The sequence below is a fragment of the Rhinolophus sinicus genome, chromosome 14 (genome assembly GCF_057876585.1).
Source record: "Rhinolophus sinicus isolate RSI-liver-muscle chromosome 14, RSI-T2T, whole genome shotgun sequence".
Taxonomy (NCBI): Eukaryota; Metazoa; Chordata; class Mammalia; order Chiroptera; family Rhinolophidae; genus Rhinolophus; species Rhinolophus sinicus.
Window position 1 is genome coordinate 8,131,708 of NC_142514.1, and position 69,342 is coordinate 8,201,049.

The window sequence follows — 69,342 nt, forward strand, 5'->3', positions numbered from 1 at the left end:
CACATAATGAGGCCAGGTGATCTTTTATATCTCTTTTATATCCCTTGGGCTGGGGTGATCTCTCCGAGCCTCGTGGGTCTGTTGTGAAGGTTAAATAAAATGAGGTATGTTAAGTACCAGCTCAGTAACTGTTGTTGATGTTCTTACTTCCTCAAAGTCAATTGAAGGGCAGCAGGCCCAAGCTCGCTTCCTGGCTTCCTCTTGAGCGCTCTTCTCTAAAATTACAAAACGAAAGCTTAGATTCCAGAGCTAGTAGAGGCGTTGGGGTATGACTCTGGGACACGAAACGAAAGAACTGCAACCTCTAATCCACGCCCTTGTTTTCTTTGCCCCTTGACAGCTCGAGGCCCCGCCCACCCAGCCCTGACAGGCGCGGGGCGGAACTACAGCCCCCAGGATGCAGCGGGAGTCCCGAGCTTACGTCATCGGCTTGGGACGCCTGTGCAGGGAGAGGAACGCGCTGAGACGCCTCTCCAGGCCATCAGCAAGCGGGCCCTGGACACGTAAGGAAATGACAGGGTCAGCCGGCTGAACTCGGACTCCAGTGACTCACCCGGGCCAGAGCCGCAAACCTGCGGTGGCTGGTGACGCGCGCGTCCTCACTCCTCCCGCCTCTCCTCGAGGTGGCGCTCGCTGGTGACGTCGGGGGCATGATGGCCGCCGCGAGACCGGGAAGGTGAAGGTGAGAGGGCGAGCGCGCCGGGGTGGTGGTAACTGGCCCGGCCCAGCCTGGCGAGTCCTGAGCAGTGCGGTGTGGGCCGGTGGTATGCTGGGGCCCTGGGGCTCGGAACCCGGGCGGGTGGGCGTCCCCACGCTCTGGCTTCGCGCGGGGCCCTCGGTAGCCCTGAGGAGGGGGCGGGACTCGGGGTGGGGTCTCCTGAGGCTCCTCATCGTCCCCGCCTTCCCAGGCTTCACGGCCAAATGTCGCCCCAGCCCTTTCCCCACTTCTTATCCAGTCCTTTATATCAGCCAGCATTTGTCCCACACAGGATAAGTCCCGTGTTCATCACCATAGCGCCCTGCCCTGACCTACCCCACGTTGGGCACTTCATACACTCTTGTATAGTCGTCGATTTATTTGTTTGACTTTCAACCAGATGGTAAGCCCCTTGAGGGCAGGGCCTTTTTTACCCATCCCTAACTCTAGAGCCTAGCGCACACTGAGAAGGCATACAGAAAATGCCAAGTAATTAACTGTTTGGATGCACAAAGCCAGATCTGCCTATTACCCTCTTTTGTAATCCTTCATTACCCTATTTCTTTCTCTTTCTTTCCCTCCTCCCAGAAAGGGCTCTGATTACTGCCCTTCTCACCCCATAATTGAAAACAGGTGATCTTTGGAGGCAAAGGGAGGTGATATCTCAATTCTCAGCTTTGACTAGCAGTCTATAAATCTTTTAAGTATTCCAAGCCTCTATTTGCACCATAGAATTGAGAATTAAGTAACATATTTGATAGTGTCTGGCACCCAGAGACTTTCAGTAAGTTCCACTTCTCTTTCTCATCCCTACCCTCCCGTCACTAGTCCTCAGTTCTCAAGCCCAGTTCTTGTCCTGGTTCTGCTGCCTCCTCTTACCCCTCTGGATTTGCCTTCTCCAGGGCCCCTGCTTTTCACGTGACAGAACACGTGTTTGTGCACACCCAGGGTTGGCCCCACACCTGTGTGTTGTGTTTTTCCCCAGGGCACTTCTTCACATATCACCCAGTACCGCAATGAGTAAGCTTCCCTCAGGGATGAGTTTGTCTTTATACCTGATTAGACATGTTTTGCACACCAGTTGTTTTTTTCCCTGCCTGTTGACATGTCTCTTTTTCTTTCCAAAGTTGGAATTGGTGGAGTCAACACAATCAGCCAACCTCAACCTAAGACAGGACAGAGAACTCAAATTCCTTTCGTCTTTTTGACTCCAGCTATGTCCATGATGCCCACCCTGTGACGGTCTCTCACCATCCAAAAAGTAAGTGGTGGCTGTGACATCTGGCACTCTGGATTCTGGGTTGAGTGGAAAGGGATGTGCTCTGTTAGCCATCCAGTGGTGAGTCTCTTGGATGGGGTCATCTTTGCACAGAGCTGCAGTTTTCCAACCTGTGTTGAAAAAACTGTAACTCCTTTCAACTTCCGTGGAGGATGTCACTGGTTGCTGAGAAAGCCTGTTTAAAGGTTGACAGTTCAGAAAGTAGCTGGGATCTCTAGGATCCCTGAAGAATTCGCTTCTATCTCCCTTGTTTGTTCTTTGCTGTGTTGGCTCCACCCTGCTGCTCTCTGCTCAGCAAAGATTGGCTCCTTATCACATCTTTCCTAAGAGTGTGCTCTGCCCCATTTATCCTGTATACTCTTTTGTTGCAATTTCTCAGCATTTCCTTTGTTCCAGTTGTGCCTGCAGACGATCCGTGGATCCATTTTGTTTTCCCTGCTAGGAGTTGCTGTGCATAAATCTGGGTAAGGAGGTGGTGTGGATTCAGGGACTGTGCTTGGGATCCAGACACGTTGCAGTGAATTTTGCTGCTACCCAAGATACCTAATACTTCGCAACTAATAGCCTAGGTTGAGGCAAAGCTTTGGCTTACCTTGGAGTGCTAATAGTTTCAGTTTAGAATTAAGTTTGGTTCTGGCCTTAGGTTAATGTCTGTTAATACTGTGCTCCCAGAAATTTTGGGGGCTGGGAGTGGGAGACTACCAGGATGAATGAGGCTTTTCCCAAAGTGTGATCCTCAGGATTTTAAAAGTTGTTACATAGAAGAAGGGTTTCTTCAGATAAATTTGTGAAAGGCTGCGTTCAGTACAGTTAATCCAGTGTCTTTACTGTAGCCCTTGCTTCCCAAAGTCTTTACTATGCTGCTGTGCTCCAATGGTGGAGGACTGTAGCACGTAGTGTTTTAAAAGTTGATTCTAAATGTAACATTGGGCGCACTAGAGTGCTGTGAACTACGCTTTGGGAATGCTGCCATAAACTGTCTGAAGCCATGACCTTCAAGAGCACTTTGCAGCATTTAACAATAGCTCAAAATGTGCCGTTTAGTGTATAGCTGATACTGGAGCAGACTCGGGCCCAGCTATGCTTGGAGGACCAGCCCTACATGCCTGCAGTGAATGCTGTGGTAAAGCAGGGACTATCAGGGCTTTCCAGAGGAGGAACAGGAACCCAGCCGCCTCCCAGCACTCTGGCCAGCTAGGAAGCCAACAGGCGAAGCCCCAAGATAGTGGAGGCCTTATCTTGGCTGGTGTGCGTGTATTTTGCAACTTTGGTTCGTTTGTGCACCGATGTACGTCTAGCTTGTTCTTTGGAAGGATTAAATCCTGGAGTCTGAAAGTTTTGTTCAACTTGACTCACTGAGCTCTAAATAATAAGGAACAGAAGCTTAGTCAAACGCTGCTTTTTAAGAAAAAAAGTAGGTTTGTGTATTTCAGGGATGGACGGGTAGGAGGTTGCCCCTCTTAAGGCGCAGTCACTAACTCAAACCATGTCTCTTACAGTTGTGGAGGAGGCAAGTAGAAATGGAAGTAGGTCCGTACTCTGTCAGAGACTGGCTTTCTAGAAGCTGATAGGCTAGACGGAGACAGAGTGGTAAAAAACCAAAAAGTCTGGTAAGGTTGTATGTTCACCATGGGGACCTCCGGGAGGGCTCCATGGAGGGGTGACACTAGAGTTGGGTCTAGAAGGATAGTAGGAGTCAAATGGGTGAAAAAGGAGAGGATTCTAGGCTGAAAGCAGCAGGTGCAGCGCAAACATGGACTCTCAGCTTGGGAATTAACAGCTAGAGAAATCAGCGAGTCTGGAGGGGTTGGAGGTTCCACGCGAGTGTTTCCGTGTGAGCGTTTCCACAGGAGAGGTTTGGAGCAGGCAGCTGCAAGCTGGGGAACGGTGAGAGTGGGTCGGCTTCTGGACACGCTCAAGTCCCAGCAGACTGAGCTTTTACTAATGTGCATGCCTCTGAATCTTGCCTTCACTGAACACTGATGCTTTTGGTTTCATGTCCTTTGGGTGTGCAAACAATGACCAGAACTTGAAAGCACTTGCTTCTAAAAGCCCAGCTGATCTCAGTGAGCTTGCTGCCTGTAAGCGGGTCACTTCGGGGGCTGGGCACTGCTCGTCCTCACTCCTGAGCAGACCTGTTGACTCCATCCTGGGCGCGCTGTGGGCGTTTTGGTGGAGTTGCCTCTGCCCTTTCCTGACTGCTGGGTGTTGTGATCTTGCTGGTGGAGTTTGCTGTCTTCACCTTATAACATGTAAAGATACCTTTGAGTTTGTCCTGTGTCATCCTTAGTCTTCTCACAGTCCCTGTGGTATCACGCTTGTTGTACACACAAAGAATCCAAGGCTCTGTGGTTAAATAACTTGCTCAAGTTTATACAGCCCAGAAATAGTCCAAGCACGATTTTTCGTTTGTTTGGTAGGTTTTTTTAAAGGGAATTTTTTTTTTATTGGGGAATATATTGGGGAACAGTGTGTTTTTCCAGGATCCATCAGCTCCAAGTCAGGTCGTTGTGTTCAATCCAGTTGTGGAGGGCGAAGCTCACTGGCCCATGTGGGAATCAAACCGTCAACCTTGGTGTTATGAGCGCTGTGCTCTAACCACTGAGTCAACTGGCTGCCCTTATAGGGAATTTTTATAAGAGTTTATTTGAGCCCAACTGATGACATATGCCAGGGAGCAAGATCTCAAATGCTCCCACTAGCATGATTTGAACCCAGTTCTGTCTCCTTCCAGAATCTGTCATCTATAATGCTATATCACACTCCCTCTCAGACCCCTTTTCTTCCTCTTCTGGTCATGTGTATCCCCTATTTCTCTAAGAGTCTTATCTGCTGGGCCACAGTAAGCCTGATTTCAGTGCACTCTCCTTTCCTGTTCTGGAGGAGTCAGTGGTGTTTTCTTCCCAGTATCCCTTCTCAGAGGTCTGCTGTCTTTCTTATTTAAACCCTTAACATGTGGCCTCCATGCTAAGAAAGTCTCTCTCAGAGTTGTGGTGTTTTACTGAGGAGGAAGGTAGAAATGGACATACAGTCATTTCTGTATCATTAAGCTGAAAATCATTAACATCACAGAATAATTTGTAGGTTTAGGCGAAACATGTGGGTTCCCATTTCCCTGTGAGTCTGTCTTTCTGTCCACTGTTTGGGATGGTTAGTTTCCAAGAGCCAGTTTTCAGTTATGCTAAGTCTACTTTTTCTAGATGTTCTTTCTGCTTCTCAGGAACTTGTTCAACACCCTTTGGCACCCTTTGGCAATTTCTCATCTGCTCACTCATGAGCAGCGCCTTCTCCCAGGTAGAGAGAGTGCCGGCTTGGTAGGGTGGAGCGCTGATGGCCCTGTGATTAGGGCTGCTGGGGAGGGAGTGGCCGACAGGAATTTGCTGGGTGTTGGAGAGGCTAGAGCCAGGCACACACTACGCCTCATCCTTGGTCTTTTTCCTTTGATCCCCAGGATCTGAGGGCTGTTTTGGGGAAGTAACTCTGCATGGAGGGATCTCTGAGGAACAGTCCACTTTTGAAAGGGACCAGAGATTCCCAGCCATATCTGGGTGCCACCTTCTGCAGTCTGTCTGCCCCTTTTGACTTTGACCAAAGATCTCTAGGACTTTGGAGTCAAGTCTTGTGCCCCCTAACATGATATTACTATGTGAAAAAAATAAGCTACAAAGATGTGTGTGTGTGGCTAAGTGAGAACAAGAGACCTACCCACACAAGCAGAAGCAGGCTGTGATGATAAGTGTGAACAGTGCTTATCACAGGATGGTGGTATCGACCTTCAGAACTTCCAAACTAGTAGAAAAAATGCACAGGAGTTTATTAGAGTTTATTTCAGCCAAACGGAGGACATGCCCAGAAGCAAGACTGAGAAAATGATGATTGGGAAAATGCTATAGAGAATGGTAGTTTTGCAGTGTTTTTTTTGCGTTTGGAGTCAAAGGAGGGAACATGAGGACAATTACATGAAATCTGCTGATGATGGTAGATTAAGGAGGTGAGAACAGCAAAGCCGGGAAATCTGACCGGTTAAAAAGTAAAATGGGGGCAGACGGGTGGCTCAGTTGGTTAGAGCGCCAGCTCGGCAATGGGGCCAGTTCGATTCCCACATGGGCCAGTGAGCTGCGCCCTCCGCAACTAGAATGAAGTGAATGAGCTGCCGCTCAGCTCTTGGGTGGCCGGATGGCTCAGTTGGTTGGAGCGCGGGCTCTCAGCCACAAGGTTGCTGGTTTTGACTCCTGCAAGGGATGGTGGGCAGTGCCCCCTGCAACTAACAATGGCAACTGGACCTGGAGCTGAGCTGCGGCCTCCACTACTAAGACTGAAAGGACAACTTGACTTGGAAAAGTCCCAGCAGTACACACTGTTCTTCAATACAAGTTCTGTTCCCTTTCCCCAATAATATCTTTTTTAAAAAAAGTAACATGGAGAGATACATACCATATTTTACTATGTATAATGTGCACTTTTTTCCCAAATTTGTGAGGGGGAAAAATAAGGATGCGCATTATACATGGGGAGTACTAATTCTGTATCTGTATGTTTTTAATTCTTTTATTTATGCTTATGAGTTTAAATTGTAACTCTGGAAATCGATGATATCCATATGCAAAATGATACCCTGGAATACGATGAGCAGTTTTGTTGAACTTACGACAAACTTGTAATGATGAAGAGTTCTTGGCCTCCTATGATGTGTAAATACGGTAAATTTGTTACCGGTACATAAAATTTCTTGTACCTTGTATCTTTTCTTGTGTTTTGTAATTATTTATTACGTAAAATTTCTTGTACCATAATATGTTAAAAATAAATGCTAAAATTCCTTTATAATACAAAAAACAAATACCTAAATGTAAACAAACATTTGAATTAAAAAATTAAAGCAAAAGATATTTTTCCCCCTGAAAGTTTAGGCCAAAAACGTAAGTGCATGTTATACATGGCAAAATATGGTATTTCTTTTCCATCGGTGGGTACAGGATGGTTAACATTTAACATTCACAGTCAATAGAGACGGTAATGGACAACAAGATCATGTGCTTCCATGAGGGTAGTTACGCCTCCAAGGGCTCTGGAAAAGGACTGCTCTGGCATTTCCAAGGTATGCTAACCTAGATGCCCAAGAACAAAAGGTGGAGGCAAAGATTAACCTTTCACTAGGGAAGTTATAGACCTGGGGCATGGGTTGCCCACCGTGACCTGCCCAGTTAGGAATTTATCAGATCATCCTGTGAGGTCACTCAGTCGTGGAGCTTGTCAGAGTTACTGCATAGTCACAGTGGGGTTATGGATTTTTTACCGTTAGTTTCCACATTTTCTACTGTGCACACATTGATAGTGAGACACATCAATAAATAGTTTTAAGTACATTGTAGGCCTCTCACTTGATCTTTTCTTGTCCACCCTCCCCCCAAACCCCCAAACCAAAACTTGTTAGAAATAGGGCCGTCAGGACCTGGACAGCAGAGTGGCCAGGGCCGGGTGGTGGGAGTCACTGACCTTGAGCGACACTTGGCTTTCCCTGTTTTCAGCGCTTTTTCTCAGGGGGGTGATGTATAGGAGATAAGTGAGATTTCTGTCACTCTTTTCTTCCTAAGACGCAGGAGGGCTTCTGTGTTACCTTGTAGTTTCTTCCTGCCTCTCTCAGAGGTGGGGAAGATGGCCTATCGCTGTTCAACAGGCGAGGGACGTCAGTGGTCTGAGTGCCCACGCTGTGTGACGGGGAGACTGTCCCAAGTGTCCTGAAAGTTCCTTTCCTACTCCTGAGGCGCTGGTTCTGATTCCACCACCCTGGTCTAGTCCTGGAGAGCCCTGTGTTCAGGGCTGGTCCCACTTCTCCCTGCTGCACCCTACCCTATCCCTAGGGGGGGCCTGCCGAGCTGGGTGTTTCTGGGTTTGCTTATGTTGTCTTTCCTTGCAGCGCAATGTCCCTATTCTTCTCTCGATGCAACTCCGTTGTCACGGTCAAGAAGGATAAGAGACACATGGCTGAGGTGAATGCTTCCCCACTCAAGCATTTTGTCACTGCCAAGAAGAAGATCAATGGCATTTTTGAGCAGCTGGGGGCCTACATCCAAGAGAGCGCCACCTTCCTTGAAGGTGAGTTAGGTACCCTGGTAAGCCGGGCTGACTCCTATCAGTTTTCATATTTAGGTGGCAGGATTTGGGGGTGGACAGGGGAGCTCATACCCAGATGGGTCGTCAGCTTCCACAGGGCTCTGGTCTTGGAATCATGTGGAGTTGGTCTCCGGGGAGATGGGCCAGGGAAACGGACCTGTCATTTAAGAATTCTGTGTATTCCCTTTCATTTAATCACGAGGGGTGGATGAGTCTTACCCTCACCTAAAAGATAAGCAGATTGAGCTTTGGAGAGTTGATGGACACTTTGTAAGCGCTGGGGGCTTCACCCAGGTGTCTCTGACTCCAAGGCCCAGGTGTTTTTCTCGGCCCAGTTCTAGCTGCCATTAATACTTGGCCGTGTCTGGGTGTTGGTCGTCCCAGGCCAGGGTGTTCTTTCTCTGATATTTTTAGATAACAGGACTATGAATAGGAAGCTTGCATCACTGGCACCTTTTCCATTAGTTACTAATTTGAGCCCACCCTGTAGTCCCTGCGCTGTCCGCAGAGAAGAACTGGTTCCCGGGGTTCCACTCAGTCTGAGCGCCAGCTCCAGCCACTGGCTTTCTCAGGCTCTTTGTCTAGAAGGCACGCCCTGGCTCCACATGCTGGGATTGTCAGTGAAGACCCAGTAGCTGAGTCTTATCTGCCCTTGCTTTGCTCACGTATGAAAGGGGCTCAGGCGAGACCAGAGGTTTTCAGCTCCTAGCCTGCAGAACCCTGGGAAGTACAGTGCAAATGCCCCTGGAGTACCCTTCTCTCCACGCTCTGCTTTCCACCAGAGTGGCTTGGCTGCTGGTTGGTTTACATGTTAGGCTGCCACTGAAAGGGAATGGGCCCAGTCCTGTGGTTTGAATGTCTGTGTCCCCCCAAATTTCACATGTTGGGATCCTGTGGCCCAATGTGATGGTGTTAGGAGGTGGGGCCTTTGGGGGTGATGAGGTCATGAGGGTGGAGCCCTCCCACAAAGCTCTCTAGCCCCCTTCCCCCAGGTGAGGCCACCACGAGAAATCTGCGACCTGGAAGACAGCCTTCCCCCAACCAGGCTGCCCAGGATCTGAGGCTTCCAGCCGCCAGAACTGTGAACAGTCCATTTCTGTTTTGTGTAAGCCACCCGGTCTGTGGTACTGTTCTAGCAGCCCAAAGAGACTACGACTGAGAACGGCTCTCTGTGTCCTTCCCTCAGCATGGTGCTTGATACAAGGGAAAGTATTCCCTAGGTATCTGTTAACTTTAAAAATAGGAATTTTAAACTTACAAGGCTGGTGGTTGAAATTATTCCAGCATTACCTGCTTACTTAGCAGTAGCTCTGGTGTGCCAGGCCCGGGGCATGTAGGGATGGGGCAGACCAGGCCACTGTCCTCCCAGGGCCAGACCAACCCTCTGAATCACTTATTCAGATGGTGCTGTGGACAGACAGGTGATTCATGAAGGTGTTTATGTGATGGCACCAGGACTGGGTGTTTGGATTTCTCTTTTTGTGAAACTATGAGGCCTCTCCTGTTGGTGGACTGGAAGGGAAAGAGCTGGGCTGATCCTGAGATGTGTTTGGGATTGCCCTGGCGGGGGGAAGGGACAGTTACTGCCTTGGCACTGAGAGTTTGTTGGCTTACTAGCTGTTTTCTTTTAAATGGAGCCGCTTGCTGGAAAGCTGGCTTCCTCTGAGGTACATTCCAAAACTGAGGCCCACATGTTCATATAAAGGAGGAATGTTGATGGGTCTGAGGCAGGGTGACCAGTGGACATGGGGAGGCCTTGTTGGTTTGGTCACTTCTTTTCATGGCTCCAGCTGTAGGAGAAACTCACTGGCCAGTTTCTGAAATGCCACTTGTGCTGTGGGAATGTTCTCAGGGCTGGGGCCTGTCAGCCTAGTGGTTGACGAGTGTCGTAATCTGTTTGGGCTGCTGTAATAGAAATACCATAGGCTGGGTGGCTTATAAACAACACATTTATCCCTCACAGTTCTGGAGGCTGGGAAGTCCAAGGTCACGGCATCAGCAGACGATGTCTGAGGCGGGCTAACTTCCTAGACTGCTGCTGTCTGTTCTCTGGAACCTCACATGTAACTACGTGGCACAAGAGGCTGGCTAGCTCTCTGGGGTCTCCTTTGTCAGGTCACTAACCCCAATCCTGAGGGCTGCACCGTCATGACTTCCCTAAGGCCCTGCCTCCAGATGCCATCAGACCATACACATCACACGGGGGACATAAGCATTTAGTCCACGGCAGCAAGAATGTGCTGAGGGGCCAAATTCCCACCCACTCTCTAGCCAGCTGATGCACCTTCCTGTGCAAGTACTAGATGGGGTGGGGGCAGGATCGTGCTCATTTGCTCCCATCTGTCATAATTTAGTATCCATTTGCCTGTTAGGGACTCTGGGAAAAAACAGTGCAGTGATCCCAGGATCTGCTCGCTTAGCAAACACTGCATAGCTGCTGGGCGCTGGGTGCTGGGATCACACAGTTTGGCCCTCACAGGGTAGATGACGCAGACAGGTAAGCTAGGTGGCTACGCTTCGGGGAGGCAAGTGCTGAGATGGGAGAAGTACAGGGTGCTGTGGGAGCACGGACAAGGGGACCTGAGTCAGGTTGGGGCGGGGCGGTCAGGGAAGGCTTCCTGGGGGCTGTGCAGTCCAAGCTAGACCTGAGGCGAAGTGGGACTGAGGCAGAGGGGCCCAGCGTCATGCATTCATTCTTCAAAGTGCGGGTTGGGGGCAGCATTGAGCAAAGCCCAGAATAACGAGGCAGCATGCGGGCAGTGGTGAGGCAGCAGGATGGCAGGAGGCCTGGCTGGAGCAGGGGTGGCCCCAGGAAGCCGCACAGGGGGACTAAACGCCAGGACTCCAGAGCCAGCCTGCCTGGTCCCTTTCCTGGCTCTGCCACTTACTCTGTGACTGGTAAATGACACCATGTTTGAAAAGTGATCGGAACAGTGGCTGGCATGTAGTGAGAACTTTGTAAGTATTTGTTAAGTAAAAAACCAAAGTAAATGATGGCAGTTAACATTTGAGTATTCATCATGCGCCAGCTACCATTTTTAGCACTTTTTGAGTTTTAATTCATTTAATCCTTGCAATAGTCACATGAGGTAGGTACTGTTAGCTCCATGTTAAGGGTGAGGAAACTAAGACCCAGGAAGGTTCGTGTGAGGTCCCAAAGCTAGGAAGGGGTAAGAGCCAGCACTTCGTCGCCTGCACTGGAACCCAGGTAGGTAGTCTTGCCCTGAGAGCCGCCATCTGACCTGCGGCTCTTCTGCCCCACAGTAGGGAAGCTGGACTGCAGGGAGCTACAGAGGTGAACTCTGTCCCTTCCAGCCCTGTGACTGGACCGGCTTAGACCAGGTGTTGACCCATTTTCAATCTCCGCCTCTAGACACCTACAGGAATGCAGAACTGGACCCTGTTACGACAGAAGAACAAGTTCTGGATGTCAGAGGTTACCTGGCCAAAGTGAGGGGCATCAGCGAGGTGCTGGCCCGGCGGCACATGAAAGTGGCCTTTTTTGGCCGGTGAGTCCCTGAAGGCCTCACACCTTCTTTCTTCTTGGCTGGGAGGGAGGGGTGGAGGGAGGGAGGAGAGGAAGGAGAGAGGGAAGGGAGGAAGAAGGGAAGGAAGGGAGGCAGGAAAGGAGGAAGGCGGGAGGGGAGGAAGGAGGGAGGGAAGCAAGGGAGGGCAGGAAGGAGGGAGGCACTTTGTGCAGAATCGCAGTCTGGGTGCCCCAAGGCGCTCTTCTGTTTATTTTTACTTGTAGTGAAACCCTCGTAACAAAATTTAACATCGTAACCATTCGTTTTTTTTAGCAAGGGAAAATAACTAAATTTCATACATACATGTATATGGGAACTCCACATACATGAGAGTCAGAGACCTCACATGCATGAGATGTTCAGAGACAGGAAGGGGGCCTGAGCGCATTTAAGACATCCTGAGCTACTGTGTTTCCCCGAAAATAACACTGGGTCTCATATGAATTTTTGCTCCAAAAGACGCATTAGGGTGTATTTTCAGGGGATGTCTTATTTTTTCATGTACAACCATCTACACTTATTCAAATACAGTCATGTCATCGTCTTCTGGAACCGTACTAAATGCGTCTGTCTAGCTGACGATCTTAACTGGAACTTATTTTTGGGGTACGTCTTATTTTTGGGGAAACACGGAAGGGATGAGGTACTGTGCCCTGGGGGCTTCAAAGGGTCTTTGCAGGAAGATAAGAAGAATAGACATTTCGCAAATAGAAGTTTGCTCTGCGCTGCAGATAGTAGGTAAAGGAAGGGCCAAAGTTTCTCTTGAGTCTGATGCTAAAATTGCCTTTAGCTTAAAGTAATCTACGTACCACTGAGGCACAGCTTGGGGTGACTCCTTCTGAACCCCCACAGGTCCCTCCTCTGAAACTTCCCTGGAACTTTCACGTTCTGGAAGCCAGTGTGGGAGACCTTCTGTCATTGAATCCGTCTCAGTCCTGAGAAAAGTTCTGTTGGGTTAAATAGTTGTGTCTCATTTCAGGAGGCGGCAATGCTGGTGGGCTCGCCAAGTGAAGCCTGTGGTGCAAGCAGTCAGGCATTTATTTAATGGGAGACATCTCTATGGAAACAAGAAAAACAAAGTAATTATCGAAGTGGACTAGAATCCCACTTTCTGAGTTCTGAAGGCAGGCAGTCAGGAAGATTTCTGGTATCTGTCTCGAATCATCTTCAGGTAGAGTGGAGGCAGCCAGTGACGGTCTGATAGATTCTCCTGGTCCGTAGTTGGAATGTCTCTGGTGATCTGTCTGCATCCGGCACGGAGACTGTCCATAGATGAGCATCATAATCATTCTTAGGTGTACAGTTCAGGAGTGTTACATACACGTACATTGTTGTGCAACCGTCACCACAAGCCATATCCAGAACTCTTTCCATCTTGCAAAACAGAACTCTTTGCATCATTAAACAACTCCCCACTCCCCTTCCCCCAGCCCCTGGTAACCACCATTCTACTTTCTGTCTATGAATTTGACAGCTCTAGGGACCTCATATGAGTAGAATCATACAGTATTTGTCCTTTTGTGACTGGCTTATTTCACTTAGCGTAATGTCCTCAAGGGTCGTCCATGTAGCAGCAGGTGTCAGAATCCCCTTCCTTTTTAAGGCTGAGTAATAGTCCATTGTATGGAGAGCCCATATCTTGTTGATCCGTTTATCCATGGTGGACACGTGGGTAGCTTCCACTTTTTGGCTCTGTGAAGAATGCTGCTATGAATATGGGGTACAAATATCTGTTCGAGACTCTACTTTTAATTCTTTTGGGTCTATGCCCAGAAGTGGAACTGCTGGATCATACAGTAATTCTATTTTTAATTTTTTGAGGAACCACCATATTTTTTCCAGAGAGGCTGTACCATTTGATATCCCCACCAGCAGTGTACAAGGGTTCCAGTTTCTCCATGTCCTCCTCCTACTTGCTTCCTGTTTCTTTTTTAGTAGCCATCCTAATGGGTGTGAGATGCTATCTCATTGTGGTTCTGATTTGTATTTCCCTCGTGATTAGTGATGTTGACCATCTTTTCATGTGCTTGTTGGTCATTTGTGTCTCTTTGGAGAAATGTCTATTTAGGTCCTTTGCCCATTTTTAAATTGGGTTTTTTGGTTTGTTGTTTTTTTTGTTGTTGAGTTGTAGTTCTTTATATATTCTGGATATTAATCCCTTACGAGATACATGATTTGTAAATGTTTTCTCCCATTCTGTGGGTTTCCTTTTCACTCTGATGACTGTTCTTTGATGCACAGAAGTTTTTTATTTTGACAGTCCAGTTAATCTATTTATACTTTTGTTGTCATATCTAAGAAATTGCCAAATCCAGTGTCATGAGGCGTTCTCCTATGTTTTCTTCTAAGAGTTTTATAGTTTTAGCCATCAGATCTCCTTCTTGTTCCTCTTTGAGGTCCAGTAGGCACCTCTGGAATGTTTTCCATACCACCGAGCAATTCTCCAGTTCTCGGTGGACACTGACTGGTGTCCTACAAATTGAACTCAGTTCTGACACTGTCTACCTGGACACAGGTAAGGACTCAGTCCCACAAGACTGCGCCCACTGCAGACACCATTCAGAAACCTGTGCTTCTGACTGAGTGGCTGTAAATTGGAGGTTCCCAGGACCTCCTCAAGTTTGATTAATTTGCTAGAGCGGCTCACAAAGCTCGGGAACATTTACTTACGTTTACTGGTTTCTTATAAAAGGCATTGCTATAGAGGATACAGATCAACAGCCGGGTGCAGAGGTACATGGGGCCAGGACTGGGAAGGTGCTGAGTGCGGAGCTTTTGTCCCTAGGGAATGGGGATGTACTACCACCAGGCATGGGGATGCCTTTCGTCCCCTGGAAGTTCATCACATCTCATTGTTGAAGAGTTTTTTTGTTTGTTTTTTAAATTTTATTGGGGAACAGTGTGTTTCTTCAGGACCCATCAACTCAAAGTCACTGTCCTTCAATCTAGTTGTGGAGGGCGCAGCTCAGCTCCAAGTCCAGTTGCCGTTTTCAATTTTTAGTTGTAGGGGGCGCAGCCCACCATCCCATGTGGGAATTGAACCAACAACCTTGTTGTTGAGAGCTCGCGTTCTAACCAACTGAGCCATCCGGCCACCCCTCTGGGCGCTCAGCAGCAGCTCATTGTCTTCAGTCTAATTGTGGAGGGTGCAGCTCACTGGTCCATGTGAGAACCGAACCAGCAACCCTGTTGTTCAGAGCTCGCGCGCTTACCAACTGAGCCATCTGGCCGTCCCTGTTCAAGAGTTTTTGTGGGGCTTAATTTGCAGTCCCCTTCTTCCTTTTCCCAGAGGTTGGTGGGTGGGGCTGAAAGTTCCCACCCTCTAATCACTTGCTTGTTTTGGTGACCAGCCCACCTTGAGACTATCTGGGGAGCGCACCCTGAGTCACCTTATAGCATAAATAGGTGTGCTCAAATGGGGCTCCTTGTGAATGATAACGACATTTCTATCATTCGGGAAATTCCAGGGGTTATAGCAGCGCTGTGCCAGGAACTGGGGACAAGGACCAAATACATTTCTTATACCACAGCATCTAAAAAAAAAAGAAAAAGAAAATCCCATCCAGGAAGAAAAGGCTCTCAGACAGTTTGGATGCAGCACAGTGGTAGCCTGAGGAACAGGCACTCTGCCTGGAGTCCTGTCCCTAATGACCCATCACCTCGGGCGTGGCTGTCATTTCTTCATCCTCACCTCAGAGGTGTGGCCCTCACTTCAGGTGAGCTAGCAGCCGGATCCCGCCAGTGTGCTGAGTAGAGCTGTTTTCAAGCACCGGAATCTAGCAAAGGGGCACGGTAGGCAGGGGAGCTACAGCAATCTCCTCTGTACCTGGCAGCTATCAGCTGGGGCGGATGGGGTGAGGCTTTCTGTGTGAGGGGGAGCACGATGGGAGACAAGCAGCAGGACAGGCCTTTTGTGGAAAACCAGCTGAGGTCAGTTAGACTGAGGAAGACAGCCCGGGGGTGTCAGTGGTTTAAGTAGGAGTGGGTCTCCTTCAGGTGGTTTCTATACGTGTTGCTGAGAGGTTTACGGTTGGTGGCAGGCCTGTTTCAGGACAGGTTGTGTCAGCATGTGGCACTGTACTATGTGAGCCCCTTGCAAGTTGGTTGGTAGTGATGAACCAGGAGCACGTCGCAGGCACCGGCCAGAGGTGTTTGTCCATTCATTTTCGGAAACTCAGGCCCCGACTCCCCTGGCTGGGCACTGGTGTCCCTGCAGAGAACAAGACTTTGGAGTTGTACGCTGGTAACTTCATTGTGAAAGCCCCGGATGCAGATGTTCGTGGCTCACTGACAGCAGTATTTCCTCACAGGACAAGCAACGGGAAGAGCACCGTGATCAATGCCATGCTCTGGGACAAGGTTCTGCCCTCAGGGATCGGCCACACCACCAACTGCTTCCTGCGGGTGGAGGGCACAGATGGCCACGAGGCCTTCCTCCTCACGGAGGGCTCTGAGGAGAAGAGGAGCATCAAGGTGAGGGTTCTGTGGCAGGTACTGGCATGGGGACCATGCAGCTGCAGCGTGCTGGCCGGCCGTTCAGCATGTGAGGGGACTGGTGGCACCTCTAAGGAGAGGACAGTGCCCCGGGGGAGGAAATGGGAAGCCCTGTTGTAGCCTAGCTGTTGGGAGGAGCGAGAGCTTCAGGGAGGGTCTGAAACCTGGGGCCCCAGGAATCAGGAGTCTTCAGGGCCTCGTGCGCTGCCAAGCGGGCCATCTGACCTCCGTCTTTGCAGTGAAGGGAGTGTGTGCCTTGGTACTTCTGGGGTTGTTGCCAGAGAGTGAGTCCTGCACTTGCTCTGTGATTCTGACATAGCAGCTAGGGGCTTGCACATTTTCGTTTTTCTGAGAGCCAGTTACATTCTTGTTTGGAGCCAGATACTCATTTTGGCTCATAATGACTTAATACAGAACACGCTCGGCTTTAGGACAATATCCAAGAAAGCAGCTTAAAAGAGGAGTGAAGAGGAGTTGCTTGTTCCTGGCAGCTCCCGACTTTTCTTTTCGCGGGTGAAGTGAAGGAAAGGGGTAACCCACTGGGCAGCAGTCTCAGGCCAGGCAGCACAGGGACTCTGGCTGGTGGCTCGTCCTCAGCCCTGAGCTTTCTCCCCCTCCTCCCCGTCAGACCGTGAACCAGCTGGCGCATGCCCTCCACCAGGACGAGCAGCTGCACGCCGGCAGCTTGGTGAGTGTGATGTGGCCCAACTCCAAGTGCTCACTGCTGAAGGATGACCTCGTGCTGATGGACAGGTAAGGGGGAAGGTGCCCCCCCCGGGAGGGCCAAACTGTGTCCCATTTCTGGATCATCCAGGCCAGTGTCCCCTGGGCCTTGTCATTGCTCTGCTTACGTATTATTGCCTTTCAAACTGGCTCCACCAAATCTTCCTGCCTCTTGGATTTATTATACCCATTGGCACCAATGCCCTGAAGATGGCCCAGTGATAGTCTGTAAGGAGGGGTAGGAGGGGGTGGTGAGAGCCGCAACCCAGTGCTAGTGTGTGTGTGTGGGGGGGGGGGGGATGAGGTGGGGGGGTGGTCGTGTTGTACTTTATTTCTACCAAAGGAGCACTTCACTTTGCTCCTGCTTTGTGGACAGGTTGCAGCTATATCAAGAAATACGGTACTATAGTGCTTGTTGGACTCACATCATATAAAATTTCACCTTAATTGTTTGTCCCCCAAGTAAAATTGTAAATCATTGTCTTTATAAAAGTGATAGACGCATAACAGAAAACACATTTTCAGATGATTTGGGATGTTATGAAATGCAAAAGTAAAAATCCCTCCAGTAAGGGACAATGGGCCCAAATACTCTCCCTCTGGCTGTCTCCCTTGCCTGCCTGCCTCAGGTCTGTCAAAGCAGGAAGAAGGGCTGCTCCTGGTCTGTGCCTGATGTTGGTTTACCCCTGTCGCCTCTAGCCCCGGCATTGATGTCACCACAGAGCTGGACAGCTGGATTGACAAGTTTTGCCTGGACGCTGATGTGTTCGTGCTCGTGGCCAACTCGGAGTCCACCCTGATGCAGACGGTAACCCCTCCTCTGCCTGCCTTTCTCACACGCCCAGGGCCTTGGCTAGCCTGGCCCCTCGTCCACTGAGGTCTTTGCTCCTCCCCCAGGAAAAGCAGTTCTTCCACAAGGTGAGCGAGCGTCTGTCCCGCCCCAACATCTTCATCCTCAACAATCGTTGGGACGCGTCTGCCTCGGAGCCTGAGTACATGGAGGAGGTTGGTGTCTCTTCATTCCGCAGTTTGGGGACTGCCACCCCGTGTGTCTACCCACAGCCCCTTCATGCACTCCCAGATCGCATTGGCTCTGACGTCTCTGAAGGAGTTTCATCACCAGAGGTTTCCCAGGTGTTCCCTGGGGTCGCTGTGGGGTCCTCTGCCAGCTTTGAAAACACTCCCTTCATTTCCCCAATCCCGCCACCCTTCAGAAAGTTTTCATCCAGGTCTGAAAAGCATCCTCAGGACGTTAGCTGAACCCTTGATTAGGGCCAGTGCTCAACTTTGGTTCATAAAGAATTAGTCATCATAGAACAGGCTCAGCTTTAGGAAGATATCCAGGAAAGAAGCTTAAAAGAGGAACGAAGATTGGTTCATGTGTGAAATGAGAGAAAAAGGAGTAATAGATTGGTAACATGGGATGATGACATATGCTATACAGTCACAGCAGGCTGACATTGGGCAGTGTGACGCTGGTAAATTCCTTAAGCCTTCTGGTAAATTCCTCACCTGTGAGATGGATAGAAGAGTTACAGAGAGGATGAAATCTCTTAACTGAGAAAAGCACCTGGCACATGGCAGGTGTCCACAAGAGGCTGTTACTGTTTTAAAATTCCAGCAATAGAGCCCTAGGGCTTCAGAGGTAGATGGGCTTGTCTGGTGGCGCCTAGTCATTTCATAAACAAGGCCCTAGGAGGACTCGGCTCGTCAGCATGGAGCCCAGGTTTAGGTTTCTCGACCCCCAGTTCCTTCTGAGGCACCAACGTGAGATCCTGTGTAGACGTGAACAAGAGGCAGCTTGGGGCATGTTGTAGCATTTCTGCTAATGTAAGTCATACCCCCAAGAAACATGGCCATATTGGTTCTGAGGAGTTTAGTGTCTAGAGAACAGAGGTAGTGGCAGATGGCTTGCTGTGTATGTGTTTGCACCTTATGAATACTGAACCGTGTGAATTATTGCTTATTTTTTTAACAAAGAAGCAGTTGGGGGCTGTAGGCTCCATCAGGAGGGTCCACCCACCCCACCTGGTCACATACACCTATCTGTTTGGGCTCCAGGTGCGGCGGCAGCACATGGAGCGTTGTACCAGCTTCCTGGTGGACGAGCTGGGCGTGGTAGATCGAGGCCAGGCTGGAGACCGCATCTTCTTTGTCTCTGCCAAGGAGGTGCTCAACGCCAGGATCCAGAAGGCCCAGGGCATGCCCGAAGGAGGTGATGATGGAACAGACTTCCGCCTTTTCCCTGATGTTTGAGACGTTGGGTCGCATGCCAGGTCAGCCAGTAGAAAATAGTTCTGAGAACGAGGTGGTGAGAAGAGGCTTGAGTGAGAAGCTGTTTGATTCCCAGTGTTTAGCTAAGTGCCCAGTCAGCTTGGCTTTGTGGGTTTTCTCCGGTTTCCTCTGCTGCCAAGTTATTGGGTTGGTGCAAAAGTAATAGCGGTTTAAAAGGTTAAAAATACCATGTTTCCACGAAAATAAGACTGAGCCGGACAATCAGCTCCAATGCGTCTTTTTGGAGCAAAAATTAATATAAGATCTGATCTTATTTTACTATAAGACTGGATATAATATAATTAATATAATATAACTAATATAATATAACATAACATAACATAACATAATATAATATATAATATATAATACCAGGTGTAATATAACGTAACATAACGTAACACTGGGTCTTATGTCATGTAATACAAGATTGGATCTTATATAATATGATATAAGACTGGGTCTTATATTAATTTTTGCTCCAAAAGACGCATTAGAACTGATTGTCTGGCTCAGTCTTATTTTCGGGGAAACAGTGATTGCAAAAACCGCAATTACTTTTGCACCAACCTAGTATTTCGGAACTGATGTTGTGCAATTCTCCTAGGGGGCGCTCTTGCGGAAGGCTTTCAAGTGAGGATGCTTGAGTTTCAGAATTTTGAGAGGAGGTTTGAGGTGAGTCCTTTGATTCTGGTATCTGGCGATTCTGGGCCTCCTTAGCTGTCACCAGCTGTGTCCCTTGGCAGTGAAAGCCAGAGCTGGGCCCTTGGCTGGTGGTCCCTGGTGGCCTCCCTCAGCACCTCTTGTCTGTTCCAGGAGTGCATCTCCCAGTCTGCGGTGAAGACCAAATTCGAGCAGCACACGGTGCGGGCCAAGCAGATTGCGGAGGCGGTTCGCCTCATCATGGACTCTCTGCACATCGCGGCTCAGGAGCAGCGGTAAGAAGGGGGCCTTGGACAGGTGGGGGGAGTGCGGGAGGTGACCCCCTGACCCCCTGTCTGGGGACGGGCCCAGGGACAGAGCTGGCAGAGCTGTCTCTGGGTGCCCAGCAGGTCCCCCTCCCCAGGCACCAGCCACATTAGGTCCGCATGGAGCAGCCTGGCCAGGGTGGGCCGTTGGGGGTCTGTTTGTCCCACCAGGCCTGTGCAGCACAGTCCCCTGAAATGCCGCCCCCACAAGCCCAGCCATTCTCAGAGCCGGAAGCAGAACACTTTTTTTTAAAAATAACTTTTTTGGGGAGATATTAAAATATAGGAAAGTATAGAGAATAAGTTAACACCTTGCTTCCACCACACGGAATTGACAGTCGACATTTGCTTTATATTATTTTTAAGTTAAAATAAAACACACAAAAAATGTTAAATACCTTTGATTCTTCAGCCTCTTGTCCCAGTGTCACTCTGCCCACCTCAGAGGGCACCATGATCATGAATTTTGTGTAGTCTTATCATCCATTTAAAAAGTACTTTTTACATAAATCCTGAAGATGCTTTGTATATGCTTTAAGCGTACAGATATGGCCTCGTACTGTGTGTGTACTGACCTAGCTTTTCTTTCCACTCAGCATTGTTTTTGCCCTTTTGTTTTATTTTTTTTTATATTTATTTATTTATTTATTTACCCCCCATTTCTTCCACTTCCCCCCACTCCAGTTCAAGCCGTTGTTTCTCAGTCTAGTTGTATAGGACACAGCTCCCTGGCCCATGCTGGTGTTATGAGCCTTGCGCTCACCCTCGCTGAGGCAGTCGGTCACCAGTCGTCGGTTGTCAGTCACCAGTTGTCCGCTCACAGCAGCTTACGGCAGTTCTCGCTGGCTGCCGGCCACTCTGGCCACTGGTGGGGGCACACGGTAGCCCATGGCTGCATACAGCAGCCCGCTGCAGCCCAGCTCCAGGGAGAGCTGTTGTTCACAATCTTAGCTGTAGAGGGCGCAGCTCACTGGCCCATGTGGGAATTGAACCTACGGCCTTCAGCGCGGTGCTCCAACCACCTGAGCCACCAGGCCGGCCTGCCCTTACTTTTGTTGATACATGTAGTTGAGTTTATGACTGTTAACTGCTATAGAGTATTCTGTTGTGAATATACCTCATTTTCCCACTGATTGATTTTTAGATTTCATTTTTTTTTCTATTGCAAACTCCACTGCAGTGGACATCAGTTCACGTGTCCCCTCCTGCACATTTGTGCGAGCCTTTGTGGGATTAATTTCAGGAGGTGGAATGGTTCTGTTTTAGGGTATGTGCATTTTCGGTGTTAGCCAATTTCACTTTGTTGCTTTCTGAAACATCTAATCCCATTCATAGTCCCACCAGCAGGATGTACTGGAACTCCCATTCCCCCGACCCTCACCAGTATGTCAAATGTGGTGAGTTTTGGAGACTTCTTGGTAGAGAGTAGTACCTCTTGTAAATTTAATTTCCCTGATTACTAGTGAAGTTGAGCATTTTTTTCTATGATAATTGGCAGAACTTGTTCTAACCCCCTGAAGGCATCCTCCCCACTGTCACATCTTCCAAATGGAAGACTTGAGAGTGAGTGGTTGGTGCGTCTCTCCCTCATTCCTGGGGAGGGGAAGAGCAAGTCTCTGGGTATGTGTGAATCTGCCAAGGCCCCCTGCCAAGATCACAGCTGGGGCCCATGCAAGCTTTCTGGCGTCCCCTCTTGCTCCTCTGCTTAGTCGGGTGGGGACCTGGGTCTAGTAACCAATGATCTTTCTCAGGGTTTACTGCCTGGAAATGCGGGAGGACCGGCAAGAGCGGCTGAGATTCATTGACAAACAGCTGGAGCTCTTGGCACAAGATTACAAACTCAGAATTAAGCAGATTACCGAGGAGGTCGAGAGGCAGGTGAGAAATGGGGAGGAAGCACTTTGGGGAGATTCGGACTGTGGTCCAGGGTGCTGGCAACGTGAAAAAGCAGACCTCATGTGGGGGCTCCTCAGCCTTCCAGAAAGAAGCTGTGGCATGGCCCTGATGCAAGAATGAAGAGCCTCTCTGGGTTCACCGTTCCATTGTGTGACCCTGGGCAGGTCCCTTTCCAGATCTTAGATGAGTGATTGGTCAGCCAGTTTCTCACGTCCCTTCTACCTCAAAGCTGCAATTCCATGGATGAGCTGAGGAAACTGCTGGCTTGTGGGGAAGGAGATAGTCTCTTAGGATCTGGTAGACGCTCCCCTGCAGATTTGAACAACGTTCATCCTTGATACTTAACAGCGCGCTTCCTTCTGTAGGTGTCGACTGCGATGGCTGAGGAGATCAGGCGCCTCTCGGTGCTGGTGGACGAGTACCAGATGGATTTCCACCCTTCTCCAGTCGTCCTCAAGGTCTATAAGAACGTGAGTCGTTATGCAGCAGGTGCTGTGGGCAGGGCCCCCCTTCATTCCTTTTGGCTGCTGGGTAGAATCACCAGGCAAACAGCAGGTCAGCCCCTGCCGGTCTGTGTCAGGCCCCACTCGGCTTTCCCTGGTCCCCGGGGGGAGCGTAGGCCAACCAGCCTCCTATCTCCTTGTCCCGTGGCTCCCCAGAAGGAACTCCTGACTGGGGATGCTGCTTCTCTCAGCCTCTCTCATCTGGTTACAGGAACTGCACCGCCATATAGAGGAAGGACTGGGCCGAAATATGTCTGACCGCTGCTCCACGGCCATCACCAGCTCCCTGCAAACCATGCAGCAGGAGATGATAGGTCAGTGCAGCAGGGGAACTCGGGTCCTCGGCTCTCGGCTGCCCAGAGCTCAGCTTCGGAGGCCAGGCTGCAGACATAATGACCTTTCCTGGTCTGTCACCTTTTATGATGAGTCAGCTCGATAACTTAAGGTTCTGGGTGTGTGTCGCGAGTTCATTCCACACCTAGACTTCGGAGCTGTCTTGTGTTACCACGTGGGACTGTCACAGGCTGAGAGTGTGGCCTGTTCCTTAATCCATGCCTCGGTCTGTGTACCCCTGGGGGAGCGGGCCTGCCTGCCCTGAGTGCGGCACTCTGGCCCCACAGGCCCGCTCATCCAGGCCTGGTTTCCGGGCAGAACCGTCAGCGTCCTTGGCCGTAGCTGGCTTGGCACCGGTGTGGCACATAGCGGAGCTGACGTGCTTTCTCCCCACTCCCCTTCCTGACAGACGGCTTGAAACCCCTCCTTCCTGTGTCTTTGCGGAGTCAGATCGACATGCTGGTCCCTCGGCAGTGCTTCTCCCTCAGCTACGACCTCAACTGTGACAAGCTGTGTGCTGACTTTCAGGAAGACATCGAGTTCCATTTCTCTCTCGGGTGGACCATGTTGGTGAATCGCTTCCTGGGTCCCAAGAACAGCCGCCGGGCCCTGATGGGCTACAACGACCAGGCAAGCCAAGTCCCTCCCCCGTGGGCGGTGTGGGAGGTAAGTCTGCATTCTGCCTCCACACCCACGAACCATTCTGGAAGGGGTTCCCGAGGTCGACTGCCATGGCACGTGTGCCACCCCACAGTGTACCATGGTCAAGGTTTTTGCTGTAAATCAATCTAACTTTATCCTAAGCACTAATATTTGTGGAAGTATAAATGCTAGCGGGATTTTTTTGTAATACACTAAGTCACTGTTGGTACTATTAAATTACATTAAATTAAGTACTATTAAATAATTTCTAATACATGTGACTATTAAATGCAGATGGCCTATAAAATATGTATTCATATACCACCGTTTTAACATTTAGATTTGACACCACCTGTTTACCACTTGAATTATTGCATGTACTGCTCTTGGTACACGTCCCACACTTTGGGGAACTGTGCTGATGCCTTCCAGGATGGTCACTGCTCATATTTTGGGGTATCCTGCAGTGCTCACCTTTGGCCAGACAGGTCTGTTATGAAGCTTAAATCCTCTTTGCAACTTGAGAAACTCATTTCCCCGTTTTTGCCTTTTGGAAGTTGAAGAGCCACCTCTAGCCTCGAGGGTCACTGAGGGTTTTATTGAATAAGCCCCACTCTTCTTACCCCTCGCCTCGTTTCTCCAGGTTCAGCGTCCCGTCCCTCTGACACCAGCCAACCCCAGCATGCCCCCCCTGCCACAGGGCTCCCTCACCCAAGAAGAACTCATGGTTTCCATGGTCACTGGCCTGGCCTCCCTGACATCTAGGACCTCCATGGGCATTCTTGTTGTTGGAGGAGTGGTGAGTAACAAGCCCTGCTTGGGAAGGGGTGGGGGGAGGACAGGTGGGCGCAGACTGGGGCACAGTTCTGAGGGTATTCCCTGCATTGGCCTAGCATCTAACAGCAGACACAGCATCTGCAACTTTAGTCATTTAACGTACATTTATTGACTTATTTAAGTCAACTAGCATGACATTTAGATAGCACCATTCCCATTTTAGAGATAAGGAAAGTCTGTGGTTGGCTTGCCAGGGATACACAGAGAAGACTTGAATTTTGTTTCCATGTGCCTCTAAGGCCATGTTCTTTCCCCTGGGGGGCCTGAACTACATGGTGGGTAGGGAAGTAACCTGGGAAATTGACAAGCCTGGGTTCTAGAGAGCTGGGGATGAAATCAAGAGCAAAACTTGCAAGGGTTTAAGACAAAAGAGGGCAGACCGGGCCTTGAACCCTTCTTCCTCCATCTCCTGGTTTTATGGCCCTTTTCCTTTCCACCTGAATGCCTGAAATCACAGATTGCCTTCTTGAAACCTAGGGTATTCCCTACGTCCCGACCCATGATACACTGCAGCCAGAGTAACTTATGCCTTGAATTTTCTTGATGATGTGGGCAGGTTCTCTATCATGGGCATTTGGCTTGTAGAGTGGTGGCAGAATGTAACTGTAACCAAACTGTCAGGTACTGCGTTCTCAGCTTGTAAGATTAGGGTGAGACAGAGCGAAGGCCTCTCCTCCTCCCCATCTACAGAAAGCACATGCTTGGTTCTTTCATGGAGGTGACCTGGCAGAGGGTCATTGGCTGAGACAGTGACACTTGTCACCCCTTTACAGTGTCTTGCTTTACCCAAATAGCCCTGTGCATTGGTGGAAACCTTATGCTGGTTCTGTGAGGAAACAGGTGTACAGAAACTTGCCCAAGGTCATAGCCAGGATGGCCGTCTGCTCTAGAGCCTCGGTTTCTGGCTCCAGATCCAGTGCTCATTGAATATATCTGCAGTGCCTTGGAGCAAAGTATTACAAAAGAAGCCATCTGCTCAGGAATGATGGTGGAATTCAACTTGACAGTGTCGTCAGTACATTTATCTTTAAGAAGTCTGTGTTACTGGACCTGTGCTTCTGGCCCTAACACTCCCATGCCCTGCTTTGCACAAGTCACGTGTGCAAACACTAGCGGGGCCAACACTAAGTTTCCCTCATTTTTATTATTTATTTATTTATTTATTTATTTATTTATTTTAGGAGGGCGCAGCTCGCAGTGGCCTATGTGGGGATCGAACCGGCAACCTTGGTGTTGTTAGCACCATGCTCTAACTAGCTAACCGGCCACCCCAAGTTTCCCTCATTTTAAAGCTAGAGACAGTGTCTGCCCGTCTGGCCTCAGTGGGATTAAACCAGACATTGAAAGAGCTGTTCTGAGGCGCAACACAAAGGCTCCTTGAAAGGGGCTCTTGCAAAAGTCCTGGCAGCGACAGGCCGCGATGATGGGCGGTGGGGTGGCAGAGGTCATGCTGGCTGACCGCTGTGCTCCTGCAGGTGTGGAAGGCGGTGGGCTGGCGGCTCATTGCCCTCTCCTTTGGGCTTTATGGCCTCCTCTACGTCTACGAGCGCCTGACCTGGACCACCAAGGCCAAGGAGAGGGCCTTCAAACGCCAGTTTGTAGACTACGCCAGCGAGAAGCTGCAGCTCATCATCAGTTACACCGGCTCCAACTGCAGCCACCAAGTCCAGCAGTGAGTGGCCCTCCAGTCCTGAGGGGCAGCGCCAGCTCCCGTGTTCAGGTTCAGGACTTCCCTCGCGGTTCCCTTCCGACCTCGGCCCGGAAGCCATTGGGTCCTAGCATCATCCGACCCGGGCCTTCAGCTGTGCAGCGCTAGCTTGAGGACAGGGATGGGGACAGGCAGCTCTCCAGGGACCTATGGCCTGGGCCCGGCCCAAGTAGTTGTCTGGTCCCCCAAAGAAGGAGGACGGTAGAGGAGTGACGTTACTTGAAGGATTTTTTTAAAGGTTGCCATGAAGGCCTTGGGTTGTGCATGAAGCTTTGCAGTTCTAAGCCACAGCCCGTTCTTCATGGCACGACCTCGCTTGGTCTGGGTGGTGGGGGCGGGGTGAAATGCTAGCTGCTGTCTGGCAGGCCCTTGCTAGGCATTTTGTGCCTAATTTTTTGTTTTCTCCTCCAACCCCTTAGAGGTAGATGTTGTTTTTCTTGGCATCTGCTTTTTCAAAATGAAGAAATAGACTTGGAGAGTAGTCCCTTGTCCCCTTGTCACTCAGCTCATTAGCAACAGAGCCACAATCTGAGTCCTGGTCTCTTGTGCCCAAGCCGGGCACACACTATGGTGATGCCGGTGTGTATGGTGGTTGTGATGGGCACGACCTCAGCAGGGGGTAGGGAAGAAGAGTCTGCCAAACCAGGTCCGGTGCAAGGCAGAGCTACCAATAGGTGACAGTGGGTCCGGCTGCTGCCCTGCTCTGGGTGGCTCGGGTTTAGTCCCCAGTGCGGTCCTGCGAAGCATCCTTGTAGCCTGGTTGACCCCCACTGACTCTATCCCTTAGAGAACTGTCGGGGACTTTTGCTCATTTGTGCCAGCAAGTTGACGTCACCCGGGAGAACCTGGAACAGGAAATCGCCACCATGAACGAGAAAATTGAAGTTCTTGATTCACTTCAGAGCAAAGCAAAACTGCTCAGGTGAGCTTGGCCTGGACGGCGGGAAAGGTTGGCTCTGGTGTGTGGCGCAGGCACGTTGGGAGCTCAGCTGCTTGTCTGTGTCTTGGGTGTGGGCACAGATCTCTCTGGTGGGCATTTAGCTCGCTCATGTGTTAGATGTTTGCTGGGCACCTGCTGGGTGCCAGATGCGGGGCTAGTGCTGAGCCTCAATATGATGGAGTCACTGCCATCCGGGCACCTGCAGTCAGGGCCGTGGTGGCCACAGAGGGACCAAGCAGGATGGGACCGTGAGGTTGCAGCTCACGGGCACCTTCGTAACTGCAGCGTCTCAGGCACTTGACACCAGCTGTTCCACTCAACCTTCAGCGTCCTTTCAGGGTCACATCATCATCTCCATTTTATGAAAAGGAAGGTTGGGGCCTACAGAGGTTGAGGAACTTGCCTGGAATCTCACAGTACATGGTCAGTCTAGGAGTGCTTGGCTCCTGCGCCCCCGATGCTACATGTTGATTGTCCCTGTTGTCTGCTGTGTGCTGGGGACACTGGGCTAGACCCACCCGACACATCTTAACCCCATTTCTCTTTGAGGGAAGGGGACAGATCAGCATTTTTACCCACAGGAAAGCTGGCTGGGTAGCAGGTAACCAACAGGGCCCTGATTGGAACGCAGATTCGCGTGGGGCCTCTGTTGAATCTCAGAGTTTGCTGGACAGAGTCTTGATCTAAGGAGTCAGGAGTCCTGGGTTCTGGGCCAGGCACTTGTGTTCGGGCAAATCCCTGAGCCATCCTGTGTCGCAGTTGTTACCTGTAAAGTGGAGTTAAGACTCCATGACACAGAGCTGAATGTGTCTGTGCTCTGTAAAAGTCCTCGGCCGCTTAGCTGAGATAACATCAGCGCGCGGGGACCCTGTGCTTCCTGCCCCCGCCCCCAACGTCAGTGCCAGAGGAAGCTGCATCAGGAGGCTCGGGCTCCAGGCCCCTGAGCAGATAAATGGGCTTCCCCTTCCCTGACTGCACCCTGCGCCCTCCGCCCACCGCCCCAGCAGCCATTTTCTTCCCCCCCCTTCTTCCGCCTCCCCCCATTCTGGTTCAAGCCGTTGTTTCTCAGTCTAGTTGTGTAGGACACAGCTCCCTGGCCCATGTTGGTGTTATGAGCCTTGGCTGAGGCAGCTGGTTGTCGGTCGGCCACTCACAGCAGCTCATGACGGCTCTTGCTGGCTGCCAGCTGCTCATGATGGCTGCCGGCCACTCACGCTGGCTGCCGGCCGGACATTCCTGGCGGCACACGGTAGCCCACAGCAGCACACAGCAGCTCACGAGGACCTCCGGCTGCTCATGGCAGCCCAGCTCCAGGGAGAGCTGTTCACAATCTTAGCTGTAGAGGGTGTAGCTCACTGGCCCATGTGGGAATCCAATTGGCGATCTCGGCCTTAGGAGCACAGCGTCCCAACCACCTGAGCCACCGGGCTGGCCCCCAGCATCCATTTTCCAGGGACACTGCTCATCCCCTGGGAACTGTCAGGATGTGTGTGTGGGGGGTGGGGGTTCTGCTGCCTGTTAGCCACAGGGACAGGCTGAACCTGAAACGGGAGAGGCAGGAAAACTGAGTTCCTGCCAGCTCAGGACTTTCCTGTGGTCCCAGGGTGGAGCAGACAAGGCTTGACAGTCTTTCGGTTCCACCACTTATTAATCGTGTGCCTGGAGGGTTGTTTCACCTCTCTGGGCCTCATTTTCCTTGTGTGTAAGAAGATGGGGGTTATAGGAGGAGTAAATGAGGCTCCGTGTCACGTGTCCTTAGAACAGCGCCTGGCGTGTAATGCCAGTGTTACCTGTTGTTAGCTGTGAGCGCTACAAAGTCCCCATTTCTCTGCAGGAATAAAGGTGGTTGGATGGACAGTGAGCTCAACATGTTCGTGCACCAGTACCTGCAGCCCAGCAGATAGTGGGCAGCCTGGAGCCCGCGCCTGCGTGGAGAGGACAGTGCCGCCAGCTGCACGGGGCCTCCACCAGGGCCTCCGCCAGGGCCGTGAGAATGAAAGCACCCTCTGTCTCATACAGTTTTGAGCCCTTAAACACTAGTTACCTGCCCCTCCTCCGCCGGCTGCTGCAAGAGATTTTCCAGCTCGTACCCCTGAAGGAGACTTTCTAACAGTGACCACGGACAGCATGGGACTGAGAAGTCACGTCAAGTCTTCTCTCCGCTTTGTCAGTTCCCTTGATTGAGAATCACTTGACTGCTTGATAAGGTCTTGGATCTCCCAGTGTTGCGAATGCCTGCTTGGAGCCTGTCGGGGTATCAGGCAGGCACCCCTTCCTCCAGCCAACATTAATACTGACCCATGCACTCCTGCTCTCCTCGCCCCAGCACACCCGCAGAAAAAGGGTACCTTAGGAGGTGGGTGGATTTTCTTCCCAGATTGCATCGGCAATAGTACTATCCCAGAAGGACTTGTGGCTTGTGTGTCAGTTCCTTCAGCTTTCATGCTTTGTCCCATTTGCAGAGCCTTTCAGACACGTCTTGGTTGTGGGGCTCAGTCCGGATGCCTTGGGTTTTAGGTGAGGTGGTGCCTGTGCCAAGAGGGGAGGAAAGATGCAGCAGAGACAACGGGAGTAGCAAGAACTTAGGGGAGCTGTTGTGGAGGGGCGTGTCCCTGTCCTGATGCCTGTGCTGTCGTGGGAGCTGCCCTTACCTTGACAAGGAGGGATGTGCCCCTCCTCTCCTCGCTGTCCCCTGTTCTAGTTTTGGCCCTTGGCCTGTGGAGTTGGGTTTTAATATTGGTGAAAGATGGTTTAGTCGAGATTGTTAAAGAATGTAGTAGAAGGAAGGATGGAAGGAAGGGGACCTCGGCGCAGGCTGAGGAGTGGGCCCCATTCAGGACGGCTGGAGAATGGAGTTGACGTAGAACAGAACCCTTCACCTGACCTCACTGAGAGGCTCGTGGGGTCGGAGAGCCCGTCCCACTCGCTTCATTACATCCTTGTTACGCCCCTTAAGAGACATGTGCCCACCCCGCCTTGGCTATCAGTCCTCTGGGCTAAGTCTGCTGTGCCAGTGATGCTGCATTTAGCCAAGTGTTAGTGTGGGAACCCCAGGACCCGCCCTCCCAGCTTCCCCGATCCCGTCTCTGACTGATACACATGTGGCCTCCTGTCGACTTTGAGAAATGTTTCCCGTTGTTGAGTTTGGCTGTTGTTATTGGTTAAAGTGGGGGCAGGTTCCTGTCTCCAGTGTGTTGTCAGGGGCAAGTAGCCTTTGGGTGACAGCCTTTGCGGCACAGATCAGAGAACATGCTAGAAACAGGCAGTACCTCTCCCAGAACGAGGCAGGGCTCAGGCAGTGAGCCTGGGGCTTGTCCTGCTTTTTTGAATCCACCTGCTTTCCATCTTCAGGGATGTGAGTTGGTGGCCTCTGCTCACTGGTGGGTGGCCACGCAGGTGCGTCCTCACCAGGTACCTGCTGGTTTTTCAAACCCTCAGTCTCCTTGTTGTGTGGAACAAAACGACTTTGCCAAGGTCGGCGTGCGGTAGGCGCTTTGCCAGGCCTGGATGGTAGCCACCTCACAGGGTGCCAGGAGAAGTCAGTGCCACACAATTCCAATGAATTTTGTATTTGGGGGGGGGGAATTAATTTAGAATAAGTAAACATGAATTTTTTTGAATGTAGCCCCTGGGCAGTGAATGGAATTTTGAGCTTATACAATAAGTCAAATGCAGTGTATACCACTAAGGGAGAGACTTTCTGAAAGAAATGTGGCAGAAAACACTGATTTAATGCTGCTGACTTTGTTCTCTGTTTTTATGTTCATTTGCTGGAGTGTGAGACATGCTTCACACAGTGAGTTTTTTCTCTGATGTATTTAAGGTGATATATTGCCTGAATTACTCCTGTATCATTGCTGATAATATTGGAAACTAAAATAAAACTCGTTGGAAACCCTTTGTGGAATCTCTTCAGTTTACTGTTCTGAAGCCTCCCTTTGACATAGCCGAGTCTGCAGGCTGTATGTTGAAATGACCTTATCTGTATTTAGGGGAAGTTGCCACCATAATCTGCCTGTGGGTTCCTCCTCACTCCTGGAAGGACTCAGATACTCTCAGAAGAACAAAATCTAGAGTGATTTCTTTACCGATTTCGCTATAACTCCAAACCATTTTTCACTTAAAAAGTCATGACTCAGACTGGTCCACCCTAGTTTGCTTTCTGAGAACATGGCTGTGTGACCTTTTCTTTCTCTTTTTTTTCTGAAGGACTCAGCAGTGGCTGCAGGCATGAGTAGTCAGTTTCCTTGGTCCCCCACACCTGTGCCCTGGGCTGTGGCTCCGCCCACTGTCTGCATTGCTGGTCTTTTTCAGAGGTCTCCACATTTTGGTGGATGGCAACCTCCTTCCAGGTTCCCAAGCCACACAGTTGGAGCATCGTCCTGGACTCCACTGTCACATGCTGCATCTAACCTGTCAGTTTCTGTCTTCAGTACACAACCAGACTCTGATCATTTTGCCCATGCCATCCAGCCACCCCTCTGACCAGGTTTCTGCCACCTCACTCGGCCCCTCCTCCCACCATGGCCCTTTTGTGTTGGTGTCAAGGCCAGCCAGAGTGACCTTGACGTGGATTTGAGAGAGAATCAACTCATGTTCCTCACCTGCTCAAAACACTGCTTTGGCTCCCTGTCCCACCCAGAACGAGGCTCAAGTTCTTGTGGTGACTTTTGGGGTCTGCACGGCCACCGACCGCCCCTCACTCCCTGTTGCCTGTGTTTCGGCCACCCCGGCTCCTTGCTGTGCCTTGAAACTGCTCAGCACACTTGCCCCATAAGGCCTTTGCCCTGCCTGACCCTCGCGTTCTTCCAGAGAGCACCACAGCCAGCTAACTCCTCTACCTCCAAGTTAAGTCATTGTCTGGGTCCGCCCAGACCCCCTCACTTAACATCTGTCTTCTTCCCTATCCCCCGGCACTTCTGAGTACCCTCCCCCTTACAACCTGAGTAACATACGTGTTTTCTATAAGAGTCCTCAGCTAACACATAATACTGTTTTTTTGTGTCTCTACCTGCTAGAACATAAGCTCTAAAGGGCTCAGTTTTCTGTCTGTTTTGTTTATTGATATGTGCCAAGCATCTAGACCAGTGCCTGGCACAGAATCACAACTCACTGAATACTTGTCGAATTAACGAGTCCTGTCCTGAGAACACAATCCAGCCATTATCAGCCCTCTAGCGTTGGGGGACAGAACAAACGCTACTGGAAGCTTCCTACAGGTAGGCACAGCCGGGGGGGTTTTCGGGTGTTCAAGCCTCAGCAGCTGCAGGGGCGATGAAGCCTGAGAGGGGCCCAAGTCCTCATTTCCCAAAGCCCAGTGGCTTTCAATTGTACTTTTTCACCCTAACCCACAGATAGGCATCATGATCCAGTATACACATATGTGTAAGTGAAACCAGCAACTTTACATCAGCCATTGCTCTTTCTGCAACCCACAGGTATTTTCTCGTTAAGCAGCAGCTATTTGCAACCCACAGAATTGTTCACCAGCGACTCCGGGGTGATGACTTGCAGTTTGAGAAAGGGTGTTCGCCGCCGTTTGCCTTATCCGACACCCCCTAGCTCTCTCTTCCCAGTCAAGGCCAGACTCATTCCTGTGGCTTCTTAACCTACTTCGTTGTCCTCTGAGAGCTCTGGGGAATCTGAGAGGCTGGAATTTGGGGCCCTCCAGTAACAGGGTCGCTATTTAATCACGAAAGGTATGTAGCCAGGAATGTACCTCGCTGTTCCAAGTCTGGCCCTCCTCACAGGTGTCAGCTAAAGTCACTCTGTCCTCCAGGACAGGATTTTCTGTCTCTGAGTCAGACTCTTAGGCTTGAGGTTAGAACGGCTAGCTTGCCTTGAGAGCTTAGCGTGGGTCAGACCTTATATGCATGAACCCAAATCCTCTCAAAAACTCAGTGGTCTATCTTCCTCTTTGTAAAAATGAGGGAAACTCATTAATTCATCAAAATATTGGAGAGTCTCCTATGTGCTAATAAGCAGGGTTCTAAGCAATGGAGGTAGAGCAGTGAATGGGTGGATAAATCGCTGCTTTTATGGAGCTTGTATGCTAGTGGGGAAGGCAGACCACCGGCAAAACCAATTGAGTAAAGACATAATATGATGTCAGAAGATAAGGACTATTAAATGAGGCAGGGGAAGGTGGGGGACGGTGTAACAACAGTTAGTTGGGGTGGGTCTTGCGAGCAGATATTTGAAGAGACTTGAATGATGCCCTGTGAATATATCTAAGGTCAGGCATACCTGGCAGAGGAAGCAGCATGTGCAAAGGCCCTGAGGTAGGAACATGCTCAACATCTTCAGGGAACAAGATGAGACTAGGGGGGCAGGAAAAGAGAGGGAGGTGGAGAGTGGTAGGAGATAAGACGGAGAAAGTACCTGCGGGCAGCCTGGCATCTGGCAGGCGCCTGTGAGGACTTGTACTGTGAGTAAGGTAGAGGCCATCGTTGTTTAGAGAAGAGGAGTGACACGAGTGACTTACATCCTAAGTCCCACGCTGTGGGGGAGGAGACAACAGAGGGTAAGGACAGAAGCAGGGAGACCCGTCTAGAGGTGACTACAATATTCCAGGGAGGAGAGGACAGAACCTTGGACCAAGCAGCCATGACGAGGTGGTGAAAGTGGTCAGGTTAGAGAGACCTTTTGAAGATAGCACCAATATGATGTGCTGACAGACCGGGTGAGTCGTGGACGACCCAAGGGTTTTGTCCTGGGCACGGATGAGGAAAGCTTCAGTGGAGCAGGAATTGGGAGAAGATCAGGAGTTCCATTTTGGACATTATAAACCTTGGCTCCCATCAAATATATGGTGATGGAAGGAGAACTGACTCTGGGTGGTGAATACACAATGGGATTTATAGATGATGTAATACAGAATTGTACACCTGAAATCTATGTAGTTTTACTAACAATTGTCACCCCAATAAATTAAATAAAAAAACAAAAAGAAACCTAGGGTCCCTGTTCTGTGTTAGGATATGTGCGCTTGGAGCTCAGGGAAATCTGGCTGGAAATACACGTTGGGAGTCAGCACGTGGGTGGTGCCTGGGCCAGGGTTCCCAGAAAGCAGAGCCTAAAGCAGAGGGCTCCTGTGCCCTCATTTTGTTTTGCAGAGCAACCCAGAGGAGCGGTGCGGGAGGGAGAGAAGTCAGAAGGAGGGAGAGGTCGCATAAGGAGCTCTCATTTAGTGGCGGCCAGCGCCATTGTGGCCGCCGCTAAATGGGACTGCTGCATCAACAGACTGTGACCCTGAGACACCAGGTAAATGAGTCTCAGCACCATTTCTTGGTGGGGAGAAAAGGGGAAGAGTTTATCCACCGTCTCCTCTTCCCATTGGTTGAAGATTTGCCCCCTGGGACATTGACTCGCTGCATTTCTGGGTTGCGTGTGTAAACATGGGTGCTAAGTTGAGCCCATGGTAGGTGGTGGAGGTGAGAGGGGCACAGGGTGGCAGCATCGTGCAGGCAGGTTGTGTTGGCATCAAATCACTCAGCTGGAACAAAAGGAAGTCAGGCCAAGAGGGTCTGTAGGGGTGAAACAGTCCAGCCCCCAAACCACTCCGAGCTGCCCTTGTCTTTCTCTCCCTGCTTCCCCGAGAGAAGGTCTAAGTCCTATGGAACAGAGTCCCCTACGAGGTGGCAGCCAGCACTATCTATCTCAGAGGATTAATGGCCTCAGCTACCTCCCGGTCCCTAGTCTACCCCTGTTCTGGATTTTTCCCTTATCCTGGCCTAAGGCTGCAGCTGGTCTGGTTATTTCCTGATGGGGGTGATCCAGACATTCATTGCTGGGTGTCGGAGCCCTTGGTTGTCTTGCCCTGGTTGCCACAGTTGCCACTTAACCATTATCCATGGGTGTAGAGACACTCAAGAGGGTTCCCCACCGCCCCCTGCCCCACTGTGCCCTGACTCCTCAGCGTGATCCACTACCCCCAGCAGTGCAGCATCTCTCTGCCTGAGAGGGTGTCACGGTGTAAGAGTGGCAGTGGTCCTTTGCCAGCTAGCGCAAATGTACTATGGCCATGGTCTGGTTTGCTTACTTGCTTCACATCTTTTAATAACTTGGAGATATAATTTATGTACAATACATGTTTGAGGTGTACAATTTGCCAAGTTTGGACACATGTATGCACCAGTGAAACCATCAAAGACTCCTTGTGTCCTTTTGTCGTCGCTCCCCTGACCACATCTGATCTTTCTGTCATTATAGATTAGTTTACATCTTCTAAAGTATTATCTAGAAGGCAGCCTACAGTATGTACTCCTTCTTTTCCACTTGGTATAATTATTTTCAGGTGTGCCCATATTGTTCTGTGTATCCGAAGTTTATTCATGTTTATTGCTGAGCAGTACCTATATTTGGAATAACGATGTAGCCACTATGAACATTCATAGGCAAGTCTCTGTATGGACAATATTTTTCCTTTGGATAAATGCTTAGGAGTAGAATGACTGGATTGTATAGTAGGTATACGTTTAACTTTTTTAAAAAAGCAGCTTTATTGAGCTGTAATTTACGTATCTTCAGATTCACTCATTTTAAGTGTGTAAATCAGTCCTTGTAGCAAATTGACAAAGTTGTGCAGCTATCATGACAATCCAATTTTAGAACATGTTCGTCACCCCCAAAATGATCCCTCATGTCCGTTTACAGTAACCCCCTGTTCCCACTCTAGACCCAGGGAAACACTAATGCATTTTCTGTCTCTGTTGATTTGTGTTTTCTGGACATTTCATAAAAATGGAATCATACAATATGTGGTCTTTTGTTTCTGGCTTCTTTCACTTAGCATGAGGTTCATCTACATTGTAGTGTGTGGCAGTACTTCGTTCCTTTTTATCACCAAATAATTTCCATTGTATGGATAGATCACATTTAGTTTATCCATCTATGAATTGATGGACACTTGGGTTGTTTCCATTTCTTGTGGCTATTGTGAATCATGCTGCCAGGATTATTACTCGTACATTCATGTATGAGTCTTTGTGGGGACATGTCTTCATTTCTCTTGGGTAGACACCTCGGACTGAATTGCTGGGTCATATGGTAAATTTATACTTAACTTTTTAAGATATTGCCAAACTGTCTTCCAAAGTGGCAGTATGATTTTGCCCTCCCACCATTAGAGCATGTGGCTTCCAGTTTCCACCCATCTTTAATTTTTCATACCATAATTTTAGACATCGAGTTATATAGTGGTATCTCACTGTGGTTTTATTTTACATTTGCCTAGTGAATGGAGCTCAGAGCATGAGGGGACTGTAGAAAGCCAGACTGATATGAAAGCTGGTGTTAGAGGTATTCCTGGTGGGTAAGGTTGCTGTGTGAATTCTCTGGTAAACCTCCGTAAGAGAGTTTTATGATGCTGAGCATCTTTTCATGTGCTTATTTGCCACCTGTATCTCTTCTTTGGTGAAATGTCCGTTCAATTCTTCTACTCATTTAAAAAAATTGTGTTGTTGTTTTGAGAATGCATTATTATTATGGATACAAATTCTTTATTAGATTTCTAATCTGCAAACATTTTTTCCATCTGGTAGCTTGTTTTTCCATTAACAATATCTTTCAAAGAACAGGAGTTAATTTTTACAAAGTCTAATTTAATTGATCACTTTTCTCTTTTATAGATCATGCTTTTGGTGTCACATCTGAGAAATTTCTGCTGATCCAAAGTCACAAGGATTTTCTTCTAGATTTTCTTCTAGAAGTTTTATAGTTTTAGGATTTGCAATTAAGTCTATGATACATTTTGAGTTAATTTTTACATATGATATGAACATGGAGGGTTCTGAAAAATTTGTTTTGTTTGGTGGTGTGTGTGTTTTTGGCATGTGGATATCCAGTTGTTTCAGCACCATTTGCTGAAAATGAAAAGACTCTTTTCTCCACTGAATTGCCTTTGCATCTTTGTCAAAGTTAATTGATCACATATTTTCACATAATAGTGGAACTATTTCTGGACTTTCTATTCTGTTTCAGTGATCTATTTGACTAACTTGATGCCAGTACTAACTACACTCTGGAACTTTATACTAAGTCTTGAAACAGGTAGGTCACCTGACTTTGTTCTTCGTTTTCAAAATTGTTTTGACTATCTAGGTCCTTTGCATTTCCATATGAATTTTAGAAATTATCAATTTCTACAAAGAGACTAACTGGAATTTTGATTGGTATTGCATTGCGTCTGTAGGTCTACTTGGGGAGAATTGGTATCTTAAAATTTTTGAGCCTTTCTTTTGAATTTATAAACACAGTGTATCTCTCTGATTATTTCATCTTTAGTTTTTCTTCACAACATTTTATAATTTTTAATGTGCAGGTCTTGTACTTTTTTGTCAGATTTACCCCTAAGTATTTAATTTTCACATATTCTTGATGCTGTTATTTTAATTTTTTTTTCAGTTTCTGATTGCTTATTGCTAATACATAGAAATACAATTGATTTGCATGTTGATCTTGTATACTGCAACTTTGCAAAATTTTGTGACAATTCTAGTGGCTCTTTTGTCGATTCCATGAGATTTTCTATTATGTTGTCTGTGAATAGACAGCTTTACTTCTTCCTTTCCAATCTAGATGCCTGTATTTTTCTTATTGCCCTGGCTGTTACTCTAGTATAAAGTCGAAGTGGTGAGAACAAACATCCTTACCTTTTCCTGATATTAGGGGGAAAGTGTATTTTATTATGAAATATACTGTTAAATGTAGGTGTTGCCTTTTATCAGGATGAAGAAATTCCCTTCCAGTCCTAGTTTGCTGATTTGTAAAAGTTAGAAATGAATGCTGGATTTTATTAAATGCTGGGACATCTCTCTAAGGTAAAAGACAGATTGTGGCACTCCTACTATCAACCGCTAAGAAAGAGGGACAATTCTTGGTGAATTTTTCTGCATCTATTAATGGCTTTTCTTTCATTTTGTCTATTAATTTGGGCATTACATTGATTTTAAGATGTTCTGGGCAAGTCACTTCTCTCATGGCCTTGTTTTTTGTTTTGTGTGTAAAACGGGACAATTAATACACATTTTAAAGCACATTTTTGAGGCTGGCATGCATTGGCATATGGAAACTACCTGGTGCATAGTAGGCTCTCCATGTAAATTCACTCATATTTTACAGACTGGATTATAGGTATCTGTTCATCATACCCTGCCTCTCTCCCTCCTCCAGGCAGGGACTCCTTTTAATTCTAACCTGCCCCTCAGTGCCTAGTACAGAAATAGTTGAAAGTATGAAAGAATGGGTCACCAGACGACGCGTACTCCGCTCGCCCTGGGTATCCCAAGGCTACATCCCAACGCGTGAGAGCAGCGTCAGATCCAGATTCTGAAACTGCCTCCGCCGAACACTGCATAGCTCGCGGCCCGTCCTGACCAATCAGAGCCCGCCTTCTGGGGGCCCACCCCATTCCGAAAAATAATCGACCTTGGGAGTTGACCAATCAGCTGTTGAGCAACGCTGTTAGTCCCGCCCCAATGTTGAAACAGCCGTTTCAGAACGCGGAGTAACGTTCGCAGGCGCGTCCTAGCATCTGACCAATCAAGGTGAACAGATCGCCCCTCCCTCCCCCACTGGCAACTTGTGGAGTGGGCGGGGCGAAACTCCTGGCTGCCTAGGCTGCGGTCGGCCGCGCCGATCTGGAGCTTCCGGGCGGTGAGTGCAGGCCTGGCGTGTCCCAGGTTGGGGGAAAGGGCTCGGTGAGAGGTTTCGGGTGGGTCCTCGCGGAAGTTTGGGGGCCGCGATGGGAAAGATGGCTTTTACTCCAAGTGCTAAGGTAGGCTCAGTCTCCCTTTCTCGGGAGTCCCTCCGCATCCCCCGACACTGCCTCTGGTTCTTTTGCTGTCCCAGTTTCTCTTTTGAATGTTGCCCTCCGGTTGCATTTGTGCAGCTTTTAGCTTTCCAGAGCGGGGCCGGAGCCGGTGGAAGTCAGTGCAGGCTGTTCTTTTTAACGCGGTGCGAAAACGGAGACCCTCAGGAAGGCCCAGAGTCTCTGATCAGATAAAGGCGGACGCTGGGACTCCCAGGTCCCGCGGATTGGGCTGTTTGATCCCCTTGCATACAAGAGACCCCCGCAGAGTCGTCTGTACTTGAATCTCTTCTTTTCCCCCCTTCCTTGCGGGGCATATGTGAAATGGGTTGTGGGGCGTCCAGTGTAAGTCTGGCTTCTCTCTGCTTTATCCCCTGTAGCCTGGCGCTAAGGAGTGCCCCCCTCCCCACCACGCACACCCGGTGTGGGCGGTCCACAGGTGAGGAGTGTGGGCGGGAGGGCTGGGGCAGGGTTTCTGAGAGTAGACGTATGACTGGACCCAGTGTTAAAAAGGGATTGTGTGTATTGGGGGAGACTGGTTGGGGGAGTCTGGGTTTGGGGTTCTGAGGAAAGTGGGAAGCTCCTTCCCTTTGCCTGCAGAAATCCCTTTCAGAGACATCTGTGTGTCCCTGAGCCTGGATCCCAGCGTGGGGGGGCGGGGGGGGGGTGCGAAGGCTCAGAGAAGGAGGAGGTGGCTTCCTAGGCCCCTCTCCACACTGCTGGGGACAGGCTGGCGTGCCCATGGTCCCTGGAGCTAAATTTGGGTTCAAATCCTGGCTTTACCACTTACTGGCTGTGTGACTTGGGGCAAGTTGCTTAACTTCTCTGAACTTTGGTTTCTTCATTTGTAAAAGGAAAGGGAAGTGGGAAGGGCAGGTAGGAGAGACAGAAGAGTCCCTTCAGAAACCTGATTTGTGTTGGATTGACAAGTCGTAGTGCCTTACATTTGTAGACTTGCCCTAATTGTTTTCTATAAATTAAACTAGTCTAATCTTACAGTTAAGGTTGTTAAAGGGGGATTGTTCTCTTGGCACATAAGGAAACACACTCTGGCCAGATTAGTAATAATAGACTTTTATTGAATGCTTATCATGTGCCAGGCACTGTATCTGAGATGTAACACGCATTACTTCGTTGAATCTTTACAACCACCTTATGAAGTAGGTACCGTTACCATCTCTGTTTGGCAGATGAGGAGTCTGAGGCACAGAGAAGTTAAATAACTTGCCTGAGGCTGCACAATTAAGGAGGGATTTGAAGCCAGGCCTCTGGCTCCACAAGGCAGCCTGCTAAGCCCTGTGTCATGCTGTCTTGGCTTCAGGTAGCAGAGCTGGGCCTGGAACCCAGCCCTGAGGGCACTCTGCAGCTCAGGAGTCTGCAGTATCCTCTCTCTGCTGTGGGAAGCCAGATGGTACGCCCAGGATGATGGAGACCAAAGACCTGGTGCAGCTGCGGCAGCTCAACCTGGAGCTTCTGAGACAGCTGTGGGTTGGGCAGGATGCCGTGCGGCGGTCGGTGGCCAGGGCAGCCTCAGAGGTGGGTGTCCACCTTGGGGACTTTCAGCGGAAGGGGCTGCTAACCCTCAGGCCAGATCTGGACCTCCAGCGTCATCCTGTGCAGCATGCCCACTGTACTGCTGATGAGAAAACTGAGGCCCAGCAAGGGCAGGGACTGGCTTGGGACCCTGCAGAGGCTGGAACAGGGATGAGGACCCAGGCCTTCATGCCTAGTACATGACAGCTGGGTGGGTGGCTGGGTGACCTGGCCTCTCTGTTCTAGTCAAGCCTGGACTCCAGCAGCAGCTCCGACCCACAGATGCCATCATCCCAAAGGACATCCTCTGTGGTCCTGAGAGCCTCCTGCCCACGGGATGCCCACCAAGGTGACCCCGATGATATGTCCTCACCTGGCAGGGCCAGCTCTGGGGTGAGCTCTCTCCCACCTGCCAAGTTCCAATACCAGGAGCCCCTGAGCCCACAGAGGCCCTGCTCGGCACCCTTGCTGGCCACCTCAGACTCGAGTGATCCAGAGTATTCAGCAGAGCTGGAGGCACAGGCCCGGATGGCCATCCTGGATCAACAAAGCAAGCTATCCAAGGTAACATGGGAGAGGGGGTTATCCGTTGATGGGAGCGTCCTTGAACCCGTTTCCCTGTCTGACAAATGCACTCATGGGCAGTCTCCATTGCCAGGTGAGAGGCTATCCAGGAGATACTGTCCGTCGTGCGCAGCTCGGCCGAAGTGCTGAATAAGTGGTGGTTGTTAGTTTCTCAGATAGCACTTTGGGGAGAAGGTGAAGAACCCCATGATACAGATGGGAAGACCAAGGCTCAGAGGCCATACCATCTCGAGTTTCACGTGGAGAGGGGCAAAAGCCAAACTCTTGATCTTTCAGCCCCCGAGTCCTCAGCTGTGACGTGGGGCCCATGTCAGCGTGAAAGTTAAGTCATGGTCCCTTTCCTCCTCCCAGTTGGGGCCTCCTTTGGGCTGACCCTTCCCCTCTTTGCCTCCTCAGCCAAGAGTGACCTTCAACAAGGAGTCTCCAGTGCCTGAGGAGAGTTGGCGGCTCAGACCATACCTGGGCTACGACTGGATTGCAGGTATGGCTCTCTCCTTCCCTCCCTTCATCAGGTCTCTGCTCAGGTGTCACTCCCTCAGAGAGACCTCCTCTGGCACCCCCGCCCTGTCAAGCTGGGGTCCCTGACTCTGCTCTTTTATTTCCTGGCAGGTGTCACCATTTGACATATCACATGTTTCCATGGTGGCTAGTTTGTCTGTTGCCGCCATATTAGAATGTAGCCTCACAAGGGCATGGATTTTGTCTAGTTCACTGCCCTTTCTTTCCCCAGCACATAAAACAGTGTCTAGCCCATAACAGGGGCTCTATAAATATTTCTTGCATGGACGATTGGATATGCATCAGGGTAGGCAGACACTGAGTCACAGTGAGTGGAGGGCACCGTCCGGGTCTGTACGAGGCCCCATGGGGACAAAGCAGGTGCTCTGGGGTGCCAGCGCTGAGCGTCCTCTAAGCCTCGGCCTGTGGCCACACAGCAGCTCCTGGTGCTCTGCCCGCCCCAGGGTCTCTGGACAACAGCTCACCCATCAGCAGCAAGCCCGAGGCCTTCTTCTCGAAGCTGCAGGAGTTCCGGGAAGCCAACAAGGAGGAATGCATTCACACCGACCCCGAGTGAGCAGGGGCGGGTGACGGTGGGCAGGCAACTCAGGCACCCGGGCGCCCGCCTGCTCACCCCACTCACCCTCACAGACCCCAGTTCCTCGGCCCGCGGGAGAGCAGTGGTGTCGAGAAAGAACATGAATGTGAGTATAAACCCTCGTAGGCCACCACAGAGCCCAGCCAAGGTCTTGGGGACCTCGGGAGGCAGCTGAGTGCTGGGGTCTCAGGGAGGGAGGCTTGGGGTCCAGACAGGGTGGGCCAAGCCCTGGTGGGATGGAGGATGAGCTGAGGCCTGGCCTCGTGGGGATTAGGGCTGGTCCCATGTCATCTCGCCACCCTGTCCCCAGCAGCCTGCATTTTCTTCCTAGCTGCCTCATTTTCCCATGTGCCCCCAACTCCTCCACATACATGTGTGTGCACCCTGTGTGTCATTGTACATATGGATACATGCATGTGTATCCAGGACTGTGAGTGAAGCTGTGTTTTGTGTGTGAGCACAAGTATGTGCCTGCTCTGTGTGTGTACACGTGGCCAGGAGGTGGGGAGGTTGGCAGGCCCGAGTGGTTGGGGGCAGCTAGGGGCCCTGGAATCTAGCTCCGTGGCTGAGGGGCACTGCTGCTTCTCACTGGCCTCTCAGGCGTGTACTGCTACCGTGTCAACCGGCGCCTGTTCCTGGTGCCTTCAGATCCCAGCACCCCCTGCCGCCTGTGCCGGGTACCACGGGACCAGCGGGGCCCTGAGACCCTGGCGGCGCCAGCGCAGGTCAGGTGAGTGGCCAAAGCAGGCAGGACATGTGGGGCTGGCTGTGGGGGCGGCAGCACCTGAAACGAGGGCAGTTTGAGGAAGGAAAACAATGGGCCTGGGCTGCGGCACCACAGTAGCCAGCAGCAATGCCCCCACTGTCACCTCCTCCCAGGGTGAGCATCCCACTGTCCATGCTGGACCCCCCCCACCAGTACCGCATCCACCGGCGGAAGAGCTTTGATGCCTCTGACACGCTGGCCCTGCCTCGGGTGAGCAGCCACATGGGGCCTGGGTGGGGGTGGGCATGGGGCTGCCTCCTGTCTGGCTCACGTCCCCAGATGGAGCCGGAGGTCCAGAGAGTGCCAGGGACTGTGCCACGGCCACACAGCGAGGCTGGGCTCGAAGATGAGCACCTGGTTCTCGAGGTCAGGCAGGCCACATCCGTCACCTGTGCTCTTGTTCCATGGGGGAGGTGGGGCACCCTGCCCACCCCCTGGTGTTCAGGATACGTGTCTGCCTGCACACCTGCGTGACGCTAATCGGCCCCGTTTATGGCGCTCTTGTGCTGTGTGTGCAGCCTTAGGAGGATTGTCCCGTGGAGCCCCCACAGCCACCAAGAGTTCAGGTTCTGCTGCTGTCCCACCTGATAGAGGAGACTGAGGCAGAGGGAGGTGACTTGTCCAAGATAAGCCAGGTGGAAGAGCAGGGATTTAAACCCAGGTCCTTGTGCTTCCATAGAGATGTCCTTTGTGTCTCCTGAGTAGGACGGGTCAGCAGGGACCCCACTCATACCCGGTTGAGGCTAGGGGACTTGGGCCTACAGGGAGGAGAAGGGGTACCAAGGAAAGTCAGTTTGCTCATCTGTGAAATGGGTACCACATACCATCGTAAGGCTTGTGTGGCAAGGTGGGGCAGTGAATCAGTACCTGTTGGGCGTGGGGCAGAGCCCGGCACACAGGAAGTGCTCCGTCAGTGTCCCTGGCCTTGCCTCTGCCCACCTGGGCCTGGGTCAGCAGGGTTAGGAAAGGGTGACCCAGTGGGTAGACACAGGCTCCTGCCCTGGGAGGGCCTCAGTCTGCGGGGGATACCGTGACTGTTTGCAGGGAGCCCTGCCCCAGGCCAGGTGCCTTAACCCCTCACTCCACAGCACTGCCTGCTGGGCTGGGACATTCTACCTCCGAAGTCTGAGAAGAGCTCAGCCCCCAAGAGCCTGGACCTCTGGTCCTGTGTCGCTTCCGAGGCCCAGCACCGGAAGCTGTCAGCCACCAGCCCTTCCCACCTGGTATGGTCCCGGGTGACTTGGGAGGGGCAGGTACCTTGGAGCAGGCCTGGGGACTGCAGAGTTCTGGGGGCAGGATTGGGACGGAGAGTGCAGAGCCTGGCAGTGTCTCTCTGTAGCCCCCACCGCCCCACCCTGGTCCACCTTCCAGACTCCACCGGATACCCCACCCCACCCTGGAAGGTGACCCCAACTCAGATCCAGAAGGGCATGAGATTGGAATGGGGTGACCTGCCCCCAAAGTGGCCCCCTCTGACACCTCCTTATTTATCATCCAGGCCCTGCCAACACGGGTCCCGATCTGGTCAGAACCCCAGGTGTCCCGGCCCTGCGCCTCCCGGCTGAAGCCCTGAGGACTGGCCACTTGGAGGCCAGTACCCCTGCCATCGCCTCCAGCCTTTCCCCTCTGGCAGGGGCGCTCGCTAGAGGGAAACCCTCCCTGGCCTCATATAGACTCAGGCCCTACCCTCCTAGGTTGCGTAGGTGGGTAGGCCCAGGGCTGTCTCCTTTCTGGGGACAGACAGAGAAGACTACAGGGTGAGCAGTAAGGGCATTGTGTGACATGTTTGTAAATAAAGCTCAGCGCTGTCTGCAGCTCCAGATTCCCATGTATGCTGGGTCATCCTCTGCCGCCCTCAGGGCCTGGAGGGTTCCTGGCCTCGGCTGCCCTCCCCTCACCTGGGGAAAGACACTTTTGATGTTCTGCGCTGGGCAGGGTGGTTCCAACTCGCTGAGTGTGGCTCTTTGTACAGCTCCCTACTTTGGGTAGATGGCCTCCCAGGTGGGGGTGAGGGTCCCCAAAGGCTGATGCCAAGGTCAGTGTTAAAAAGCCATCTCAGCGAGGGGTTCGGGATCTCAAGCTGTCCCCTGTAGATAAGGCAGAAGTTGTGACAGTGGGGAGTGAGTGAGCTCTCCCCTTCTTGGTTCCTGACGCTGGGGTCCATTCATAGAAGGCTCTCTTGGAGTCCTTGGGCCAGGAGGCTCCGCCCCTCTCTAGCCCAGCCCTAGACGCCATGGGCAATCCAGAGGGATCAGATGGGGAAACTGATGGCCAGACAGAGAGCTGGAGTAAGGTTAGGTTGGCAGACAGCCCAGCTCTCCCCTCCTGGATTAACAAGTAGCATCTGTCTCTCGCCATAGACTGAACAATATGAAATTGATGTTTTTCTAAGATAAAAATGGAGAACCGTAGCCCAGAGAAAGCACATGCTTCTTTTGAGGTTTCCCAGCTTAGAGGGGTGGGTCTACGGCTATGGTCTCCTGTGGCTCCCACCTGGAACTTGCGAAGCTGTGCAAACCTTTCACTTGTCTTTCACCACACATATATTAGTCAGGATAAGTGACTACTGCAGGTTATGCTGCAGTAACAAATTAACCCCCAGATCTCAGTGGTTCGACAGAAAGGCTTATTTCTTTCTGACTTGCTCACACTCGCTTTCTGTCATGGGTCACATGGGGCCTCTGTTTTTGGCACTGTCACTTGGAGACTCAGGCCAATGGAGGCTCCACCATGGGGACACCACCAGTTGCTTCAGCCCAGAAATGACACACAGGTCACTTCTCATGGTTCATTGGGTAGAGGTAGTCACCTGGGCCCCTCCTGACAGCATGGGATTGGGACTTGGAGGGGGCTCATGGGATTTTTAGTGAGCATTCCTCTTCCATGCCCTGTCCCTGACTTCCACCAGCTCTGTGCATGCAGGGCAGGCCGGTAGGCAGAGCTCCCAGGCTCTGGGCAGAGAGGCCACTAGCATAATAATAGGTGCTACAAATTCTTGCCCAAAGTCTTTCCTCACTCTGGGGTTCCAGCCTTCAGTAGCCCAGCAGATAAGGTGAATGGGAGTGGTGAGGCTCAGGCACACCTGGTGAGCACATGTCACTTCCAAGGGCTTTCAAGTTCAAATGCCTGTATGATCCAAACTATACATGTCTGTGGGCAGATTCCACAGCAGGTTGCGGTTTGCCACTTGATTCTAGGACCTGAAGAAACAAAGTCTCTTCCACATGTAATTTTTTTTTTTTAATTTTTAAAATTTATTTTTAATTGAATAAAATATACACAATATAAAACTTATCATTTTTATACATACAGTTCAATGGCATTAAATACACATTGTTGTACAACCATCACCACTGACCATCCCCAGAATTCTGTTCATCTTGCAAAACTGAAATTCCATACCCATTAACAAGTCCCCATTCTTTCCTCCCAGCCCCTGGCTGCCACCAGTCTACTTTCTAACCTTTTTTAAAAGGTTTTTTAAAAAAATACAGCCGGGGCCGGCCCGGTGGCTCAGGCGGTTAGAGCTCCATGCTCCTAACTCCGAAAGCTGCTGGTTCAATTCCCACATGGGCCAGTGGGCTCTCAACCACAAGGTTGCCAGTTCAGCTCCTCGAGTCCTGCAAGGGATGGTGGGCTCCGCCCCCTGCAACTGGGATTGGGCACGGCACCTTGAGGTGAGCTGCTGCTGAGCTCCCGGTGGCTCAGTTGGTTGGAGCGCATCCTCTCAACCACAAGGTTGCCAGTTCGATTCCCACAAGGCAGGGTGGGCTGTGCCCCCTGCAACTAGAAAACGGCAACTGGACCTGGAGCTGAGCTGCACCCTCCACACCTAAGACTGAAAGGACAACTTGACTTGGAAAAAAGGCCTGGAAGTGCACACTGTTCCCCAATAAAGTCCTGTTCCTCTTCCCCAATAAAATCTTTTAAAAAAAGCAAAAAATCCCCAAACAAACAAAAAACATATATAGACATTTAAAGCCATAAATTTACCTTGCAGTGCGTTAGCTGCGTCTCATTTAAAAAACAATACAGCTAACATATATTAGTTTCAGGTGTACATTATAGTTATTAACAGTACTCATCTGGCACTGTACATAGTTATTACCATGTTGATGATATTCTCTGCTAAAGAAGTGATCACCATGGCAAATCCAGCAACCATCTGATACCTTATCGACACTATCACAATATTATTGACTATATTTCTTATGTTACATCCCCAAGACGTATTTGTTTTATACCTGGAACTTTGAACTTCTTATTCCCCTTTATCTTCCCCCCCTTGTTAATTTTTCAATTATAGTTGACATTCAATACTAATTTCAGTTGTACAGCATAGTGGTTAGATATTTATAATTTATGAAGTGATCCCCCTGACTAGTACCCACCTGGTACTATATATATTTGTTACCATATTATTGATTATATTCCCTAGGCTTCCCATCCCCATGACTACTGTGTAACAACCAATTTGCACTTAATCCCTTCTTCCCCTTTTTCATCTACCCCCAACCCCCCTCCCGTCTGGCAACCATCAAAAATTCTCTGTATCTATGAGTTTGTTTCTGTTTATTTTGTTATTTAGATTCCACTTATAAGTGAAATATGACATTTCTATTTCACTGTCTGACTACACTCAACACAATACCTTCTAGGTCCATCCATGTTGTCACAGATGGCAAGATTTCATTCTTTTTTATGGCTGAGTAATATTCCATTGTATGTATATACCACCACCTCTTTATCCATTCATCCACTCAGGGACACCCAGGTTGCCTTCATATCTTGACTATTGTAAATAATGCTGCAATGAACATATGGATGAGCATGTCCCCTCGAAGTAGTGTTATGGTTTCTTCAGATAAATACCCAGAAGTGGGATCACTAGGTTCTTCTTTGTCTCTTGTTATAGTCTTTGTTTTAAAGTCTATTTTGTCTGGTATAAGTATTACTACCCCAGCTTATTTTTTTGTTTCCATTTTCATGAAATGTCTTTTTCCATCCCTTTATTTTCAATCTGTGTGTGTCTTTGATCTGAAGTGAGTCTCTTTTTCGGCAGTATATGTAAGGGTCTTGTTTTCTTATCCATTCAGCTCCCCCCCCCATCTTTTTATTGGAACATTTAATCCATTTACGTTAAAAGTAATTATTGATAGGTATGTAGTTATTGCCATTATATACATATATATGTATATATATGTATATGTATATGTATATATATATATATATATATATATATATATATATATATATATTCTTAAGTCCCTCTAAGTTTCCTTGTAATGCTGATTTGGTGGTGGTGATGTAATGCTGGTTACCTTTTTCTTGTCTGGGAAGCTCTTTATCATCTGTCCTTTGATTCTAAATGATAGCTTTGCTGGGTAATCTTGGTGGTAGGTCCTTGCTATTCATTACTTTGAATATTTCCTGCCAATCCCTTCTTTCTTGCCAAGTTTCTGTTGAGAAATCAGCTGATAGTCTTATGGGAGCTCCCTTTTAGGTAACTAACTGCTTTTCTCTTGCTGCCTTTTAAGATTCTCTCTTTGTCTTTAACCTTTGGCATTTTAATTATGATATGTCTTGGTGTGGGCCTGTCTGGGTTCATGTTGTATGGGACTCTGCACTTTCTGGGCTTATATATCTATTTCATTTGCCAGGTTAGGGAAGTTTTTCATCATTATTTCTTCAAATAGGTTTTCAATTCCTTGCTTTCTCTCTTCTCCTTCTAGTACCTCTATGATGTGAATGTTGGTACACTTGATGTTGTCCCATAGGCCCTTTAAACTATGCTAGTTTTTTGTTTGTTTGTTTTTTGATTCTTTTTTCTTTTTGCTGTTCTGATTGGGAGTTTTCTGCTACCTTCTAAATCGCTGATTCAATCTCTGCTTCATCTAATCTACTGTTGACTCCCTATAATGTTTTCTTCATTTCTGTTATTGTTTCCTTTATTTCTGACTGGTTCTTTTTTTAATGTTTCCTATCTCTTTGTTGAAGTTCTCCTTGAGATCATTGAGCATCCTTATAATTTGAAACTCTGCATCTGGTAGATTACTTGTCTCCATTTTGTTTAGTTCTTTTTCTAGAGCTTTGTTCTCTTCTTTTATTTGGGACATGTTTTTTTGTCTCCCCATTTTGGCTGCCTCCCTGTTTTTGTTTCTGTGCATCTGATAGGGCTGCTATGTCTCCCAGTCTTAGTAGGGTGGCCTTATGTAGTAGGTGTCCTGTGAGGTTCAGTGGCTCAGTCTTCCTGGTTACCTGAGCTGCACACTCCAGGTGTGTCCCTTGCGTGGGTTGTGTGTGTCCTCCTCTTGTATAATACCCTGTTTCCCTGAAAATAAGACCTAGCCAGACAGTCAGCTCTAATGTGTCTTTTGGAGCAAAAATTAATATAAGACCCAGTTTTATTTTACTATAATATAAGACCTGGTGTAATATTATACAATACCGGGTCTTATATTAATTTTTGCTCCAAAAGACTCATTAGAGCTGATTGTCCGGCTAGGTCTTATTTTTGGGGAAACACAGTGGTTGAGGCTTGGTTGCTATTTGCACATTAATAGAAGGGATTGACCCTCTGGCTCATTGGTTGTAAGGACTGGCTGTGACTACAGTGGAGGAGTTGTGGTGTAGGGGTTAACCCTACAGGGCAGGGTCTGTGTGGGGACAGAGCCAGGAGTTCAGTTTCCAGGCTCTCGGCCTCACGTGGAAAGGTGCTGGCTCAGGTAGTAAATGGCCATCAACTGTGATTGGATGCATGGTCATGAACTGTGGCTAGTTGGCCATCAGCTGTAACCAGTGAGCCATTGGCCACTAATATAACTGCTGTGGCTACGCTAACAGAAAATGGGGGCCTAGGAAGAAGATGGTGGCTGAGCTAGCAAGCGCAGACTGCAGTTAGCATAGCAGATTGCAGCTAGCAAGTGAGGTGGGTTGGCAGAGAGAGAAGTGGACGGCAGGTTGTGGATCATGTGGCTCCTGCTTCCTGTGTCTCCAACCCAGCCGCCAGCGAAACTATAGTGGTATGACTCCCCTATCTATGGCTCTGTGTGTGTTCCTTTTTGGCCTCACCATGTACTATGTTCTTATGCGGGGAGTGGGATCAGAGACCCCGCCTGTCACCCCACATGACAATCTGCCTCAGCAGCATTCTAGTGCCTGCCCAATCCACGCCTTTAGTGCGTCATTCTTGGAGGCGGATAGGTGATGTTCAGCTCATTTCGAAGCTGCTTGTCTGGGTCCTGTGAGTGTTTGAGAGACCCTGAGAAAGTCTGTAGCATGAGCCAAGGAAGGCTGTTTGTATACAAAAGCCACTGGAAGTGCTTGGGTGGGCCTGAAAGTTGGGTGGGGTGGGGTCTCAGACTCACCAGGGTGTGGCAAATGAATAGTGTTAGCCAGCTTGATGGAGACTAATATGGAGGCCACCTGCGTCTGCATGCCGGGAAGGGGGAGGGCTCAACAAAGAAACAATGGCTTCCTCCAGCTTCTCTGTCCTGGAGAAAGCTGCCCCTCCAGCATTCATCCTGAAGCCAGACTACTCAGTTCCCTCCCACTCCATATGTCCCCGTTACCTCTTCAGCTGCTGCCCCAGCACTGCAGCTCAGAGGCAGTGATTCCATAGGTAAGTCCTTGTGCGGTCCTGTTAAGAGGAGTACCTGGGACTCCAGCTGCTCTATATCTCAGCCACAGTCTCCACTGGTTTTCACCACAGAAATGATGGGGACTTTTCTATTTGGCACTGAGACTCTGGGTTGGGGTGGGGTTGGGACCCCTCATTCCTCCAGAGGGGACTGCCACAGCCAAGATATACTTCCCGATTTTATGGTCACACACAGGTATGGAGCCAGCCTGTTTCGCGTCTCTGCCCCGCCTACCCATCTCCAAATGGCTTCTGTATGTCCTTAGCTGTACGGCTTTGGTTCAGCAAGAATTCAGGTGATTTGCAATGATGATTGTTTTGTAGTTTAGTTGAAATTTTGATGTGGTCATGAGAGAAGGAAAGCACAGTGTTTAGTAATTTTCCATCTTGACTGGAACTCCCTGCCACCAGTCTACTTTCTGTCTCTATGAATTTGACGACTCTAGGGACCTCATATGAATGGAATCATACAGTATTTGTCTTTTTGTGTCTGGCTTATTTTACTTAGCATACTGTTCCAAAGGTTTGTTCATGACAATATTTCCTCCCTTTTTAAAGCTGAATAGTATTTCATTGTATGGATGGACCACATTCAGCCATGATGGACACTTGGGTTACTTCCACCTTTTGGTTACTGTGAATAATACCACTATGTACATGGTTGTACAAATACCTGTTTGAGGCCCTGCTTTCAGTTCTTTGGGGTATAAACCCCAAATTGGAGTTGGCTGGGTCATATGTTAATTCTATGTTTAATTTTTGGAGGAACCACTGTTAGTAAGTCCTCACTTAATGTCCTCAATATGTTCTGTGACTTTAAGTGAAACGATATATAAGGAAACCAATTTTACCAGGGGCTAATTGATATGATTAGCAAGAGTTAAGTTCCTATGTGCGTCTCATCAACATTGTAACGAAATAATATTGAATGAAATGATGTTATTCCAGCATCTGCTGTATTGTATTTTATAACAGCTGCACCATGTGACGCCCCTCCCCGCCCCCGCGATGTAAGAGGGTTCTCATTTCTACACATCCTCACTAACACTTGTTTTCTGCTAGTTTGATAACAGCCATGCTAATGGGTGCCCCGTGGTATCTCGTAGTTTTGATTTGCATTTCCCTCATGACTAGTGATGTTGATCAGTGCTTATGGGCCATTCATGTCTTCTTTGGAGAAGTGTCTATTCAAGTCCTTTGTGGGGTTTTTTTCGTTGTTGTCTTTTTTGCCAGTTGTTCCACATGTAATTTTAAGTCAAAGAGCTTGTAGGAGTCAGTGGCTTTGTTAGAAATTCTTTGGCTAGAGGGCAAAGTGAATCCAGAAGCCTTTGTCAGACAAAAATGACAAAACTTATAGCTGAGATTAGTTTTATAAGTTCATTTGGTGCAGAGTAGCATCAGCTTGAACAAGATAAAAATCTTTCTGTCCCATGAAAGTCCAGACTACCTTGCTGACTCCATTAAATTGTCAGGGTGAATGGCTTCTCTGGACGGAATATTCTTCTGAAAATTTAGTAAGTTGCTGGCCTTTTTGCTTTTAGTCATTTCCAGGTGCAGGAAACCACAGCCCCATGTCTCCAATTATGTTTCATCAAACCTGTGACGCCACTGATTGAAGGACTCCCCCTGACTTTCTGTACCGCCAGGAAAAAATGCTGCGATCTCTGACGCACGCTGTCTATGAGATAATGCTCATTGCAGAGATGTTAAAAGGTGAAAGAATTCACATCTTAGAATTAATGGGAGGCAAAAGGTCTTAAGCTCTTAAGACCTTTTGGTCTTTCTGTATACTGGTCTTTCTGTATACCGACTTCTCTCTCAGTGGTGGCCTCCTTGTGGCCTTCTGGAACAATCAGTCGGCTGGGTGGAAAGACAGCAGCCCTAACCCTGCTGGTCTGCCTGCTCACACTGCAGGGAGGTGCTTGAGAAAGACAGTCCATGGGCTGCTGTGTTGCCCATGCTGTGTCTCCAGAGCTGCTCCTGTGACTGGTTCAGTTTGAGGACTAGCTTTTTCTCCCCCCCCCCCTTTCTTCTGCCTCCCCCTCCTCTGCCCCACTCTGGTTCAAGCCGTTGTTTCTCAGTCTAGTTGTGTAGGACACAGCTCCCTGGCCCATGTGGGTATTATGAGCCCTGCGCTTCCCCGGCTGAGGCAGTTGGTTGTTGGTCGTCGGTCGGCCGCTTACAGCAGCTCATGGCAGCTCTCACCGGCTGCCGGCTGCTCATGCTGGCGGACGGCCACTCACACTGGCCACCAGCCACTCGTGCTGGCTGCCGGCCACTCACGCTGGCCACCGGCCGCTCATGGCAGCACACGGTAGCCTGCAGCAGCACACAGCAGCTCACACCGACCTCCGGCTGCTCATGGCAGCCCAGCTCCAGGGAGAGCCGTTGTTCACAATCTTAGCTACAGAGGGCGCAGCTCCCTGGACCATGTGGGAATCGAACTGGCGACCTCAGTGTTAGGAGCACAGCACTCCAACCACCTGAGCCACCGGGCCGGCCTGAACTAGGCTGTTTCGAAACCAAGGCCGCAAGAATGAAGGTAGAGAGGCCCCTGAACAGAGCTTCATGTCTTCCAGTGCTGCCTCCCTCACCCAGCACCTGCCCCTCCCAGGTGTCCACGAATGCCACCACTGCCCTCCCAAGTACCTGCAAGCCACTCCTGGTTCTTCTGGGCCCTTCCCTCCCGCTCACTTGGGATTTCATGGATCACTTCCCCCCACCTTCACCCCTTCCTGCTCCTACTTGTCCTCCAGTCTCAGCTGGAGTGTTTCTTTCAAGGAGCGTCCCTGAACCCCTGGAGCCCTGATACCTCCCGCCTCCAGGACACTCTCACCTCCCTGCCCTTCTCCCTCTTGGCCCTCTCACAGTATTACATTACCAACCGTGAGATTCATTGCTTCTTGTCTCTCCCCTGCTAGAATTTAAGCTCCATGAGCGCAGAGATGGTATTTGTTTTCTTAGATTTTTTTATTTGTTTTTTCTGTTTTCTCAAAAATAGTAGCTAAACTGTGTTTCGGGATTTGGCTTTCTTCTCTCGCCTGGTTTCCCACCTGCATCACGGACGTGATGTGAAAGTTGCTTTAATTTCTCTGAACCCAAGGAGTCTTGTGGTTGGGCGCACAGCGTAATACACCTTACGTGCTTCTCCCTCTCCTCCAAATTAATAGTGTCCTCTACTTTTGTCCCCTCCAAGTATGTCGCATAAATCCCAAAAGAAAAAAGCAAGATCACCTACTTCTTCTAAAATTGATGTCTTGTGTTCATTGTTTAGAAATGAGAGTGGAGGGTCTGACTCTCCATTGCCTGTATCATAGAGGGACCTGTCATTCATTCATTCATTCATTCATTCATTCATTCATCCAGTTATGCAGAATGCCCCTACTGTGTGCCAGCCACTGTTCTAGGCTCTGCAGATGCAGTGGTCAACAAACAGGGACCTGTCCCCGCCGAGCCTCTCTAGTGCTGGGACACAGACTAAAACAAGCCAACACATAAATGCGTAGGGGGTGCTAAGTGCTGGGAAGGAAGCAGAGCAGGGCCTGACCTGTGCTTCCTTTTTCCGCCTCTCACCCCCCTGCACCCCTCACAGGCATTGGTCCAGCCCTGCTGAAGTTTTTGTCTGGTTCTCAAGTCTACTGGCTCCCACTGGCCTCCAGGTCTATCCACGCTGTTCCCTCTGCCCAAACCTCTCTTTCTCCCACCAAACTCCTACTCAGGCCTCAGCTTCTATGTTCGCTCCTCAGAGGCGGTCCCTGATCCCGCAGACTTGGCTAAGGCACCCTGAGTCTGAGGCCCCACAGCTGCTTACTCATCTTATCCTCCGTTACACTCAAAGTAAGGTCCTTTCGGGCAGGAACCGACCCTTGTCCTCAGCTCTGTCCTAGTACAGCATGTGGCATATATAGGTGTTCAATAAACAGACGTTGCATGAGTGAATGAGCCCCAGGTCTTGGGAAGATAGAGGCCACACAGCCCTAGGACCCAAAGTGAGTGTGTCCCAGAAATTTGTCACTGGTGAGCTGTAGCTGTTACTGGTTTTCAGTACATCATGTTGTCCTATGTTTCAGGCAGATCATGGGTTACTGGCCTCCTGGGATGGGAGGTGGGGAGTGACGGGGGACAGCTGTGATATCTCCATACTGGAAACTCCCTACACTGTAAACAGCTGCGGGCCCCAGTCCCTTGCATGCAGATGGGGAGTGTGTGGAGACCAGTGAACACTAGTTGGCCTCCCAAGGGACCCTTCCAACTTCCCAAAGAGCAGAAGCATCTCCTGATGATCATCTTGGAGGGTGACTCTTCCTGGAGTGGTGAGTGGACACAGCGTCTGCTTCTCTGTCCTCAGGGAGGTGGACCATGCTTGAACCAGAAAACACAAAACACTGCATTTTCCAGAATTGTTTTCCCACATGCCTTTTGTATGTAGCGTTCTGATGTTCTGAGAATTCACAGCATTTTGGTGCAATGAATGTTCCTACTTGGCACCGGCCTTAGTGCTAGGCTCGCCCCGAGCTTGCCGGCCCAAATGGGGAGCTGGAGAGCTGCATCGGAAGCCTGATCTGTGGGAGGCCCACGGAGCCTGGCTTCAAAGAGATCAGCGTTCAGTTCAGACCACCCCCTACCATTTGGCGGCTTCCTGACTGCGATCTTGGGCAATGTCATCTAACCTCTCTGTGGCTGGGTTTCATCATCTGTAAAGGATGATAATGCCAGGGAGTGGTGTGTGAGAGCACAGGCCTGCAGGCGGCCGGGAAGAGGGCGATAAATGATAAGACATCACATACGGTTGTCATCCACTCTTCCTGTCCTCCCCCCCACTCCCCTCCCCCCATCATAAGACCAACTTGGGTGAAGCAGCCTGCACTCTGAATTCTCTCTTTCCTGCTCACACTTCCCCTGAGGAGAAAAGGGGGAACCGGAAAGAGAGTATCAGGCAAATTGATATAGACGTGCTGTCCCAGCTCCTTGGTTAGGGTTAGGTGGGGGGCACTGTTGCTGGAAGCAAAGGCAGTGAGCAGAGCTGTTTTATCATCGGGGCTGTGGTGACCAGCAGCACCTTGGGGTGTGCAGGAAGTTATAAGGGGAAGCCCGGCCCCACAGGACCATGCTGTGGCTGGTGGGACTGGCATGAGGTTGGGTCTCAGTGACTGGATGCCTGGTGGTGGCTTAGGTGGCCTTTGGGGACATTCCCCTGTCGTGGCACCAGGCTGAGCCCTGACCATAGGTACACTTTCAGGTCCTTTTTGTCTGGATGGAGGAGCAGGGCTTCTCCATTCCCAGAAGTCCCCAGAACAGCCTCTGAAACTCAATAGAGACCCCTCTGCCTCTCTTAGACCCTGCTATTATGGCATCAGGGGGCTCAAGTGCTCTAGGTCCCAGCTCCCACGGAGAAGACACTGTTCTAGGCCAGCCAGGGCTGGGGACTCATCTCAGCCAGGAGAGAAGGGGGGAGGAGGCTTTGAGAATTTTCCAGACCTCGGATTCAGTGGAGGGATCCCTCCTGCCTTCAGGGCTGGGGGAATCAGACCCAGCTGCCCCTCCTTCCCACTCCCAGCAAATTCTGACCCCGCACCCGCACCCCCTCCCCCCACTCCTCTTGCCAGCGTCTGCCAAGAGAGGGAGAAGCAGCAAGAAGGAACACTCTCCCAGATCTGTGGGGTCAGTGCCAGCTGTGTGGGCAGAACACTGGACCTGGAACCACCGGCTTGGAGTACAGAGCAAAGTCAGTGGGCCTCTATGAACCTCAGTTTCCTCATCTGTAAAATGGAGACTGTACTGCTACTTACTTATAGGGGTGTTTTGAGGGTTAAATGAAACGATTAGGTAGTGTAATGCTTAGTGCAGTAACTGGTACTTAGTGCTTAGTAAGTAAATGTGAGCTCTTATCTATCATTTGAAAACAAGGGCCCATGTGAGATGGGGTCCTGTTTTTGTGGAGTCTACCTCACCTGGCCTGAAACAGTGAGAAATGAGAGAGGGCGAGGGGCAGTGTCCTAGACAATTTCCCCAGTAAACGATCAATGAAGGCCTCTGCCCCCGTGTCCCTGCCAGTCTGGGAGGGATCCATGTGCCTGGGAGTGTTGGGTGGGTGGGTGGATGAGAACAGCCCTGCTGGGCTGGTGTGGGAGGGGCAGAGCCCTGGAAACCACTCAGGCCCTTCCAGGAATCCTTGGGTTCAAACTCTGGGGTTGTGGGACAGCGAGTGCCACCCCCTGGGAGGATAGCAGGCGGGGGGTGTGGGAGTTACACAAGCCTCCCTCCATCTCCTCCTTCGGGAAGAAGCCTTTCTCATGTCCTCCCTTAGGAAGTGTTGCCCAAACCTTTCCTTGGTTTCCCTGCTGGCCACATGTACTCCCTGTCCTTACCAGCTCTGGAAGCCGTCCCCCCCACCGCCCTGGCCACCTTGTCGGCCTTCATCTTCCTGTGTGTCTTGACCAGAGCCAGGTTGGCTCATTGGATCTTGCCTCGTTAGGCTGGGGCCTTCTGAACGGCAGGGGTCTCTGGTGTTGTTCGTCCTGCAGGCCCCAGCTTGTCCGTGATCTTAAAGAACTCAGCGGCCTCCAGCATCAGCCCTGGGTCCATGAAGTGGTGACCTAAAAGATATGTCTGGTCACAACCTTGAAGGTGACCTTATCCGGAGTGAGGGTCTCTGCAGTTGTAATTAAGGTGAAGATACTGAGATGAGGTCGTCCTGCATTCGGGAGGGGCTTAACTCCAATAGTGGGTGTCCTGGAAGAGATGGAAAAGAAGGCACACAGACACACGGAGAAGGGATGTGATGACGGAGGCAGAGGTTGCAGGGATGTGTCTACAAGCCAAGGTGCACCAAGGATGCCTGGCTGCCCGCGGATACCAGGAAAAAGGCACGGAACAGATGTTCCCTCAGAGCCTCCAGAAGGAACCACAACCCTGCTGACACCTTGACTTCAGACTTCTAGCTTCCAGAACTGCAAGAGAATGCAAAATTTTTGTTGAAAAATTACTAAATTCATGTTAAAACCAGAACCCGAGTAACCTCTGAGTGTAACAGCATTAGGTAAGAGATAAGGTCTTTAAAAGGGTGATTAAGTTAAAATGAGGTGTGTTTTTTTTTAAAATAATGCAATGTGACTGGTGTCCTTATAAAAAGGGGAAATTTGGACTCAGAGGAAAGATCACGTACAGAGTAAAGACCATGTGAAGACACGGTGCGAAGACAGCTGTCTGCAAGTCAAGGAGGGAGGACTCAGAAGGTACCAACCCGGCCGACACCTTGATCTCAGACTTCCAGCGTCCAGGACGGTTAGAAGATAAATTTCTGTTTAAGCGGCTCACTGTGTATTTGGTTATGGCAGCCTGAGCAGACTAACACACCCTTCATGCCAGAAAATTCCTTGAGGGGCTTGAGGCGGTAGAAGGATGTTGGGGGAAGGGAACCTGTACAGGCATCCTGCCCTGACCCCTGAGCCCCCCAAAACTGCCCTGGCGTGGGCCTCGTTTTTTCTGTCTGCAAATGTGGGTTATTTTCCCAGGCAAACCAGCCTTTCACCGATGGACAACACGTGGAGGAGGTGAATTCCCAGGCAGATGGCCCCGGATGGGCAGTGGACAGGCCTGGGGTAGGGCCCCCACCCACACCTGGGACTCTCCACCAACCTGGGGCTCAGCCTACCTGCTCTTGGTGTCTGGGCACTCCAGCATCTAATGCATCTCGGGATTTCATAATCCTGGGGATTCAGGTGTTCCCAGAGATAATTAAATCCAGGACCTCATTGTCTGTAGACATCACCCATCGGGACAATCACCAGGAAGATATATGTAGTGCTTGCTACGTGCCAGGTGCTCTGCTAGGAGTTCTACATCTCAACTCTTTGAGTCCTCAAACCACCCTGAGTGAGAAGGTTATTATCCCCGTTTTATAGATGGAGAAGTTGAGGCACAGAGAGGGTAAAGGACTTGCCTAAGGCCAACAGCCAGCATGTGACCAAGCTGGCCTTTGAACTCAGACCACCATGAACTCCAGAGTCCATGCATCTACCCTGTACCATGTGTCCCTCAGTGACAACTCTCCTGGTATTTCTTTCCTCCTGGGGCCAGCTTTACGTTGGATCCCTTTTTTTCCTGGAGAGGCAGCTCAGCAGGGAGCAGTGGCAAAGCCGGGGCCTGTCTGTGGTCCCGACACCAGGTGACACTGGCAAGTCACCTCCCTGCCCTGAGTTTGATTTTCTTCCCGTGGAGATGGGGGATGTTTCTGCCCAGGCTGCTGTGAAAGCTGGGCATACGCTTACTGCTTCACTGACCACACCTCCCTCACACACATGCACATGTACATCTTTACTTACAGCTGTGAGCACACCCCCCCTCACACCCTCACATACTTGCACACACACACAGTCTCACACACACACCCAGTGTACACACACCATCATATACCCATGTGCACACACACCTCAGAAGGACACGTGCCCTCTCATGCTCGCACACACGCTCCTTCCCACACTCTCGCACATTGTGGGCGCACAGCCTCACGCACACACCCTCACGCTCACCCTTCCTCACATGTACGCACGCACGCGCACACACGTGCTGCAGGAAGCCCTGTCATTGCCACTGTGGCCCCAGCACTTAGTCATTTAACAACCCACTGGGCTGTGTTTCTTTCATGGAAGGCGACGTTTGGCTTTTCTTTTACCCCGATCTTCTCGCTCAGTTTCTCTGTCTCACTTTTCATTCTGACTGGGAAGGACTTTTTTCGATCTCTCTCTCTTTTGTGGTTTTCACAGCGCCAGCAGCCGTAGCTCGAACCCCACACCTCCCGGGTCCACCTCCTGCCTCTGCCGTGTGTCCACTGTGGGGGAACGGGCCCAGGACTGCCTGGTCAGCCCTGCCACCGCCCAGCCACTTGCAAAATGGAAGGTACAGAGGAAGGATGTGTGAGGACGAGAAATGATGTCATAGCAGGGACTGGGGCTGTGGACAGACCCCACGAGCACAAGTATGACTTTCAGCTTCAGCTGGGAGTTTCTGTGAGAGTCAAGAAGTGCTTGGGCAGAGAGAATCCTGACGTTGTAGCTGAGAGCCCCTTCAGGGAACTTGGGGTCACCAGCTGACACGCAGCTTTCGGGGGATGCTGACACCTGTTTGCTCGGCCCCAGACGTGCTGCCCCACCCCAGCCACAGCTGGAGTTCTAGAAGTTGGCTTTCCACCCCCTTCCTTCAGATTGTGTTCACGTCTAGCTCTGCCGCTGCTGGCAGAGTGAGTCTGGCCCTTACTGCTGACTGCATTGCTAAGTCTGGGAAGTCTTGGAAGAATCCCTGAGGGGAAGTGGCCTCTTCCTGCTTCCAGACTTTTCAGACCTCAAGTCCCAGGACTCCCCTCTTCCTTTCCAAGTTATCTGGAGGTGGGGGGAGGGAGCCCAGGGAAGTGTGTTATTCACTGGAATAGCGGGGAATTGTGAGTTTTTTCTTTTTTTCTGATGCGATGTTGGACATTTCATCTCTCAACTCAATTCATATCTATAAATTGGCTATTGTAATGCCTGCCTTGTGGGACATAGGGGAGCACACACGAGTGCATGCAGATAAGGGCTGTTACAGACTGAGCTGGATCCCTCAAATTCATATGCTGAAGCCCTACCCCCCAATGTGACTGTATTTGGAGGCAGGCTTTTCAAAAAGGTAATTAAGAAGAAATGAGGTCATAAGGTTACCCTAATCCAATAGGACTCGTGTCCTTAAAAGAAGAGGAAAGGAAACCAGGGACGTGCACACACACAGGAAAGGCCATGTGACATCACAGTGAGAAGGCGGCCATCTGCAAGCCAAGGGCAGAAGAAGCTAAAGCTGCCAGCACCTCGATCCTGGACTTCCAGCCTCCGGAACTGTGAGAAATACGTGTCTGTTGTCTAAGGCACCCAGTCCCTGGTATTTTGTTACAGCAGCAACTACAGACTCATACGAGGGCTGGTACCGGGACCCCTGGCGTGCACACAGTAACTGCTCGATACATAGCAGTATGTATGGTTTGTTGGGAAAGAATTCTCCCCGGTGTTTCTCCACGATTATGTCAGCTCTTGTCCTGGACAATCTTTTCAAGTCTGTTTGCACAGAAGTAGTGTCCCCTTGTGGGTCAGGGAACAGATTTATTTACCTTCGAGGATGGTGGGGTCTCCCCTCTTTCACCTCCCATGGAGATTTGCTTCCATTCCAGGGTAATAAGAATATTGTTTTCTCCAGGAAAAGGGGGAGCAGGCTTGCCTTATGGGATTGGAGGTCTCCTAAACTGTGGAATGGCCCACCTGAACTGATGGATATGTGGCAAGCCAAACTAGTTGCCTGACAATTATTATTATTAACTCAGGAAGGTTATATCGATCAATTCAACAAATGTTTATTGTGCCAAGCCCTGGGGGGAAAAAGCACTGAGGAAATTAGACAAAAATCCCTGCCCTCAGGGAACTTGCTTTCCAGTCATGGGTCCTGAGACTCCAAGGGCAAGGGCTCTTGTGTGGAGGCCGAGGGGACCTGGGGACCTGCAGGGAGAATGGTGGCTTCATCTGTTCATGTGGCTGGGCCCTGACTAGGTGGCCATATATTTGGACGAGATCCCTGTGTTTGAGGCAGTTGGGAAATAAGAGCTTTCTGTGTGCCCAGCACAGCGCTAAGATTTGTCACCTCCTTTAATCTTTGCACACGCCTGTGAAGTGGGTGAAACGGAGGCCCAAGGAGGTTAACCAACTTGCTCCAAGTGCTCAGCTGTGGCAGTGACAGAGGTGGGATTTGAACCCAGCGTTGCCTGACTTTTCTAAATGCTTTTGTTTTTAAAAACACTGGATACCTCCAATCACCTTCTGTTACCGTAGTACAAGGCTTTTCTTTCCTTTTCCTCTTTTAGTTTGAAGCACTCAATACGTGAACAAGGCTTTCTGTGTGCTGTTCATTTTCATCTGAGCCCTGGAGAAGGTGGTGGGGACCTGCTTGCTTCAAGGAAAAGCTGCCCTGCCCCCTAAGGTTTTGCAGGGGTGAGCTCCCGGCAAGGGGGGCCCTGTGGACTGAGCTCTGCCTGACCTGGTCATTCTGAAATCAAGGGCCCCTCCGAGAAGGAGGCTGGCTGGGACAGCTAAGAGGCAGGCTCAAAATCAGGGCTTGAGATGACTCATCTGTGGCTATTTATTACCCGTCTCCATTTCTCGGTCTGATTGGGCTGCTCGAGGGCCAAGCCTCCTTCCTTCTGGGTGCTGAGTAAGCAGCCCGTACCATCCTGCCCACCTCTGGCCTCATCTGGAACTCTTTCTCCTCGCCCTCAGCAACACTTGGGCCCCATGGGGTTGCTGGAAGTTCCCCCCAACTGCCCTCATTGAAGTCTTCCCAGCAGCCCGTTGGTCTTCTCCCCCAGCCTGCTCTTCCTTCAGATCTCAGCTTAAATGTCGCCTCCTCAGGGAAGCCCTCTGACCACCTCACGCACCCCATCACAATGTGGTTAGGTGGCCCTGGCCATGTGCTTCTGCAGCATCTGTGCTCCCTCCTAAGAGTCACCATGGGGTAATTAATCAATTGCCCCATCTCCCTATCTCAGCCGAAGGCTACTCCATCCCCCCAGTTTCCCAGGACAAACCCCTGGAGTTATCCTATTGGCCAATCCTGTCCATTCTACATTTAAAGTCCACCCAAAATCCAGGTCCTTCTCATCACCCCCATGCTCCCTCCTATGCTGGGGGTCATCACCTCTCCCCTAAACATTCTAGTCAGAAGTCCTGCTTCTCCTCTGCTCACAGCTCCCAAGTGGCCCCCATCTCACTCGGGGTAAAAGCCCAAGTCCTTGCAGTGAGCACAGTCCGGCAGGAACCGTCGTCACTCGCTTGAGCTGACCCTCAGCCTCCCAGGTTGGCTCAGTCCCTCCTCAGGGCCTTTGCTCAGGCTATTCTGAGCTGTCCCTCTGCCCGCCTGGCTCCCTCCCTCCCTCTATCTTCAGGTCTCTGCTCCAAAGCCACTTTCTCTGAGGCCTTTCCTGACCATGTTATTTAAGTGTGTACCCCACCACCCAGCACACCCCACCTTCCTTCTCTTTCCCTGTTTCTCTATAGCACCTCCCCCTGCTCACATGCCATGTTCGTTACCCATTGATTTTATTTGTTGTCTGATTTCCCGTCACTAGAATGGAAACTTCAAAGGCAGGGAGTTTTGAGTCTTGGGATCACTGACGTTCTAGCACCTAGCCCAGGGCCTGGTATCCACACACCTGTAGTGTTTGTTGAATGAATGAATGAATAAATAAATAACAATCCTGCCACTCACCCCTCAAACAGGTGGAAATGTGCTCCTTTTATTCAAACATTCCTGTTCCTGCAGGCGTGTTAGACACTGGTCTCGTGGGAAGCAGGCCTGGCAGAGTTCCAGGTCTCGGTGGGCACCCAACTCTCCTTGACATGCCACCTAGGCCTGGATGGCCAAACTCTGGCCTCTGGAGCACAGCAAGGAAGGGGTCTCAGGGGCTGGGAACGGTGGGAGCAGCTGTACCTGAGGGTGCTAGCAGTTTCTCTACTTGGCTTTGTTTAATGACTCCTACAGAGCTGGGAGGCCATAGCTCAGGAAGGCCCTGATCCCTTGTGCAGGGTCCCTCCAAGCCAGGGCAGTGGCTGTTCTATCTGCTACCAAGCTCAAGGCTGGATGCCAGCGAGTGGCAGGACCCAAGGAGATTCAAGGACCGGCTGCTTCCTGTGGGATATTTCAGCAACCAGTGGGCATTTGAAATGTGTCAGCCCATGACACTCACACCCCCAGAAGGTGGCCTCGGGATGGACGATACACCCGTTTCTTATCCTTGCCACGGCATTTCCCCCCAGTATCTTTGGCCAGAAACAGGACTGTTTTCAGGTGGTGGAGGCCTCAGCTATCCTGGGCGTTGGCGTGACAGGTGCCGAGGCCGGGAGGTGCGGGTGTCCAGTCACGGATGTGCCTGCATGTGCATTTGTGCCTGAAGTTTTGAAACAGGCCAACTGCTCCCCACTCCTGATGTTCCATCAGTCTCTGGCTCCCTGCCCACCTCCCTTGTCAGGCTCTGAAACCCTGGGGGCAGGCCTTTGCTTCCGGGAGAAGGCAGATGGTCCAAAGCATCAAATAAGCACAACAAAGCAGGTAGTGGCGAAGGAGCTGGATAGGGTCAGAAGCCTGGGTCGGGGGCGTACCTGCACTAACTGGCTGCAGACTCGGGCTTCAGGGTCAGTGTAAATTTGTGGGGAGGGTTCGTCTGCTGGGTGACAGACTCATAGTCTCCAGATGCCTCTCAGCTCTCTCACTCTGAGCCACCTTCTTACGCAAACCAGAGGTTAGTTAATAATGAGTAGCCGGGCGTTGTGGATAATAACTGTTGGGTTTTTCTTAGCCCAGACATAGTCCTGGTCTCCAATGGGGACCCCACGAGTCTCCAAACCTAGCTGAAGCCTGAGTTGGGGCCATGCCTCAGTTTCCCCAGATCTCGAAGCTTTCATGCCTGGTGAGCCCCAGGCCCAACCAGGCCTTAAGTCCTCCTGGCTTCTATTTTGAGGGAGAGAAGGTCCTGAGGGTGGGGCTGACCCTCCCCCAGAGGCGCTTGGAGGGACCGAGGGGGAAAACCCCGGCGGGATCTTCTGAATGAACTCCACATCCCAAAGGGCAGTTCCTGCTGGGGACAGGGTTCTCCCTCGCCAGGAGCGCGCTTACCTCTCCCCTGCAAAGACAGCATGGATGACGGATGGCGTAGACATGAGGGCTGCAGCTCTCTTCTGGGTTTCACTTTCAGAGCAGTGTCTGCCCTTCCCAGCCTCCGCACTGAGCCCCTGGAGGGAGCTCTGGGAGGCAGGGCTGGTGTCCGCCATGCCTCCTAGGGCCCCTGGCCTTGGTCATCCAGTCATCCCCCCAAAAGGCATTAATCCAAGCCCCATTCACATCAGTGGACAAGACAGACAGTCCCTGCTCCCATGAGCTCACGTCCTAGGGGGAAAGTTGGGCCACTGGCAAATAAACAGTTTCAGAAAGTGGTGTGATATGTCCCTAGAAGGGAATAAACAGGGTGAGGTGACGAGAGTGGCAACATCAGCTTGTGTGGGCAGGGAAGGTCTCTTTGAGGAGGTTTCATCCAAGCCAAGACCTGAAGGATAAGAAGAGGCAGCATTTTAAAAATTTATTTGTTATGGCTTTATTTATTTATCTATTTATTTAGACTTAGGCTTATTTTATTGCAGAGAAAGGGATTTTTTTTCTTTATGTGATTTATATACTTTGCTACAGAAAAACAGCATATTTGATTGAATCTGGTTATTTCATGAATCGAAAAAGATCATTACCAGATAAAGTCAATTATTAAATTCATCGGTAGGAATGATGTTTGATTTTTATGGCTTTATTGAGGTATAATTGACACATGATAAAACTTTACCTATGTAAAGTGTATAATTTGATAATTGTCAGCATGTATATACATCCATCCCTACCACCAAGATAATGAACATATCTGTCACCCCAAAAGTTTGCTTGGAGGGACCGCCTTTTTAAGAGCTAGGGGTATAGGGTTTCAGACAGAGGGGCTGGTAAGTGCAAAGGTCCTGGGGCAGGAACAAGCTTGGCATCCCCAGGAGCAGAGAGGAGGCCAGTGGGGACCGTGACTGGGGATGGGGTGCAGGAGCCCCGCCTGGGGGCCTTTTTGGCCGAGGTGAGAAGCTCAGGTCTGATACTAAGCACTTCCTCAATACCCTGTTGACTGGTGAGTGAGCAGTCACATTCCACGTGGTCAGCAGACCCTAGAGTCCTAGTCTCCATGCAGGCCCTTCTGAGAAGCCAGCGTGTGGGGCCCTCTAATGACTTAGTGAGTGGTTTCCCCCAGAAATGAGTTACATTTTCACTGGGGCCTTCAATACCTCCATGCAAAGGAGTGAGTAATGTTGGAATTTTAAGTTAAAGTGGTGGAGGGAGCCTTCCATCCCTCCTTGGGGGTCTAAGTTCTCAGCCTTCAGGAAGGTGAAGCTGGCTTCTTGAACGTTCTGAGTCGTGAGCCACCATTTGAGGACAGGGTGCCTTTGGCCTCCTCAAGTGCTCCAGGGCTGGTCCTTGGGAGTCTGTCCAGGCCTGATTGCCAGAGACTCCACCCAAAGGGAAGGAGCGGGGAGGGGGACAGGAAACACGAAGCCAATCCCTGTAGAGCAAATCCTTTCCAACAGACAGCTCTGGGAGCCCAGAGCAAGTTCCAGGGAGCCCAGGGGGTGCAGGCTGCCCCTTGGCCTACAGGACAACAGGACGCAGGGCTGCAAGTTACAGCAAGGGCAAGAACTTACTACTTGGGAGCAAGTTACTTCCCTGAACATCTGTTTTCCCATGGATTTTTTAAAAATTGTCACTTTGCAGCACTATTGTGCCAGATACTTTGTCAATACCTTTGGTTCATTCATTCTGCATTTTGTGCTGGATGCCTACCTGAGCCAGGCCCTGAATAGGACAAAATCACTGCCCTGGGGACTTCTTTTCCTCCCAAGAAGCCAGCAGACCCCGGCCTCGACTTTTCAGGGCAGTGCTCATGGGGTTGTGTGGCTCACCCGGACAGGAAGGGCCAGGTGAGGGATGGTCCTCTCTTTTCTGAGCGGCTGCCTCAGGCCCTCCCCTCCAGGTGCACAGGATCGAGGCCCTCCCTGCGTGCCCAGAGTACACGCTCTCCTTGACTGAGTGGCTGTCACCATCCGTTGCTTCTGTTTCCTTCTTGTACCCAATGTCTCTGGTTCTGTGATTAATATTGGAGTAGGCTTGGTTTCCTGAGAGTCTAAATGACTCACCCCATTCACAACGGCTCTGTGAGCAGGAAGGTTGGGGGGAGACGGGGACTCCGTGATGGGGAGTTGTGGCCCTAGGGGTCGTCCCCATCATGCTGTGGGCCTTGGCCAAGTTTCTTTCCCTCTCTGGTCTTAGCTTCCTCCTCTGTTTCCCTGGAAGGTGGGAGAAAATATTGGAAACTGGAAAGAACAGTGGGAACTCTTCCCAGCTACCAGTCTCAGGAGCTCCTAGGGTTAACAGCCTCCTGAGGCTAAGCCTGGGAGACCAGGGCCCCTCGTGGTGCCATTCACATTAACCTGTTTAATCCTCCCTACAACAATTTGCAGTGATATGATGGTTCCCATATTCTAGATGGAGCGATTAAGCTCAGAGAGGGTAAGTAACTTGCCTAAATCCACACAGCTAGTAAGTGACAGAGACAGGAGTCGACCCTGTCTGGTTGTAGGGTCAATGCCAGCCCAGAAGAACAGAGCTGGAAGTGTCCTACAGGAGCCCCCAGTCCCACATGGGATGGAGGCCTCCTATCTATCTCCCCCACTCTCCCTGGGGCCTCAGACAGGGGACTTTTAAGCAGATCATCTATTTCAAGCCCTTCAATTTACAAATAAAGGTGCTGAGGCTTGGAAAGGGGATGTCACATAGCTAGGTGCAGATCTGGGCTCGACCCTGGGCTCCCAACTCTCAACCAAGTCTCCCCACACCTAGAGTTGCCACCTATCAAGCTGGAATCACAGCTGAGCCCAGACCTGGGTGCCAGACGCCTGGGGAAGTGTCCCCACAGTGGCTGTGTGACCAGGGACCTGGCCTGTGCTGAGGCACAGGACATGGTTGCCCATCTGGCATCATCTGAGGGGCCAGGAAAGACCACTGACCCCCAAGGTCCTCCCCTGTGGGTCTGCCACAGTACCTGAGTTCCTGCATACGTCACTCTTGGCTACAATGGTAAATGCCATGGCAAACTCATCCCTTGGGAAGGGGAACACCAGGCCATGAGCATTCCAGCTGTGGTCCTGGATGGAGACGTCTGGGGCTTGTAGCAGGGGCCTGGTACCCAGTGGGAGTGGGCAAAGGGCAGCCAAGCCCTTTGCATTTCTCCCCTTGCATTCCAAAGAGCTTTCTCTGTCCGCTGTTTTATTCAGGGCTCATTGTAACCCTCAGAAGGCTGCCTGGTAGTATTAAAATCCACATCTGGCAGAGAAGAAAACATGTCCCAAAGATCCCCACCCGCCTCCCAATATTCACGCACCTGAGCAGTCCCCACCCATATTGGGAAGAGCCAGCCTGTATAACCAATATTGTGGACATGACGAAGTGTGACTTCTGAAGCTAGAGCATAAAAGACAATGTGGTTTCCATCTTGCTCTCTTGGGGTCTCTTGCTCTGGAGGAAGCCTGCTGCCATGTTGTGAGGAAACTCAAGTAGACTCCCATCCACAGCCATTGAGGGGGTCCTCAGGCCCAGTCAAGCCTTCAGATGACAGCAGCCCCAGCCGATATCTTGACTGTCACCTAGTGAGAGCCCTCTGAGCCAGAATGACCCTGTCAAGTTTTTCCTGAATTGCTAACCCACAGATACAGAGGACATAATATTGTTGCTTTAAGCTGCTAAGTCTTGAGGTACACAGCAGTAGATAACTAATACGCTTAGAGAAAAGAAGTGACTTGGCCACAGTCACCTGGCCAGACCAGGACTCCTATACTCTTTCTCTTGGGGAAGGCAAGGGCAACAGGGGCCTAGAGAGGGTAGAGAAGACAACTGAAGCTTGAAAGTCAGGTTCAGAGCCAAATTCCAGCCCTGCCACTCTCAAGCTGTGTGACCTCAGGCAAGTCACTTAACTACTCTGAGCCTCAGTTTGTTCATCTATGAGGTGAGGATAGCAATACCGACTTGAAATCTTGTTGCCAGAATTAAATGTCTGGCCGAAGCGTGAGTGGGCGGCCGCCGGCGAGAGCTGCCATGAGCTGCTGTGAGCAGCCAACCGACGACCAGCGACCAACTGCCTCAGCCGGGGAAGCGCTAGGCTCATAATACCAGCATGGGCCAGGGAGCTGTGTCCTACACAACCAGAATGAGAAACAACGGTTTGAATTGGAGTGGAGCGGGGGGGAGGCAGAAGAAAGGAGGGAATAAAATGTCTGACCAAGGGCCTGGGTCTTCTGCTTGTGGGTGTGCGGTGCTGGGCTTTACCCAGGCAGCTGGGAGCCCCTAATGTGTGTTCTTTCCCAACTCTGAGGAGTGAACTTCCTGGCACCAGCCTTCAGTGACCACTTCTCACCATCATCCTTGGGGCCAGAGCTGAGTGACCAAGATCCAGCTAGTGTCCTGGGCCTCGAGAAAGGGAGACCTCTGGGGACTTGAGGCAGAGGCAGCCTGGTATGTAGGTCCCACCAGAGAAGCCCCCTACTTCCATCGAGGTTCTCGGGAAAGGTGCTCAGCAGGGTACCTGGGCCAATCAGAGCAGAAAAGTCCAAGCTTCCCCTTCCGGTTCTCAGCCTCCCATTTGCCTGCTGGTGCCTGTGGTAGAAAGAATCCCTTTCTCTGCTTAGGGTATTTTGGGGCCATTTGGGGCTGGGGTTCCCAGCTGTTGGGGAAGTCCCTGAATTTCCTGAACCTGGTGTCTTGCTCAGCATCCTTTTGGTGACACAGGCTCCCAGTTCCCTTTGGAGAGCTTCCTGTAACACCTGTTTCTGCCCCCTTCCTCTGAGACAGACACTGCTCACCTGCCAGACCCCTGTAGGTGTGGGGGCTTGGCTCCCACAGCTTGCTCTGGCTGGCCCAGGAGGGGCCTTTGACCCCCTGCAATCCCACAATGGGGCCCGCTGCTGTGCTTCACAGGCCTAGGGACTTCCCCTCCCACTCTTCAAATCACTTTCATACGCATTTAGGGTTCAAGAGCGCCTGAAACCTGCAGAAGGCGCCGAGACCTGAGTCGGCTCCATCCAGGGCTTGCTCTTCAGAGTCTCCCCAGCTGCCGTTTTTCTAGGCTGCTGCACTTTCCACAGTAGAGGCGAACTCCTCCGGGATCCAGCTGGCCCGCCATTGGCTCCCTGCCATGTACCAGGTGCTGCCTTGGGCTCCTGGGCTTCCTGGTTCTCCAGGAGCCCACAGTTTCCTGAGGCAGAGGGATGCATGCACCAGTCATTACAGTCGTGACACAATGAGATCAGTTCTAGAATTGAGGCACCAAAAACGACAGAAACCG

At 50.5% G+C, this 69,342-nt stretch overlaps 2 protein-coding genes across 9 annotated transcripts; both read left to right on the plus strand.

The window, feature by feature from the left end:
• The first annotated feature begins 424 nt into the window (after window positions 1-424).
• On the plus strand, window positions 425-30,835 carry MFN2 (mitofusin 2). 3 transcript variants are annotated; one of them, XM_019756306.3, is made up of 20 exons: window positions 425-682; window positions 1,825-1,958; window positions 2,373-2,440; window positions 7,894-8,072; window positions 11,464-11,599; window positions 15,928-16,090; window positions 16,740-16,864; window positions 17,534-17,642; window positions 17,732-17,839; window positions 18,896-19,049; window positions 19,716-19,783; window positions 19,925-20,046; window positions 21,828-21,954; window positions 22,338-22,442; window positions 22,687-22,789; window positions 23,218-23,438; window positions 24,094-24,249; window positions 25,763-25,959; window positions 26,783-26,917; window positions 28,770-30,835. In XM_019756306.3, the coding sequence occupies exons 4-20, from the start codon at window positions 7,898-7,900 to the stop codon at window positions 28,837-28,839; spliced, it is 2,274 nt and encodes a 757-aa protein (XP_019611865.1). In that variant the 5' UTR covers window positions 425-682; window positions 1,825-1,958; window positions 2,373-2,440; window positions 7,894-7,897; the 3' UTR covers window positions 28,840-30,835. The 3 variants fall into 3 exon arrangements, with proteins under 3 accessions (XP_019611865.1, XP_019611867.1, XP_019611866.1); XM_019756307.3 differs by having other exon boundaries at window positions 644-764; XM_019756308.3 differs by lacking the exon at window positions 2,373-2,440 and having other exon boundaries at window positions 446-682.
• Window positions 30,836-38,472: 7,637 nt separating this feature from the next.
• On the plus strand, window positions 38,473-59,253 carry MIIP (migration and invasion inhibitory protein). 6 transcript variants are annotated; one of them, XM_019756329.3, is made up of 11 exons: window positions 38,474-38,590; window positions 39,125-39,183; window positions 40,066-40,280; window positions 40,524-40,841; window positions 41,259-41,343; window positions 41,825-41,933; window positions 42,012-42,064; window positions 42,607-42,688; window positions 42,838-42,934; window positions 43,813-43,947; window positions 44,223-44,538. In XM_019756329.3, exons 3-11 carry the CDS (start codon window positions 40,167-40,169, stop codon window positions 44,295-44,297), a joined length of 1,068 nt encoding a protein of 355 aa, XP_019611888.3. In that variant the 5' UTR covers window positions 38,474-38,590; window positions 39,125-39,183; window positions 40,066-40,166; the 3' UTR covers window positions 44,298-44,538. The 6 variants fall into 6 exon arrangements, with proteins under 6 accessions (XP_074190140.2, XP_019611890.3, XP_019611888.3 ...); XM_019756330.3 differs by having other exon boundaries at window positions 38,478-38,590; window positions 42,559-42,688; XM_074334038.2 differs by having other exon boundaries at window positions 38,581-38,616; window positions 42,559-42,688.
• The last annotated feature ends 10,089 nt before the right edge of the window (window positions 59,254-69,342 follow it).

Coding starts and splice junctions, on each gene's coding strand:
- MFN2 (XM_019756306.3), top strand. CDS start 7,898: ATGTCCCTATTCTTCTCTCGATGCAACTCCGTTGTCACGGTCAAGAAG. Junction 17,840..18,895: donor AGCCTGAGTACATGGAGGAG/GTTGGTGTCTCT, acceptor TTTGGGCTCCAG/GTGCGGCGGCAGCACATGGA. Junction 19,784..19,924: donor ATTTTGAGAGGAGGTTTGAG/GTGAGTCCTTTG, acceptor TGTCTGTTCCAG/GAGTGCATCTCCCAGTCTGC.
- MIIP (XM_019756330.3), top strand. CDS start 40,167: ATGATGGAGACCAAAGACCTGGTGCAGCTGCGGCAGCTCAACCTGGAG. Junction 40,281..40,523: donor TGGCCAGGGCAGCCTCAGAG/GTGGGTGTCCAC, acceptor TCTCTGTTCTAG/TCAAGCCTGGACTCCAGCAG. Junction 40,842..41,258: donor AACAAAGCAAGCTATCCAAG/GTAACATGGGAG, acceptor TTGCCTCCTCAG/CCAAGAGTGACCTTCAACAA.